This window comes from Poromitra crassiceps, assembly GCF_964638095.1.
Source record: "Poromitra crassiceps genome assembly, chromosome: 30".
In the NCBI taxonomy this organism is placed as follows: domain Eukaryota; kingdom Metazoa; phylum Chordata; class Actinopteri; order Beryciformes; family Melamphaidae; genus Poromitra; species Poromitra crassiceps.
The window spans coordinates 9,228,992-9,280,433 of record NC_139652.1 but is presented as its reverse complement, the minus strand read 5'-3'; the positions used below and the strand labels follow the sequence as shown (position 1 = coordinate 9,280,433).

Below are 51,442 nucleotides of genomic sequence, written 5' to 3'. Positions count from 1 at the left end.
TAGTGATGTCACGGTACCAATAATTCAGTAGTCGGTACCGGTACTAGTGAATTTCCATGGTACTCGGTACCAATTTCGGTACCACGGTAAAAAAAAACAGACTGATATTTCTTCAACATATTCTCCTTTATTAAAGTATGCAACCATTTCCAATGAACAAATGGCATATAGCCTTCAACTTTAAAACAAAACAATGTGCTTCTGCTTACTTCTTACATTCAACTCTGTATGGCAGTGAGTGCAGACAGTGCAACACCAGTGGCATGTAGCCCTCAAGTATTGTTTATTGAATAAAAAAAAAAAAGAAATCGATACCCTCGGTACCATGCAAAAACAGGTACCGAAGTACCGAAAACAATGTAGTAGCGACTACGGTAAGTACCGAAGTACCGAAAACCGTGACAACACTAGTGTGTCAGTGTGTGTGTGTGTGTGTGTGTGTGTGTGTGCGCACTTGCCACTCCTCTCTCCTCCCCTCCCTCTCTCTCACTGTCCTCTCCTCTGCATCCAGCTGTGTGTCTGCGTGCAGCAGCAGCAGCATCTTATGGAATGCCCCTCTGCATGACCAGGGCCGGTCGGCCTCCACCCGCCCGCTGGCCGGCGTCCCGACCATCCTGCCATCCATATAATCCTCACCAGCTGCCGTGGAGAACTTTCTCATAAAGAGTCAAACTGGAAAAACAAAAAAGAGAAAAAAAGCATTTCTGTCCCATTTACTCGGATGTACTCTCCCTGTTTCTCTCTCCCTCTAATAGAAATATGAATTCAAACAGGCTTTTATTTGGCAGCACAAATTAATATGTTTGAAAGACAAATGGCACGGTGATAAATAATTGCACTTATTGAGCATGGATTGAGAACATGATCCAGTCCAGTCAACTCAAAATAGAATCAAGACAGGATCATTCAACAACAGCAATGAAACTAGGGCTGCACAATTAATCGTATTTTCATCGTCATCGCAATATGAACATGCGCAATGAACACATCGCAAAGACTGCCTGAAAAGCAATGAATAACAAAAGTGGTTTTATTTACATGCGTCATGCATTCCCACTCAGCATCTGATCATTTTGTCTTGTGTTGTAAATCCAGCGTACACCTTTCCCTTGCAACAGTGCGCTCCGCCCCTCTGTCAAAGCCCAAACACGCTGTGTGTAGTTTCAGCTAGAGTCAGTGTGTATTTCATTTCTTTATTCAGTGGGCATAGGCTATGTTTGGGGTCTATGTTAGCATTATTAAAGCAGAAAGACATAGGAACTGTATAGCTAATATGCATACTTTAATATTTGTTTCGTCGTATCATGTCGTACCGTCATCGCTATATTGAACAATGTTATCGCACATCGCAGATTTTCCTCATATCGTGCAGGCCTAAATGAAACCTAACTGATCATATTCATTATAGCTTCAAAAAGTTTGTTTTTTCTCTCTCTCTCTCGATGTGCGTAGCTCCAGACACCAACAAACAGACGAGTGCCAAGCGCCAGATCTGTTTCACAGCAGAGACATGAGCCGCTCTGCTGAACTGTCAAAACAGTCAGTTGGACTTCACAGCCTGCATTCAGCAGCACACAGCCACTATAAGACACCCTGAGTGCTTTGGGAGGCTGGTTCTGCCTGTACGTGCTCATCTGGAGGACAGACACACACTGCAAGAAACACACACACTCAAGACAGATTCAAGTCATTTTTTCCAAGTGCAATCAGGAGTGAGCAGGACCTGAGCCTTTTAACCTGGCTTCCTAGTAAGAAACGGCACTCATGGAAAGTGACTGTATATATGTCTCTGTGTTACTAATGCGTTCTGTTATATCTGTGTGACCTGCACCCTGAGGCATCGATAAAGTCACAATCTGTACCACTATGATGATGACTGCTATTACTGCTGGCAGTCATCACACCCTCCCCCCTCCTCCCCCAGAGATCAGCAGGCGAGGCGACAGGAGTTATGTAAGAGAATCCCACGCGAGAAGTCCGCTTTCAGACGCGTCCTTGGTAACCATCACTATAGCACCGCCAACCAAAAGGACAGGGTTGCGTAACGGCCTAATTCAACACCTTCCCGAGGCAGCTACTCGAGACACAGGAGATCGAAGCACATACACGCAGGTGATAGTTTCACACTGCTTCTCATCGACTACAGCTTCTTCACACATTTCTGCAGCTCCAATAATAATTCATATAATTTAGGCTACATGTAGCTACGACTCAACTGCAGCTTCAGTCCTTTATACAGCAACATAGACCAACATAATAGTGAGATTATTTCTGAGTTCTGATTTCACTGAGAGGGTGATACGGTTACAGTGATGATGGGGCTTTCCTCTGAGGAAGGAGGAATTGGGCTGTGGTATACAAGCGTATACACACACACACACGTCTCACACACACACACACACACGCACACACACACACACACACACACACACACACACACGCACGCACACACATACACACACATACACACACACACACACACACACACACACACGCGCGCGCGCGCGCACACACACACACACACACATACACACACACACACACACGCATGCACGCACGCACGCACGCACGCACGCACGCACAACCTTGTATTAGGCTTTAGCATTGTATGTTGTCCTTGTGAGGACATTCTGTTCACTAACAGTACATTCATTCGCTAACCCATAACCCTAAATGTCCCACTTCTAAGGCCTACTACAGTACGTCTTTCATTCAAATTTAAATGCTACAAAAATAATATGTATATTTGTTGCACAGAGAAAGGCTTAGGGATTTTTGCAGAAGGATGTACAATATATCAGACTGTTGGCATTCCAAAGAGACAAACATAGTATGAACTTTCAGGTTTGAGGTTTGAGGTTTGAGATTATCTGGAGGTACTATAGGGGGTAGCCTACTTGAGAGAAAGGGGAAAATGTAAGAATAAATCATGAAAATAAATACAATTTTAAAATAAATCTGCTCAGGAGGCGTTAATTGCAACTCTTTCACCAATTTCTTATTTTGTAATCTTATATTCTTCAAAAGATGTGTTTCTGATGAAGTTAGGAAAACAGTGCTCACAAGTGTTGCGGCCGCACAGCTGAGCCCATGTTGTCCCTGACAAACAAACAAACAAATAAATAAGAGGCCATTCTTCCTGTTTTCTGTTTTGTTTTTGTGGATACTTGGACCCCACAACATAGTAAAAACAGATTAAACACACACAAACACACAGATAGGTGTAGACTAGTCCTATTTTCAAACGGCCTGGGTGTACTCCAACGCAATTACGTCAAGTATAACACACCATAAAAAACACACACTCTCCTCTACATAAAGCCAAAAAGCCACAAATCAACATTGGTGAGTTGGCCACTGCTTCCTCCATGGTTAATGAAAGAACTTGACGTCAAAGTCTGCTCTCCAGACCACAACTTCGCTTCTGTTTTGCTTCCCTGGCTTTCTCCTGTCAGAGGCCGATGCTCTAAACTGCCACGGTTAAACCAACATTTTAATTTGTTCTTCAATCAATCACTATTAGTAATAGTCTCCTTAAAGACGTGGACATGTTGTAAACGGAAATATGATATTAATACCTGAAAGAATCCAATGATTTCTTTATAATGGAAGCTATGTCAAAATCCTAAATTCTAATGACATAATAAGGTCAAAACAATGCCAATAGTCTAAAACTTGTAGTTTCTAGACAGCCCGTCACTGTTGTTGGGTGAAAACCTTTTTAATCTCCGAAATGGCAACTTTTCAGAAACTAACCTTGATGACCATTTTTCCCAATGTGTTCTGAAAGTGTTTCATAAGCTGACTATAACCTATTAAGTTAACTTATATAAGTATACTTACATAATGCTACAACAGTCTCACTTAATGAGGTCTTCACCCGACACCAGCGATGTGCATGCACCCATCGACCCCCCACCCCACACACACACACACACACACACACACACACACACACACACACACACACACACACACACACACACACACACACACACACACACACACACACACACACACACACACACACACACACACACACACACACACACACACACAGGGCTGCCCATAAGGGGGAGGGGGGAGCTTTCTGGGGCATAGCTGCTAGGGGGGATGTGGAGCCCAGCATTTATTTATTAATAATAATAATAATAATAATTATTATTATTATTATTATTATTATTATTAATAATAATAATAATAAAAACAATAACATAAAAATAACAATAAAACAATAAAACAATAAAAAGCATACACTGTATGTATTGATTAGTTGACGTTATTATTAGTAGACATTTCCTTAATGTTAATGCACACAGAAAATAAATAAAGATTGTTCACAAGTCCCAAATCTCAAGTCCGAGTCGAGTCTCAAGACTTTTGAAGATGAGTCTCAAGTCACTGTGTGACTTTTAGACTTAAGTCCAAGTCCTGATCTCTGGCCCCATCACTGAGCAAGACTCTCTCAGTTTACATGTACAGTATGTGATTATGTAGGACAGAGCGGGGACACAGGTGGGGCTGGGGGGGGGGGAGGGGGGTGCACTGGCTGGACCTTTTCAGGGGCACAGCCATTTCTGTGGGGAGCCCTGCACACACACACAGCACATGGTGTAGGCCTAGCAATCTGAAACAAACGTGGGTTGCTCTAGTCATCTGTTTTTCAAAAGAAGAGAAATATGCCAAAATTAGAGGTGAAATTACCCCGGGAATGAACACCATTCACACCTACAGAGCTACAGAGAGAGTGAGAGAGTGACTCAGAGCACTGGGCTACATAGTAATAATCAGACATGTTATAGATGTATTATAATGACTGGCTGCTGGCACAAAATGGTAAATGGTAAATGGCCTGCATTTATATAGCGCTTTTATCCAAAGCGCTTTACAATCAGTAGGTACATTCACCCATTCACACACCGATGGCGGCAGGTTACCACGCAGGGTGCTGGCACACCAACGGGAGCAATTTGGGGTTCAGTGTCTTGCCCAAGGACACTTCGACATGCAGACTGGAGGAGCCGGGAATCGAACCACCGACCTCTTTTATCCAAAGCGATTAGTGGACGACCCGCTCTACCTCCTGAGCTACAGTCGCCACAAGTGACAAGAGTTTCGCTCTTTATAGCACGAATGGCAAGTGATCAGTCACTGAACACAAATACAACCAGTCGTCTGAGGAACGATGAAAGAGTGGCTGTAGCAGCAGGGACCTCTCCCTTACTGGATTACACATGAAAAGGGAAAGTTACCCGTAGGGACCCATAGTCCCAGGCGGAGGGCCCTCTACTGGTGACAGTTATGTATAGCGTCCACTTTCATGTTTTCTAGCCCAAGGTTGGGGGCCATCTGGCAGCGTCAGGTTAGGGGGTCAGAATGAGGAAAATATGAAGTGAGGAAACAGAATTGGAATTTTTGAATCCCATTGGAAGTTTGATTGAAGTCAATAAAATTATGTGAAATTCCATGTTTTCTATTTATTACCCCATATCTCTGAGTTTACACAAAATGTTATCAAAGGACAGACAAGGAGGGTTTGTGCATCCATATAAGCCACTCCTGATACTCCGGGCTTTGTTGCTATCACAACAGGCCTGCAGCCGCTGTAAAAAAAAAAAAAAGTTGGAGGCAGACTGCTCAGGAGTGATAATGTGAACTCATGAGGGCAGATGCCTGCGTGTGACAGTGACATTCAAACTCAAGACACAGCTGTTAATCTTTGGCTGCCACGAGCCTGAGCTGACTCTAATCCCGTCCATGCGGGTGGGAGGTCGGGCGGTGATGTGGCACGAGGGAAATCCTCAGAGGATTGCCTCAGCAGCACTGCTCTGATATCAAGACGTCTTCTAAGATTGTCTCATAAAACCTCCCAGTCACTGTGGCTTCTGCAGAGTGGAATGGTTTTTACCACCCAATACAAATGACCCAGGTGCCAAATAGGTGAGAGACAGGGTGATGAAACAGAGTAATGGTAATCTGAAGGTCTCTGGTATGAATCTCTGGATAATTACCAGAGATATAACAAGCCTATGTGATTTGCACGTTGTAATGGCGTTTTTAAATTGTTGTTTGGCCTACATTCTATCAAGCCATTGCTAGACAGATTTGTGGCATATAAATAATTAATATAACACTGCACATAACTTATTTATTACATCTTTTCATGGTTGTATCAAATTGTGAACCCCATCTTGCATGGTGAGATACAGTAAGCATATTATATTGCCCCATGTCCCTAATGGACTACATTCTGACATCATCACTGTGAGTGATGAACTAATGAGTAGCCTATAGGAACAGCTAGAGTGATATGAAAAGTGTTGTTCTAGCAGTAAAATATGATTAGCCTACATAATGCTACATAGGTCAAAACAAAACAAATGTTAGGTGTTGTTAGGGTTGTAGTGTAGCCTACTACTGTATGAGTCAATAGCCTTTGAAGGCTAACTGTTGCAACACAGACCTGACATGACATCAGCAGCAGCAGCAGCACCACCACCACCACCATCCACAACAACAACAAACTTGATTGCACTGGATTAACTATTCGGGATTTCAGTAGCTTTGCCCGATGATATCAAAAACATTAAAGATATTTCAGAATTAGCCTATGCTACTTTTAAATTCTCCACGAAGGAAGAATAAACATCACAGCAGAACAAGTAAAGGAATATCATAAACCTGTGATTTAACAGGCATAATAATCTCCTTGAAATATTATGGTGCAGAAGAACCGAAATGCTAACTTGTGTTGCGTTTTTTTTTGACAAACCGCCGACACAGTCAAGAAGCCCTCCTCGGTGAAATTGTACCTGCGCAACATCAGACAGTAGGATGCAGATGCTGGAACACGCGTGCCACCGCTTCATCCACAGGTTGCGATATGTTTATCTAACTGTCACATGCACTTTTATAGACTCAAAGCATAATTAAAACTTACACTTTGTATTGCAGAGGCTGTGGCATGTCGACGACAGACTGCAGGTGCGTTGCGTGCGTCCGTCCGTCCACACTGCTGGATGAAGTAGTGTGGTGCAGCCTAGTACATCATAAGATACGGTAGACTGGAGCCTTGTGAGTCTTTCTAGTAGGATGAATGCGTATACTGTAAGTAAGTAATGTGCTATTCCTGAGTAGGCTAATCAATGAGTCTGATTTATGTTATTTAATAGCCTACCTCCTGTGGCATCACTGCTCCCTATAATGATATTATTCTGCTTATTAGTCGCCTCAAAATTACTATAGGCTCACTACGGTTCTTTTTCACGAGGATTTATCAGTGGTAATTCTGTACTTAAAAAAACATAACGGTCACGCCAAAACGATACCAATACATTTTACGTCTGAAGTAGAAGCCTTCTCTTTACTAAATAATGCATTGACTTTATTTCCACCAGAGGGCAGCAATCACCTGCTAGCTGCAACAAAAATGGCATTACTTGGTAGCACAACAGAATTTATTGAGACCAGTAGTTTATGCATTACATGCACCAGGCTTTCAAGCAGATGAGTCAAAATAAGAACACTGCCTTGAATAGTTTATTTACAATATAGCATCCTTAAATAAGTGTTTACGTTACTTTACACTCGGCTGGGTTACTACAGTCCCTCCATGCATCTGCAATCTTAATCCGATCACTGACCTTGATAGATTAAGGCACAGGTATAGTGATACAACAACACATCTTTCAACCAATATACATCTCACACAAATACCTTGCTTGAATTCGTACTGTCAAAATGAAAGCATAAAGTCAAACAACTTAAACTCTTGATTGGTATGTTGTTCGCCCGGTTCAGAAAGGCACACCTTCGAGAGGCAGAAAGTGATCTATTTCCTGTTGTTATGGTAATGGAACTATTTTTTTAAACATCCCAAGAACCACAGGTTGCAAGTTAACCACTTTAACACCAAGCCCATACAGTTTCTGACACCAGTATCAGATCACATGTTTATGATTATTAGCTTCGACTACATCAGAAAAGGTCAGTCCGAGTGGATGGGTCTTGTTCCAGACGTACAAAAAAGGCCAAAGTAGATTCTGTTGAATCTCTCTAACTTCTGTCCGTTAGTTGAATGCTGTACATCATTTTTCCTTTGGTGTAGTAGTAATGCCATCAGTGAGACACACGTTTGTCCTCAACGAGCAGCCCTTTCAACCGCCAACGTTCAACTTATTCTGGAGAGGGAAGGGAGAATAATGAGTCAAAAGGTGAGTGACAACATAAGGAAAATAATAAGTAAATAATAAGTTTGAGATGTTCCATAGAGGAAATCAGAAAAGAATATAAGACGGGAGACTTGAGTCGTACTTGCTTGGCGTTGTCCACGCACTGCATGTAGGCAGAGGCGATGGACGAGCAGGAGAGGGTTTTGCCCGTGTTTTGCGTGTAGCATTTCAGGATCTGACTCTGCAAGTCTCCACAGACCGGCTTGATGTTGACACGTCTGGGAAGAGAAAGACACAGAAAAGAAACATGATCATCATCATGTTATCAGATGAGTCTGCCTTGTTTGGGCAGTAAACAATCGTATGAGAAACATTTATACTAGTCTATCTTTTGTGAGACTTGCACTCTTGCTTTGGACTGTATGAAGTAATTGTGTCCTTGTACCACGTGTCAGTATAATGTGTTACTATCTGTAACACATAACATAAGTTGTCAATATGTTTGCATATTTTTATTTTGTAGTTTTATGTTCCCCCTTCCTTTTGTGGAAGGGGAGCCAGTACTCCAGTTTTTCTGCAGCTTTTGTGATTTTCATCAGTAAAAATAAAGGATTTCTGCTCATTTTAATGCTTGGGTCATTGAGGAAATAACAGAAAATTGTAATTTTTGAACTTACGCAAAACGGTTGTGTGTCTCCTCTTTGCCCTTCTGGAAGTTCTCAGTGGTGACTTTGTAAAAATCGGCACTCTGTCAAAGTGGAAAAAACATTTCACATAAGAAGTGAAGTTATCGTTTTATTTCCCACATGGGGAAATTCATCCTCTGCATTTGACCCATCCTCTACTACAGGGGATGGGCAACCAGAGGGCCATTTGTGACTGTGCCCTTCCACTAGTACAGTAACATCATCACTCACCCCAATTACTTACTTAATTATGTACTAATTTGATGAAAATAACAACAAATATATTGGTAATTAAAGTTTATTATACCAACATTCATGTTTCTCATATTCAAATGCATTTAGTAATGCTTCCATTCTTTGATTAACGGGAGGGTCATTGAGTCTCAAAAATCATATTCAGTAATGGTACAAAAGTTAACACAGACACTAAGTGCAACAACTAATATTCATGTTTGTAATGAATTTCTACTCTGCCCTCCAATTCCATGACATGTTTCAAATAAGCATGCATTTATCTCTCACTGGTGTGTAAAGGGGAGACTCGTGCCTCGTGGATACCCATAGAACCAGTTTTTCCCCTCGCCAAAATTATGCTTACATTTTTTGCATTATTTATCCCCCTTCCCGACAAGCTAGCATGACATGGTTGGTACCAATGGATGTGTTGCCTCTTCTAGTTTCAGATGATACCAAGAACTTCAACCTAGCTTAAAACTAAGCCAGCTACAGCAATTTGATTTATATCAGTATAAAACCAGGAAATTAATAGGAAAAATTACTAAGGAGCACAGCAGGAGAAAGGGATACTGTAGTGTTGGCAGGTATGTGACATGCTTTCTGTATTTTTTTTAATTGACCTGAGGGCCACACTGAGTGAGGTCAGGGGACGCATATGCGGGCGGCCCGCCAGTTGCCCATCCCTGCTCTAATAGGAGCCTTCCTAGAACTAGGAGCAGTGCAGCGCCCGGGGACCAACTCCAGTTCGATTGCCAGTGCCTTGGTCAGGAGCACTGACAGGAGTATTAACCCTAACACGCATGTCTTTGACGGTGGGAGCAAACCGGAGCACCCGGAGGAAAGGCACACAAACACGGGGAGAACATGCAAACTCCACGCAGAAAGGACCTGGGACGGACCGGGGTTCGAACCTGGGACCTTCTCGCTGTGAGGCAACAGCGGTAACCACTGAGCCACCAACAAGAGAAAATATCACCTCCAACTCTTAGTTACAATCAAGTTGGCATTTGTAAAAGAATGTGGAGGGTATATGTACAGTGACTTAAAGTACACCAAGATGACAAAATGGAGAAGGGGAATACTATCAAAATGTCACTGACCTTTGCTTCAAGTTTTGACACATGTTCCTTGAAGAGAGTGTTCTGCTTCTTCAGCTCCTTCTCCTTCTCATCCAGTTTATGGGCCTGAGGAGAGAACACAATATCCTTATGATATGAGCTACAGAGTGGGAGGTCCAACATCCTTATAATGATATCAGTGCACCTCTAATAAACCAAACATGAGTATAACTTCAAACGAATATCACGTTCCGTCTTTTAACATCCTGTGATATCAAATTCCTCTGTGATGTAGAAAAAATCAGATACGCTACAAGGGGTTGTGCTCTCGACTTTTATACCATCTGGCAGCCAGTCCTGGACCAGGTAGAGAAAATGGACGCTTCAAGCATTTCAAATGTATAGATTTAGCCCCCCCCTCTCTCATATTTATTTTCATTCATCTGTTTTTGTTGTTGTTGTTGTTTTTTTTGTTTTTCTTTATTTTCTTTTTCTTTTATGTGTCTTTGTGTACTGATATACTGCGATGTATGACATGATGTATGTGGTGTAATAGGCTAGGGGTTCTCGTGGGATGGGTTTTTGTTTAAAAGTGTCAAGTGTATTTAAATCTGTATTTTGTATGATATACAGAAAACGAATAAAAAAACTTTGAACAAAAAAAAAATCCTCTGTGGTGGTGATCAATTTTCATTTGATCGTCTCTCATCTTATCTTAAAAAAGGATTGCTTATGTAACTACTTAGAAGGAGTTGAACTGAAAGAGTAAAGCCATGCATAAAGGAATAGTGTCCCATCTTACCTTAAGCTCCATCCACTGAAACAAGGCAAGAGGGCAAGGAAGACAAAGAGGCAGAGTGAGAATAGGAGAGGATTTCATCTTCCTAGGTTGAGGAGGAAACTGAAAAACCTTCATCATTCCCTTCTCACTGCAGAGGCAGCAGGCACAAGGGCACTTTGAAGTGTTGGAGCTGAACCAGTCGTGCTGGCAGACGAGCAACATGCAGCCAGCATCAGCACCACTAACTGATCTGAGGCCAGTCCAGTCATCTATAAGCAGCCTGAGGCAGCCAAGCTGATCTGATCAGAGGCCAGTCCAGTCATCTATAAGCAGCGTGAGGCAGCCAAGCTGATCAGAAACAACTTAAGGTAGGGACGTTTGCTCTCAGAATAGTCGAACCTATTTGACATGCAAAGCAGATCACGGCCAACATGCAGGAAAACATGTGAACAGTATAGAGACACTGCGGAGCGCGTCATCATTCAGAAACCACGCCCAAAACGGGGGAAAACACAAACTCTCGTCCAATCCTGGCGTTCTCCTATGTCGGGTGCATGGTCGGGTCTCGCACAAAAAGATCATATATACATAAGATGAACACTCCAACTTACTTCATTGACAGCAACATCCACATTTTTCTTCTCGCCAATTCTCAATGGCTTCCTTGTTTTCCTCGGGAGTACACAAAAACTTTTAACTGGCGATTTTTTACATTTAACTGGCGATTTTTTACATTTGTTGTCTGCGCAGCCCACCACACAACAGCTTTTAGCTATGTTTAATTCAAGGAAAATGATGCTGGTGTGTGGAAATGAACGAGAGCTTTTCCCCCGTGATGGGCGTGGCCTATTTCATGCAGTGTCTCTATACACTGCAGTGCTGTCAAACCTCATGCTAATATACTGTAACAAGCGTAAAAACATAATTCTGCCACTTTGAGTATTCATGTCACCAGTCATTTCATCAGTACTCATGTGAAGCAACACCAGTTTTCTGTGAGGAAGGCTTTGTGCACCACACACACACTCTGGACATATAAGACGATAGTTTTGAGTGAAGCCACAAACAATATCCAAACTCCTAAAATATGAAACACAGACTGTGACACACACAGGTCAGAGGTCATCGTGCATCTCTTCTTGTGCTTACGTAGAGCTGAGCCATGAGCCTCTCGTCCTCGGTCTTCATGCGTTCCTTCATGATGGCCTCTTTCAGGTTGTCCATGTGGGAGGCCTTCTCCGCCTCCAGGGTCTCCTTCACCTGCTCGTCCACCTGCGCCTGGGCTGCTGCCCTGGCCTCCGCTCTGGCCTGGGCCCTCACCTCCTCCAGCCTGCACACAGGCAGACACACAAAGTCTCAGACAACCACATACACCTCGAGTTATGACATTAACTCACGCGACCACGTTTTAGACGACAACGGTCTCTGCATAAAACGGCAAACTGGACCGGAGCCGAACATCTAAGTCAGTAACGGTGAGTGCTGCAGATTGGTTGGCATTAAAGAATACAAATCCAGTAAATCCAGTAAAACGAGGGATCAGCCGAGCAGCATTTTGGTAAACAAACTGCGTCACTGGGTGGCAATGGCAATGGAACCCTATGGAGCCCGAGTGGCGCGAGGCTTGCATGTCTCACTCTAGCTGTAAACTCTGTCTACATTTTAAAAACTGCGACAGTTCAGACAACTTTAACACGACATGCATATATTATACATCAAATTCTTGAGCTACTTCTGCTCTCACTCAGAATGTCAAAATATAAGCGATGTGATGTATAGTTTTTGAGATATTAACGTTTGTTTGGCACAACTCATACCATTAACTGCCGCGGGGGTTCCGCATTTCTGGGTGGCAAGTGACGTCGCGCTGATTCGTCCTATAAAAAGAGCTGATTTCTTCACAGCACTTGGCAAGGAAATTGAGGTATCTGGCTGTGAGTTTGAGGGTCAAACATTACCCTCACTACTAAAGGCTTGCAGCCAATTAAATTAAGCATAGTTTGGTTGCTAAGAAATCGACATATGTCCGTTTGCAAAATGTGTCTATATTTCTCTATCATATAATTGTTCGATGTGTTATTATTACTACTGTAATTTGTTACTGTTGTATCAGCTAGCCCTCCTTTCCCTGTTCTCTCCATATAGTCTCCCATACTCCTCTATACTCCCATACTCTTCCATACGCTCTCTCCTCTCCCACATTTCCCATTCTCTTCCCACCTCCTCCCTCCCACTGCTCCCTTCCCCTCTCCTGCTCTCTCCTCTTGCTCCTTCCCCACCTCCTATACCCTCCAACATTTCCCATTCCCTCCCCACCCCATCACTCTCTCACATTCCCCCTGCTCTCCTCCCTTCTCCTGCTCTCTCCTCTGCTCTATCCTTCATTTCTATATTTCTCTATCAATTGTTCAAAATGTTATCTTTATTCTGTAATTTGCTACTGTTGTGTCAGCTAGAATTAGCTAGACATATTTTCTGTGAAGCCCTCTGAGACATGCTTGTGAATTAGGGCTATATAAATAAACTTGACTTGACTACTAGTGGGCACTATTTTTTCGCAACTCGTTATGACTCTGATGTCTTGATAGTTTCTTGAATGCCAATGCGATTCAGTTGTGCCCTGATTCAGTTGTGCAGGTGTCTGAACTGCGATTCAGTTGCGCCTATCAATATTGCCTTAAGGCAATATTGATATTAATATTGATATTAATATTAATATTGCCTTAAGGCAATATTGATAGGCGAGTTGAATGCTCCTGTAACTTTCAGCGTCTTCCACGTGCGAATTGGGGCTGTGTCATCACAGTTTCCACAATGGCGAATTGCGTATTGCCACGTTACACACGACGCTAAGGGTGGCGTCATCAAAGAAGGCCCCAATAACGGCGTTGTCATGTACACAGAAGGGCAGCGTTGTCGTGTAAACTAGGCCTCAGTCAAAGTCTGTGTTCAATGTTAGAGCAGCTGTTCTGCTGCTGCTCTGTCCTCACTGTTGCTGAAGCTCCTGCTTCTTCTGGCTCATCTCCAGCTCCAGTCCTCTCTGCAGCTCCTCTTTGATCGTCCTCCTCAACTCTTCCTCAACCACCGCAGGAGAAGCTGGCGAGGCAATATATCAATTTGTGGAAAATGAATAAGAAAGTTAGTAGTAGTACGCACAATATTGTTGTCGATTTATTTCCAACTGCTAGTTCTTGCAGTTGCTCCTCATCTTAGTGATGATGACAAACGGGCTCACCTGGTGCAGGTGGTGGCACGGAGGTGACGGCAGGGACCATGACTTCGACAACGGGGGGGAGAGGCGGGGCCACGGCGGTGGGCTCCTCAGCCGGTGGGGCGGCATCGGGCGGAGGCGGGGCTACGGGCTCGACAATGGGTTCACTCACAGGTGGATCGGCGGGCAGGACAACCAGTTCCATAGAGTGACAGGGAGGAGGGGGAGACTCTTCGAAAATGGGCTCGGGTGCAGGTGGGGCAAGAGGGGGCGCTGCTACAGGCTCAGCAGGAGGTGGCGGAGGTGCAACTGAGGGCGGTGTCGGTTCAGCGGGGGGAGGCGTGGGAAAGGAAACGGGTTCACAGAGAGCAGGTGCCTCAGCAGACTGAAATAGCATGCTTTCAGCTGGAGTAGGTACAGTTACAGGCTCCGCTGGAACTGTCTCAACTGTGGCAGGGGGGAATTCAGGCGCAGCTGGAATAGTTTCAACCAGGGGAGGTGAAACCACAGGCTCAACTGGAACTGTCTCGATTAGAGGAGGTGAAACTACGCACTCAGATGGAATAGTCTCAACTAGAGGTGAAACTACGGGTTCAACTGGAGTAGTCTCAACTAGAAGAGTTGAAACTACGTGGTCAGATGGAATAGTCTCAACTAGAGGAGGTGAAACTATGGGTTCAATTGGAATAGTCTCAACTAGAGGAGTTGAAACTATGGGCTCAGATGGAATAGTCTCAACTAGAGGAGTTGAAACTACAGACTCAACTCGAATAGTTTCAACGAGAGGAGGTGAAACTACTGGCTCAGCTGGAATAGTTTCAACCAGGGGAGGTGAAACTATGGGCTCAACTGGAATAGTCTCAACTAGAGGTGAAACTACAGGCTCAACTGGAATAGTCTCAACTAGAGGAGTTGAAACTATGAGCTCAGATGGAATAGTCTCAACTAGAGGAGTTGAAACTACAGGCTCAGCTGGAATAGTCTCAACTAGAGGAGTTGAAACTATGGGCTCAAGTGGAATAGTCTCAACTAGAGGAGTTGAAACTATGGGCTCAAGTGGAATAGTCTCAACTAGAGGAGTTGAAACTACGGGCTCAACTGGAGTAGTCTCAAGTAGAGGAAGTGAAACTACAGGCTCAACTGCAATAGTCTCAACTAGAGGAGTTGAAACTACGGGCTCAACTGGAGTAGTCTCAAGTAGAGGAAGTGAAACTACAGGCTCAACTGCAATAGTCTCAACTAGAGGAGTTGAAACTACGGGCTCAACTGGAGTAGCCTCAACTAGAGGAAGTGAAACTACAGGCTCAACTGCAATAGTCTCAACTAGAGGAGTTGAAACTACGGGCTCAACTGGAATAGTCTCAACTAGAGGAGGTGAAACTACATTCTCAACTGGAGTAGTCTCAACTAGAGGAAGTGAAACTACAGGCTCAACTGCAATAGTCTCAACTAGAGGAGTTGAAACTATGGGCTCAAGTGGAATAGTCTCAACTAGAGGAGTTGAAACTACGGGCTCAACTGGAGTAGTCTCAAGTAGAGGAAGTGAAACTACAGGCTCAACTGCAATAGTCTCAACTAGAGGAGTTGAAACTACGGGCTCAACTGGAGTAGTTTCAACTAGAGGAGGTGAAACTATGGGCTCAACTGCAATAGTCTCAACTAGAGGAGTTGAAACTACAGGCTCAACTGGAATAGTCTCAACTAGAGGAGGTGAAACTACAGGCTCATCTGGAATAGTCTCAACTAGAGGAGGTGAAACTATGGGCTCAACTGGAATAGTCTCAACAGAGCAGGCCAGGTCCATCTGCTCGACCAGTTTCAGTGAAACTCCAGGCTCAGGACGAGGAAGAGGAGGAGCAGCAAAAGTATCAGACTCACTGGGGGTAGACTGAACTGGTTCTACTGGTGCGGTGGATAGGACAACAGGGTCAACTGAGTGAATGGGTTCAATTGGTACAAGTGGGACAACAGGTTCAATGAGAGCAGCTACAAGTGCAGGTTCCACAAGTTCAGTGGGACAAGCAGGAGCTGTGGGTTCAGGTCGAACAATGGGTTCTACAGGTGTAGGCGGGGCTACAGGTTCTATGGGTGGAGCTGGAGCAAGGGCTACAGGTTCCACAGAGGCGGGGGGAGGAGGGGAGTGAAACTTAATAGGGGGAGGGGGCATCAGTTTTACAGGTTCAATCAGTGCAGGGGCAGGTGGGGAGGAAGGGGCGGGATCCTGAGGAGGCTCCTGAGGAGGGAGGTAGGTGGGGATGGCTGGAGGAGAAAGAGGAGGAGGAGGAGCCATAAGTGGCAACAGGTGTTGGACAGAGGGAGTGGGAGCTGCTGGTTCAGGCGACTGTGAGGGAGCAGGCCAAGGACTTGCAACCTTCTGAGACTCTCTCATTCGGTTGACGACCTTGTCCGACAACTGTCAACATAAAAGAGGACTTTGTCAATCATCTGCTTTGATTTGTATATGATGTTTTTAAACAGGGCAATGCATTTTTACTGGCGCGTAGCACAAAATGATCACCTTTTTGGGTTTTATAGGATTGTTATTCAATAGCCAGATGCTGTGATTCCTGGCTTTCAAAACTCATTTTTTGGCATCTGTACCTGTCCTATATTTTGCATGGTGATACATTAGCCCTTCAATAGATGTTTCAGTTGGATCTCTGCTCTAATTAGCTAGCTGACTTGTCTCTAGTGGGTAAATCTGACTGGTTTGTGTCCATTGGAGGGCATTTTGTTGCAATTCCTACCTGTCCCCGATAGAGGTCAATAAGTTACATGATTTTTGTTGTTGCCATTTCTAAGATAAAATATATAGACCTACCGTTTCCAGTAATACAAAAATATTATTCCGCTAGAAAAGAGTATTTTCTTATAAATAAATAAAAATACATAAACAAAAGTCCATTCTCTGTGTGTGTGAAGCTAACGCCCCTAACCATGACTGCAAGGCTATTTGAAACACCAACACTTAGCTCCTTCTAATTGATATAGCATTGATTAGAATAAATTAAAGATTGGCCAGTTGCAAATATACGCCTTGTCGGTAACCACCATGTTAATGCTATTTAGGTGGTGCAGCTCAGATACAATGTGGAATAAAGTATTTAATCCCGAAACAGGACTGTTTGGTAGCTGCAGGAGTTGTTGTCAGTAAAGTTTCCCTCTAGCTGCACTACTTACCCTGATGCCCTTCACAAAAGTAACTCCGCCGCCTTCCCCATCGTCTTCATGGGAGAGGTGGCTCGGGCTGTTCCCCATGCTCACCCGCTGCTCCGCTCGGCCTACTACACTATTACAGTCGCGACTGGGATAGATTAGGCTAAATATTTCTTGCACAACGTGGGTTCTTCCTCAGCAGCAGAGTAGAACCCCCCAAAACACACAGCTACAAGAATCTGCCCTTCCCACTTGTGAGATGTGAACAACAGCAGCTCCCATTGGACGAGAGGGAGTGGGGCTTTAACAACTCTTCTCTGGATTGGTCGCCAATCTCAAGGAACATGTGTCAATGAACATCGTGTTCCCAAGAAGATGAAAAAAAGAAAAGAAAAAAAACAGTTCCATGCAAAATACACAGCTAGTTTCTGGCACTTCATTCCTATAAAATGCTCAATCTTGTAGACATGGAGACTCAATTAGATGACAGATAATCTACATTTGTCACTATTGTCATTTTTATTTCTGTTGGGCAGCAATGGCAGGTATGTGTGTCTGTCATGGTTTATTTTATTAAGGTAGCCTAACAGCATGATTCCTACATAAACATTGGTCCAAAACACCTGAGACACACATTCAGCTAGGACACACGAGAAAGAACCAAACCACACATACCCATAGCACAACGATTATTTCATTTTCAACCCAGTCTGCAATATTCCCAGTCATCTTGGCTCCACCACCATACAACAGCATATTGTGGTGTTCAGAGAAACACTACTGACATTGATGTTAATATAGAACAAAATCACAAAGACCTCTCACATTTAAAACAAATATGTAAATAAATATTCAACCAACCATACAAAACGGACAAAATGAAGTAGTATGCTTTTTCATGAGTTCGCTGGTGAGGTATTTCTCTAGTAATAGTTCGAGGGGGTTGGAGTGCTCTTTATAATCCACATTGCATAATCAAGTATGAAAACAAAATGGAAAAAACATTACTCATCAGAGGTGTGACCGAGCCGACTTGACTCCAGTCCCGAGTCGGTCTCAAGTCTTTAGGCACAAGTCTCAAATCGAGTCTCAAGTCTAAACGTAGATTACAGAATAAAGTCCAAGCCAGGACCATGTCATTAATGTCAAGTCTAAAGTGTAAATGTAGTGAACACCAAGTCAAGTCAGAACAAATCAAAAGTCCAGTAGGCTAGTAGTCTTATAGAAGACTAAGTGTCAAAGACTTTTAACATGCAATATGATTTTAATAGGATAAAAAACACGAGTTTGATTTCTATAATCGGTCAATAGATTGAATCATTCCATACAAATTCAGAAAAAAACGAATTTACTTGCCAGATGGAAAAATCTCAGTTACTTTACACATACATAAGATCTTCTGTCAACCTTTACAAGTTAAAGTCAAGTCCCAAGTCACCTAGAACCCAAGTCAAGTCTCAAGTAATCTCCTCGTGAATCCAGTCAAAGTCTCAAGCAGTCACATATTTGTGACTCGCCGCACCTCTGTTCTCACAGAAAGTAAACCATCACTACAATAATGTTGGGCTTATTAGAATTAAGAAAGCTAGAACAGCCTTGAGGTCCGTGACCAACACACCGCTCCAGTGCAGAAGTTCTCTCTCCATGCAGTGACCAGTCCCTTCTGCCCTCTCCCTCACTGGGCTTTCTTCTCCTTCACCTCGGGCCCCCGCAGGGCCGTCCGCACGCTGCTCCACACCTCCGTGTACAGCAGCGTGCCCAGGAACACCACGGCCGTGCCCACCCAGTGCCACGGCGTGAAGGGGTTCTGGAAGTACAGGATGGAGATGATGAGGCTGAGGAACTTCCTCAGGGTCACCACCAGGGTGACCGTCAGCGAGGCGCACTCTGTGGTCAGGATGAAGACGCCGCGGATACACACGTACCTGAGGAAGGCGGGTAAGGACTACAACTAGAAATGGAGGAAACCAGAGCAACATACAATGAGTGCAGTGTAAACTCCCAGAATGTCAACATTATCATGGGTGGTTGCTTTGGCCGATTGTTAGCTGCATGTTTGCTGGTATATGATATGTTGGCTTATTAGATTAGATGTGTTTGTAGCATGTTAGCTAGTAGAATGGCTGCTCTGTCTAAAAAATGATATTTTACTGGCTAAGGGAATAAATATTTAGCTTATAATTAAGACATGAGTTATATTTTGTCACAGTCAGGTGTCACAGTCATAACTCCAATTTGGGTGATTTTCATGTTTAACTTCAATTGAAAGATTACATGCGCCTCTGTGCGAACCAGTTAGATAAGGGAGAGGGGGGGTATGGGGCTGGGGTTGGGGGGGGCATAGTTGTAATATATATATATATATATATATATATATATACATATGGAGCTGGGGTTGGGGGGGCATAGTTGTAATATATATATATATATATATATATATATATATATATATATACATACACATGTATATATATATATATAAGTTAAGTTACGTTCTTAAGTTCTAACAACGCTGAGTGCACCGAACCACACCAGTGCCCAGGCGATAGATATATCTGAGTCCCTGCAATATTATAATATTCATGTATAAATAATAGAGAAGTAGCTAAACAGATAAAAGCCAATCAGAAGATTTCTCTGTCAGGATACTGTGTGATGACGTTCATCACAAGGTAGATCCACAGCACCGGCATGGTCAGGCCAATCACAGGCAGCGCTACAGGAGCTGCAAGAAAAAACTTTTATTTACATCGCAACTCTGAACACTCACTCCCACGAAAACACATCTCGAGATTAAAGACACTGAAAAACAATCTTTCCACACACTTCCGTCCCTATTCTCCTGTGAATACAAGGAATTTGGCTCTGAAGTCTTGTCACTGCACATCTCAGTTAGAGACATTTGTGTCTCTCCATGGAGAGACAACTCAGTTTTCACACAGATCACCCTTTAATCTCTTCTGTCTTACATGTATGAAGAAAATCAACACTAAACCCTGAATGTAAAATAATATATTGGAAAACATTGACATGTTATAACGAATATTTTCACTTATTCGTTGTCTTACTCGCTTATTACTATTCAAGGTCACTGGGGCGGCTGGAACCCAGACAAACACTCACACCTATGGGACATTTGGTGTCTCCAATCTACCTGACCTGCATGTGTTTGGGGCTGTGGGAGGAAACCGAACACGGGGAGAACATGCAGACTCCACACTCCAAATCTGATCAAGCAGATTAGCAGTTGAACTTACTGCTCTGGCTGAAGTACACACAGTGGTTGTAGATGTTTGTGGAGAAAAGCAGGAAGCCAGGCAGAGGCAGGCAGTGCTGTGAAGGAGAGGGAAGAGCTTACTTGCAACATTTCATGCATCGCACAACTCACTGTGTAAAAATCTGAAGTTGGGAAAAGCTGTTATGTTTGTTAAGAGCTATGGCGTAGCCACGGGTGTGCCTGTGCCACTCAAAGAGGCAGCTGGCACACCACCCAAAAAAGGGGGGAGAAATAAAGTTTTTTGTTTGTTTGTCTGCAAAACACATCAGCTGTCAAGTGTCCGACTGTCCGCTGACCTATGCCTCTGTGCCCCAGAGCATCATGGGAAACTAGCTAAGCTGTCTAGTAAAGTAAACAAATGCAGCGCCAAATCAAGAAGACATGAAACAGAGCTCGCTTTTAAGCTTTTTCGACAAAGGCAAGAAACGTCGCATTGACGAGGAAGATGACTCGTCGCCCTCCCCCTCAACAAGTGCGGCTTCACGGCTTGTAGTGCACCCGTTCCCGCACCTGTATTGGTGGTGGACAGTGGAGAGACAGACGATGATGAAGATGATTCAGCCGAAACAATGACATTAATAACAGCGGGGGGACGCAGCCAAAAACACACCGGTGGTTTGTGCAGCAGCAGACCCAGAGGACACTAACGCTACAGATCTCCGAACCTGCATGCCAACCAAACTTGCGTTCTTTCCTGACTAGAACACTCTTTGGAAAAAGTAGGCGAGACTTTTTTGAGATACTAAAGTGGTTTTACATGTTGTCAAAAAATACAATTGAATTGACTGCTTCTATCTGCTAATAATGAGTGCGAAAAGGAGCAAACATTGATGGTTATGGTTATCGGCCGCCACCAAATGGTTCGCCCCCTGGCACACCCTGTCTTTCTGTGGCACACCCAATGTGCCAATTCTGGCTACGCCAGTGGTTAAGAGTAAAGTATGAAGGACGCCGCACTCACATTGTAGAAGAGCGCCTCCTTGGAGTATTTACCGTACTGCTTGTACAGCGTCTCCTGGAAAATGCCCATTCTTGCAGACATTAGCAGTGCAAAGGTCAACATGGCAATACCTGCAGGGACAGAGACAGAGAACAGTTGATATATGCACATATAAATTTGAAGATGTGTAATTCGCTTTTGGTTTTCAAAAAAATGGTTTCTGAAGCTATTTTTGAGCGTTATAAGTGTGAATAAATTTTCTGATGCTGTTTAATTTTTTTCTTTTCTGTGTTGTAAACATTGACTGTTGCAAATTACTTTTCTGTTGTTTTTATTTTATTTTGGAGGAGAGCTTAATTGAGTAGAAATTAGGTCAGGCATAATATAAGCATTTTGCTTCTGCCTGAGCCTGTTCAGTCTCTGGTTGATTTGACTTTGTTTATACTGTGATTTTGTTATTTATGATGACTGAATAAAAAAAAAAAAAAAAAAAAAAAATTACATTACATTAGCCTACATATATGACACAGTGGTTATGTTGATGCTGATAAAATAAACAGGGAAAACCATGAAGATTAATATAAAAAAAATGTAACAAGTTGTTACATTTCTATGCTTTTCTTTATATCTCTGCTACCAGATTGTTTTATGCAGTTTATGTAGTACAGTTGAGGTAGTTGTTGCCTTGTCGCTACTAACGTTCAATTCTCTTTGTGTACATTTCCATACTTTCCAGACCCATGTATAGAGGAGCCTCAAACTACAAAGTCAAACTGCAAGTCCGTCTCGAGAGCAACGATGACATGCGATGAAAGCGATACAGTGAGTAAAAACACAGCCTCATTGTGCCTGACTGACCGCAGCCATAACTCACCTAAAAGCCAGTGCATGAAGGTGTAGACACCTTCCTCCTCTGAACCTTCATTTGACACATTCTATGGACAAAGATTGTAAATGAGCAAATGTTATGATGACATCCCTATTCAAATCAACACGGAATGAATGAACTCTATAGAAACAAAATGACAAATCACAGAAAGCTTGCAGCACAGCACATACAGTATCATTACAATAATAAATATAGCCGCAAGCGGCGATGCGGGGTCCAAGCTTCCGGTGACTTGGGGGGTATATGTCAGATAGTGCACATTTATTCAGACTTGGTATATGCACAAGTAAACAAAGTTTGGTTGAGATCCGGTGACCTGACGGTTTCCAAGCAGTACTAGTAGTAGTAGTAGTAGCAGTAGTAGTAATAGTGTTGGTAGTAGTGGGAGTGGTAGCAGTAGTAGCAGCAGAAGTACTAAGAATAGTAAATGGTAAATGGTAAATGGACTGCATTTATATAGCGCTTTTATCCAAAGCGCTTTACAATGTGCCTACATTCACCCATTCACACACCGAAGGCGGCCAGCTGCCACGCAGGGTGCTGGCACAGCCATCGGGAGCAATTTGGGGTTCAGTGTCTTGCCCAAGGACACTTCGACGTGCGAACTGGAGGAGCCGGGGAACGAACCACCAACCTTCTAATTAGTGGACAACCCACTCTACCTCCTGAGCCACAGCCGCCACTAGTAGCCAATAGTAGTAGTAGTAGTAGCAGCAGCAGCAGTAGTAGTGGTGGTTGGCTGTTATAGCGCCACCATCTGGTAGATTGGTGTAATTTTTAACTCTGAGTAGTGGGTGATGTCTTGAAACTTGAAGTAGTACTTGGATAGAAAGCAGTTTTTGTGTACAATATCCCTTTAAGTATCTGGACAGAAAGTGGTATTTGGGTAGAACATACTGTCAATACGACAAGTACTTCTCTGGCTCTGCAGATACATATAATATGGTCTACAAAGTTAAATACAACAGTCTGGATAGCTCACTTGGTAAAGCACATGACTTATGCTAACTAAAGACCATTGCCGCTCAAAGTTCAAACCCCATGTGGGATGAAAAACTTTCAACTTCAGACAGTTAAGTCAGTGACATTAATTAAAACCCCACATGCTGCCTCCTTATTTTGCGGTGTTTCATGAACTTTTTCAATATCTTGGAAATGTTAGCTGGAGATTGCGTGGCTGTGTTCAAGAACGTGTTTTGCAACAGGAGAGGTTAGTTCTTGTCTCATGATGGAGCTTTTGTGTTCTGAAATCAGAATTTTCAGTTGTCATTGTGTCTTTCCCACACACACATCAAACCATAGGGCGTAGTGGCGTCCACTACAGAAGGTTGATGGGGTTTATCCCTGAAATTGCTTTTGGTGACTATAGCCAGCACCCTGCATGGCAGCTTGTCATGCAGTCCATTTACCATTAAGGACATTTTTGTATTACACACATAATGCACCACTTTACATTAAAAGTATGCCCTGAATGGAGGTGTTTGAACTAATTGGTGTGGGTTGTGCTGTTACAATGAGCACATGAGTGACAAGGATAATTCAGATTGAATTCTCTTTTTGGACCTTTCACATGTGAAGACACAATAATGTATTGGAATGTTTTTCCTCTCTCATCTGAAAGAAGGCTCCCAGCAAACACAATTACATCATGATGATGTTCTGATATCATCTTTCAGTGACGTCCAGGACTAGGCCAAATCACAGCCGATTTGAGGATCATTTAGACATCTACACAGGAATGTCAAGATGACGTCGAAATATGACATTACCATGAATAGGCATATTCAGTTATTCTGCTATGTACACAGTGTGTATTCAGCAGCGTTATACATAATTATATCCAGATTAACCTTTATTCTACATTTTCAAAAAATAAAACAGTTACCTGGACGTGGTTTGAACCCAGGACCTCCAGCTTTGGGGTCTGCTACTTTACCCCTACACCATCCTTCCACAGCAATGACGAGGCACGGATGTAACCTTATTATGGCATAAACTTGTTTTTATTCAAACGTGGGTGTCAAGTCTTTGTGGATCGGGCATTACTGTGTGACATCTAAACCAACTGTGTATTATGTTACAGCAGATGCAGAACCCCAAAACACATTAACCCCACCCAAAATGCTACATTCCAACTTCCAGTAGTAGTAGTAGTAGTAGTAATAGTAGCAGAAGTAGTAATAGTAGTAGTAGTAGTGTTGGTAGTAGTGGGAGTGGTAGCAGTAGTAGCAGCAGTAGTTGTAATTGACCGGTTAATGAGTTGTGGGCAATTTAGTGTTGGCGTGTGTTTCATTAAAAGTTTCGAGATTTAGCATTTCAAAACGGTTTCACGTATCCAAAATCCTTTACTAACCTTAGGTCGGGGTAGTCCATAGATGGCCCAGAAAAAGTTTTGTGTGATTTGGCCAAACGGTCTAGGAGGAGCTCGCAAAAGTAGGTTTTTGATCAAATTCAAAATGGCGGAAAATCTACCACGCAGAAATGGGCGTGGCCTAGTGGGTTAGATACATGATGCTCCAGGGAAACCAGTAGATGTGGAATTTTGATTCTACAGCTCGCAGTTCAGAAGTTATGGACCGACAAACGTGAAATTGGCTGTTATAGCGCCACCATCTGGTGGATTGGTGTAATTTTTTTACTCTGAGTAGTGGGTGATGTCGTGAACCTGTGTGGAAAGTTTGGGTGATGGGGGGTGTATGGTTTCTGAGATCCACACACTTTTAGGGCAGGAAAAGAACAAAAGTAAATACACAAAAGTTTAAACATTTATCATTTCAAGACGGTTTCAGGTATCCAAAATCCTTTAATAACTTTGAGTCAGGTAAGTCCAGAGATGCCACAGAAAAAGTTTAGGCTCATTCAGGCAAATGGCCTGGGAGGAGATAGCAAAAGTAGGTTTTTGATAAAATTCAAAATGGCGGAAAATCTAGGCACACGCAAATGGGCGTGGCCTATATGGATAGATGCGTATTGATCCAGGGAATACAGCCGAAGTGGAATTTTGATTCTACGCCTCACGGTTCAGAAGATATGGACCATAACGCGAAATGGTCTGTTATAGCGCCACCATCTGGCCGATATGGGTAATTTTTTGTTTTTGAGTAGTGAGGCACATTTACAATCTATGTGCCCAGTCTGGCTACGCTGAGCATTACAGTTTCTGCTGTACATACAGTTTTACCGGAGAAGAAGAAAAAAAAAAATAATAATAATCGGAACAGATACAATAGGGATCCACGCACTTCGTGCTTGGACCCCTAACTAGAAAAGTGCACTCAGTGGAGTGCAGATCTCCGCCAGGCACCGCTACGTCTAACCATGGCCAAACCGAAAGCCCACTGCGAAGGGAACCGCTACGGGAAAGAAACGGGTAGAAATGAGCGCTGCCAGTTCAGCGGGTGAGGCAGCGAGGGACGCTAGAAAGGAGTGCTCAATTTCTAGTAATAATGATAATAAAAAATATGTACCGTTATATTTCTTGAGGTCCACCAACTCTGTGTAAAAAGAAATCTGTAACACAACAGCATCACTGGGTGACTCACCATTTGTTTGGCAGACATGATGGTGCAGATGAAGATGCCAACTGAAATCAACGCTATGGACAGGTATTTGCTTGCTGAATACCTGCAGGACGAGTAAGTGAGACAGAAATAACAGCGATCAAAGAGTGCATTGAAATAGGATGACTGTTTTAGTCTGGCACACAACAAGCAAGCAAACACATTCAGTTTGACTCTATTCAGAAAAGGATTAGGCTAAAATAGGGTTGGGAAATAATTCAATATCATCGTTTAAGTATGAAACATTGAATATTATTTGAAAATGTTTTGTTTGACATCACATTTTACCATTCAATTATGTTATTTTACATGCATAAAGCCATATTGTGATATATAGATATAGAATATATATGTGTGTGTGTATATATATATATATATATATATATATATATATATATATAGAGAGAGATATATATAGAGATATATATAGAGAGAGTAGGAAGGCTGATCCTTGAGCGGCTGCTTCTGGGACGCGGGTCGGGGTCGTAATCGGCCTCGGCTGGGTCTACTGGGCGAGGGTGTATGATGTTGACAGACCCGAAACACCCCACGACCCCAGTTAACATCACTGATGACGCGTCCCAGCGCATGCAGTAGTATGTATACTTGAACCTATATAGAGATATATATACACATATATATATGTATAATTGTCCAAGGCTAAAATGTTCATTAATGCTATAATAAGGGATTGTGAGTTTGCAGGGATACCTTTTCTTTAGAATGATTATGCCCAGGATCATGTTAGCGATTAGCGACCCCTGTAAAGACACACACACACACACGGCAGCAGTCAAACAGGGAGATTAGGCCAAGGTGTCAAACACTCAGAGCTACTGTTTATTTATTTTTTCACTTATTTTTTCACTTGTATATTTGTTCATTTGCTGTTTTATGTCTTATACAGGATGTGTAAGATGTATCCTGGTATTTCATGTGCTCTGATTGTAAATATGAACAATGTATTGTTCCTCTTGACTAACCCATTAACTCATCATCCAATCCAGGCAACTCAATCAAACCAACTGGTTGCACCTGGTGGAGACTGAGAACCAGCTCCTTTAAAAAGGAGTCCATTTGAACACATTGTATGAACCTGATGAAAATCACTGGCTGATTGAAACGTTGTTCCTTTTACCAAATAAAGTAAAAAAAAACTGGGTTGTGGTGTGCGGGCCTACTTCCTTCAAATGCTCTACTTTTAACCCAGCACCCGTCGACGATGTGCGTATAGCCAAACTCTCTCTCTAAAAAACACTCAGAGCTGAACAGTGAACAGCAGACAGTAGGACTCAGAGCTGAACAGTGAACAGCAGACAGTAGGACTCAGAGCTGAACAGTGAACAGCAGACAGTAGGACTCAGAGCTGGACAGTGAACAGCAGACAGTAGGACTCAGAGCTGAACAGTGAACAGCAGACAGTAGGTCTCAGAGCTGAACAGTGAACAGCAGAGACAGTAGGACTCAGAGCTGAACAGTGAACAGCAGACAGTAGGAGTCAGAGCTGAACAGTGAACAGCAGACAGTAGGACTCAGAGCTGAACAGTGAACAGCAGACAGTAGGACTCAGAGCTGAACAGTGAACAGCAGACAGTAGGACTCAGAGCTGAACAGTGAACAGCAGACAGTAGGAGTCAGAGCTGAACAGTGAACAGCAGACAGTAGGACTCAGAGCTGAACAGTGAACAGCAGACAGTAGGACTCAGAGCTGAACAGTGAACAGCAGACAGTAGGAGTCAGAGCTGGACAGTGAACAGCAGACAGTAGGACTCACAGATCTGAAGATCATGTGGAGCGGCATGGCGATGTTGAAGTTCAGGGCATAGTTGTTGATCACACTGACTGTGAAGAACATGGTCACCATGATCACATAGTTGCTGCAAAACAGAGATGGAACGTTATATAGAACCTCAAAGATGTACAGTATGATGTTGAGTGTCTGTGTAAACCGAGTGAATCAGAGTCGCCGTGAGTCCCGAGTGGTAGCGAGTTGTTGGTTAAACTTACTCCCCAGTAAAGACCCGTTAACCAGCTCCGCCAAGGGAGCTAGCTAGCTCTCTTGGTGTTGCGGTTAGCGCATGCGCTTTGGAAGCGGGAGTGTGGGTTCGATTCCCACCCCCACCCCTGGGCAAGCTCCTAAGTAATACATTGGTGCCGTGACCTGGATGTCCAGTGGGTGTGGAGTGAGTTTAGGGGGGGTCAGTGTAACCGAGCGATTCAGATTACTTGTGAGTCCCGACTCCTGAGTGGTAGCAGCCTGGTAACCAGCCCCAATGAATCCTTCATATGAAGAGCGCTGACAACTGCGATTCATATGGGGCTGGATACCAGGCCAGAGTGGTAGTAGCGAGTTGTTGGTTAAACTCACTCCCCAGTATAAAGGCCCATTAACCAACTCCACCCAGGGAGCTAGGTGTTGCGGTTAGTGCGTGCGCTTTGGAAGCGGGAGAATGTGTGCAACATCACGTGACGTCTCTGAAGAAGACTGCAGGAAGCAAAGCAGTCGAAACTGTCAGGTATGACAAAACCAAAATAACGTATTTTCATATGAAATATCTAATACTGTAAACTAAGTCAGACGTCATGAACCTTTTTGGATTAATGTGTGTTGGGATTCCTGCCTCCACCCCTGGGCAAGCCCTTAACATGGGTTACATCTGCTCTCCATCTCATCTATGGCAGGAGGTTAAGCCACCTCTCTTACCTCATGGGGATCGCTGGTTTCTTCCTCCCAAAGTTTGTCTCGAAGATGAAGCCCTCCAGTGCAATGAATGCAAACTGAGCGAAGGTGACAATGTTGCCACATCCTGGGTACTCTCTGAAGAGCAAAACAACAGCAGAGGTGCACTGCTTAGTGGAAAGCTTTTGGTTCTTCCATTCGCTTTCAAGTATGCAAATGTGAGTGAGCCCAACAGTGACTGCAGATATTGATTATTAGATAAATAAGTAACAGATCGTTACAGAGTAATCATATGAATGCTACTAACAGCTATGGTAATGTTTTGTATTTGCAGTGCAACAGGGAAGACAGACGCATCAGAAATAATCAGACAGTCCATAAGTTTGACAGTTTAAGTTTCTCACTGACCTTACAAGTAGCTCCAGAAACACCACATTGCTACAGCAGCCAAAGAAAACAAGAAGAATGGCAAAAACGGTCCCCATGATTTAAAAATTAAATCTTTTTGGAAAAATGTGTCACTTCTGCAAGCGAATTCGAAAGCGAAAGAGCATTCTGGCAAATATCCAGTAGCCTAGTGTTTCTCTTCGCTGGGAATCTTCTGCTCCACACACACTGCTTTTTTATTGAACACGTCTGAGGTTACAGCACTCAGCCGGAGTCTCTTCCTCATGATGACCTCTTGGGTGTTGTAGTTCGTTCACTACGCGCGTGCGCAAGTAGACCCGTCTGTGAGCGAGGGATATAATGATGCCTCACTCTGTCCGTATATCCCGGGACCAGAAACGTCAGCGGAGAAAAATTGCTGACCTGGGGTGTGTTCAACCTGAAAAACGGTGTGCACCATGTGCTACGCTACGGTTTCCGGGGTGAACGTCAAGTTTCGTCCACAATGGTGTGCAACAGGTACGATGTCTCTCGTTTGCTGGATGTGTCAGAGGGGTCATCCCTATGTTCCCCGGGTCCTATGTTCCCCGGGTCCTATGTTCCCCGTTTTTAACACTCTCCGTAACATTTGGGGTGTCTATCCGCTATGCCGACCACCCGCAATGCCGACCTTAGGTTTAGGCGTGAGGGGTGGGAGAGGTTAGGTTTTGGGTTAGGGTCTGGGGGAGGTTAGGAAGGGTTCTATGTTCCCCGGTCCCACAAAAACGGGGAACATAGGACCCGGGGAATATAGGACCCGGGGAACATAGGTACGCTCCCGTGTCAGAGGCGTGTTACTAAAGAGGTGTTATCCAATCAGCCATTTAAAGAGGCAACGGTTTGCTATGTGTTCTTTGGCTGAACTCAATCATGTTTTCGTCCATTAAAAACAAGAGCGCAATGATAAATGTCATCAGTGGTGATGTAATCAATGATGCCACTCGAGCAATTGTGATGTCATCAGTAAGTGATGTCATCGGTGAGGATGCATTTTCTCCCCTTTCACACGAGGGGCCCACAATGTCCTTGACATCATCAGTGGTGATGTCATCAGTGATGTCACTCAAACAATTGTGATGTCATCAGTGGTGATGTCACTCGAGCCAATTGTGATGTCATCAGTGACTCCCTTTTCACACCAGGGGCTCTGGCGTGAGGAAAGTGGGCAAAATCAATCACCGAAGGCGGGGCTTTTTATCTACTGTTTGAGTGATATAGCCTCCAAGACATACGATCTTTGGTAGATTGCGTGCCTGCGTGTTTCCGGAAGACGTGGCGAAAAAAAGCCGCTAGCAGCAGCCAGCAGCTTCTTCGCGTTCACATCACTGCTGATATCAACAATTTAGTTAACGCCAAAACAAGTCTGTTGAATTTTAAGACGAGTTTTTGCTTGATTTGCCTGCACTACTGCCAAAATGATTTCTCTCACGGATTCACAGAGTAAGCGCCGTTTGTGCTTTTCCGCATTTGTTCTTTGTCTTTAAGACTTGATAATGTTGCTATGTAACCCATAACCCAGTTTAGCTTTGCTGAATGAATGGGGTTTAACCAGCACTAGATATAGAAAATAAATCTACATCGATTTAGAGTCATGAAAAGTGCTAGCTAGGGGTTAACCGAGTCAATATTGGTGGCAGGCTCAGCTAACCAGCACTGATTTATAGTCATAAACGTATATTTGAGCAGAAATGATATATGAAGAAACCCTAGGCCTAGAGCTATGGAAGATTGTATAAGCCTTTAAATTATAGGCTGTTAATTACTCAGTAATGACTAACGGATAGCCAAGTAAAATAGAGAAAATGAATGAAATCAAACTCAAGAAAGAGGTCATGGCATACACACGTGCAGTCACTAATGTCCCTGCTCTCTGATGATGATAACACGTGTTTCTTCTCTTTTGAACTGGTTTATCCTTAGCATACGTTTTTAAAGGTGTGCGCCACTTATCTATTACAAATACAATACAATACAATACAATACAATACAATAAAATGCAATAAAAATACAATGCAATACAATAGAGGTAAAACACTTCAGATTTGATTGTGGTATGGAGTACAAACAAAACAAAACAAAACAGAACATCATACAATTGTAAACAACCAGAATAGATCTTTGGTATACATATCATTTTAAAAAGAGGTTTTACTCAGTAATTGACAGTCATTGTAATGCTATAATAGTTATAATAATAATAATAATAATAATAATAATAATAATAATAATAATAATAATAATACATTTATGCAATTATTTCTAATTATTTTATGGTCGTTATTTCTGCTAAGACTGCTGCCTCCTAATGCTGTATCCATGCCCTTTTCATATTTAGGGAATTACCCATAGATTGTATATAAAGAATTACCTTTTTTATGTTCATATAACTCCCATTTGATCCAAATATGGGAATCATTCAAGTTTCTTCTTAAAATAACTGTATGACTTTCGGAACACAATGGCAAGAATATTCTTCTTTTTCAAATCTGCAGAAATCGGCATGGGGCTGACGGGCTTCGGGGTGTTTTTCCTCTTCTTTGGGATGGTGCTGTTTTTCGATAAAGCTCTTCTCGCCATTGGAAATGTGAGTTCATCTACGATTCCACCGACCCCCATATCTCATCTCAGGAAATGCCTGTACTATCACTGTCATGGATCAGACTGCCATGTGTTTGTTCCTTATCGCAAACGTGTGTGTCTGTCTTTTGTGTGTAGATTCTGTTTGTGGCGGGTCTGTCGTTTGTCATCGGCCTGGAGCGCACGTTCAGGTTCTTCTTCCAGAAACACAAAGTCAAAGCCACCAGCTTCTTCCTGGGAGGCGTGTTGGTGGTTCTGATTGGCTGGCCAATCATCGGCGTCGTCCTGGAAATCTACGGTTTCTTCCTCTTATTCAGGTCAGTACAGTTCAGTAGTAAAAGGCTGTTTCAGTTTGATATCCTAGTGGGACTTTTTGGTCTCATCTTGTTCTCTCTCTCTTTTTTTTTATTACAGGGGCTTTTTCCCAGTGGCGATAGGCTTCATCAGGCGGGTTCCTGTTCTCGGGTCATTACTCAACTTACCAGGGATCAGCAGTGTGAGTATCAGGATGACCAGGGAACCACACACACACTGACCAGGGAACCACACACACACTGACCAGGGAACCACACACACACACTGACCAGGGAACCACACACACACACACACTGACCAGGGAAACACATAGACACTGACCAGGGAACCACAGACACACTGACCAGTGCCAGCTAGGCACAAGATTGCACTATTGCAAAGATTGCACATGCCCTATTGCATAGTGTGTTTAAATCATCCAAACCCATTAATAAGGGAAGAATAAAATAAGCAATAAAACCATAATACCATAAAAATCATAAAAGTGAAAATCAAATTAAATCGGCAGCGGATTAGATAAAAGAATAAAAGAGTAAAAGAATAAACCAATAAAAATAGGATTAAGAGGTAAGAGAATAAGACCAAAGTAGGAGCAGTAAGAACAAAAACAAACAAACAAGGCTTTAAATACCGCTTCTACTTGGATACCTACCTAACCTAACTGGAGTGCTACACGTTGTCCTGTCCTCTCCGGTGCCTCCTCTGTCTTGCTGTCTGTCAGAACAGAGACTCTGTTGTACTGAACAGAGCTGCACTGTGCATCATGAAGCCGCCTGGGACTCCCCACTTCATGGCTGAGGTGACCCTGTGTGTCAGTTGTCTCTGTAAAGCCTGTGTGAGTGTGAAGACTGCCGGTGTCAGTTATCACAGCATTTTGTCCCCATGTTGTTCACTATTAGGTGTGCAGTGTAGTCGACCATGCGACGATGTGCTGCTACATTTAATGCCACAATAGATACTGGAAGTTTCGTAAAATATGAGCCTTCTTGATTTGATTGCCCCCGCCACATGTCACAATGCCTATGGCATCATCAGTGATATCGCAATGCACAATCAAGTGACATCACTGATGACATCACTTCCAGTTGAGTGACATCACTTCCGGGACAACATTGAAACTCTAAACTTTAACGGTGTGTTACTTTGTACTGTAGCTCATGTCTAACCATGTCTTCTTAAGGTTCCTACACACCACCGACGAGTCTAAGCGAGAAACTCGCAGGCACTCGCACTCGCCCTGCAGCGTGGTTGGCTGCCTTGCTGTATTTCCGTCTTCAATTGGTCGATTTCGAAATGCCCCTCCTTCCCCCGCGCCATCTTGTCGCTCACCAGCTTGCAAAGCATGCTGGGAGACCTGGCGAGTGGACATCGCAGGTGACAAGACGAGAGGAGGGGCCAAAACCGAAATAGACCAATTGAAGACGGGAATACAGCAAGGCAGCCAACCAAGCTGCAGGGCGAGTTGCGAGTACATGCGAGTGCCTGCAAGTTTATCGCTTAGACCCGTCGGCGGTGTGTAGGAACCTTTACTCTCTTTGACGGTGTGTTTGTAGCTCATGTCTAACCATGTCTTAATCTCTTGTTCTCTTCCAGTTGGTGGACAAAGTTGGAGAGAGCAACAATATGGTATAACAACAGGCTGTTGTTGTTTGGAGCAGAAGTCTCAGTATTTATAATAGCTTCTAATAGTGACTTTCTACCTTCTGCTCATCGCCTCCCCATACAAACAAAAAGTCACAACTGTGAATCCAAACATTTCGACACAAAGGAAAGAAGTTTTCCTCAAGACACTCGACTGACATCATGGCGTTTCCTCTGTCAGAAGGAAATGGCTTTATTTCTTGTTGCCATTGGACATTGTTACCAAGGGACTTGTATTTTGAAGGCTGCTAACAGCCCCTCCCTTTTTTTGTATCTTTGCCACTCGTTACCAACTTGAATGGACATGTTGGAACCGACCACTGGATTATCTGGATGCCTCGGCACTGCAGCCTTCCCTCCATGTTGTGTGCCTGAACAGTCACTGAGAGTATTTTGACCTTGTTCAATGAAGTGTTACTGACATTTTTCTACAGTTGCTAAAAAGGCTGCAGCTTGTGCTCCACCTGAACACAACAGACACTGCTCTCATCACCGCAGTCACTTGGATATTAAGAGGCTTCGTCAGAGACATGTTTTACATCTGTGTAACTTTTGTAAATGCATACTTGAAATAAAGTGTGTAGTTTTTTTTAATTATTTGTGTTGTCAAAATATATTTTTGCTTCAGAGATATTCCAGATTTACTTTAAAGGATCATACAGATTTTTTGCATTCAAGGAAGTTGAGTCTTCTCTCTTAAGGTGAGACATGGCATGTAAAAATTCTGTTTTCTCTTTCTCATATTCTGAGTGTATGTATATACCGTGTATATATATGTGTGTGTGTGTGTGTGTAACAGGAGTCCTACTTGAGCCTAGACTCTAGTACTCTAGTACTCTTCCCGCCCCTGGATAACACTGAATAACTGCACACATACTCAGTTCAAGCACCATCAAACTTGCTTTATTACACACCAAAGCAACATGAGTGACACATACTGCAACACAGTCAAAGACAAATGAGTGAAACGTTTGATTTCACTCAGTTGACTTCACATTTTCGTCTCCACTCCAACGAGACGCGTGGGATACAAACCCTGTATGTCTGGGGATCTACGGAGGGCAACGGGTGAAGGAGTGTGCGGTATGTCTGGTATTTTGGGACTGCAGAGTAATAAGGTGAGGGGCAGCTATGTCGCCCTCTGCTGTTCATTTAGAGGTCCTTCAGGTCCCTTTGGATGTCCCACAGTGTGCTGGCACTGGCCTGCAGCTGGGACACCTCGCCCTCTGTCAGCGTCACGTTGACCACGCTGGCCACGCCCCCGTTGTTCAGCACGCAGGGCAGGCTGAGGTACACCTCCTCACTGATGCCATGCATGCCCTGCCAATCAACATCCACATCAGCGTCAGCCAATCAATCAACATCCACATCAGCATCAGCCAATCAATCCACATCAGCATCTACCACACTATCTACATTAGGACACGAGTATGGAAAGACACCAGAGTCAGCAGAGACTGAAATTCACTCGTATACATCTGAATGTATCATGCCCATATTGAACTTGATGATTCGTTTGTTGAATAAATTAATTTAATATTTGAATCGGTAGGCACAATTGAAGGCATTGGTGTGAAATTAAATATAATGATTAACTCTTGATTTTTTTGCTTTAATTTCAAATCCGACAGTCAAATTCTTCCAGTTGACAATCTGTGAACACAAGTCCCTTATATTATGATCAGAGGTGTGACTGAATTGGGGAAAACCAAATTTGAAATGATGGTCGAATTTAAAGTCAGTAATCGGTCACATTCAATTTGTATTCAATTTCAAGTTGTGCCTTACAGGTTAATTTTTATTAATTGACAAATTCAAATTTGTACAGTTCAAATACAATCTCTGCTGGCAAAAATATCTTCGCATTACACATAGTCTTGCATTGTTCAATGGCAATAAAACCACAACAACAAAAATACGGAATATATCTGATAAAAAAAATCTTGCACTTGTGGTACCAATTACCAAAGTACTCCTGAAGTGCTAGGTACCAACGTGCCTGTTAGAAAACTGCTGAAAAGGTGCACACAAAAAATGTGTGTGTGTGTGTGTGTGTGTGTGTGTGTGTGTGTGTGTGTGTGTGTGTGTGCGTGCGTGCGTGCATATTTGAAGGATGCAGTGAGTTTGTGTAGATGTATGTGTGAAGAGTCCTCACCTTCACCATGGTGGAGACGGGATGAATCCTGTTCATGTTCCTGATGAGGCTCTCCGCCAGGTCGGCTACACTCAGTCCAATGGCCCAGTTGGTGTAGCCTTTAAGTTTGATCACCTCATAGGCACTGAGACACACAGGGACACACTTTAAGATGCTGTATCAAAAACTCTCCAGGTGTGAGCAAGTGGAGACAGCTTCTGGACTGCTTTATTCATCTGAACAGTGAGCATAGTTGAAGTGACAAAAACCGAACTGATGAAATACAACAATCAAAAATAAAGAAAAGGGACAAATTACTTGGATTTTTACAGCTGCTGAGATACAAAGAAGAAGAAGAAGAAGAAAAAGGGGGCTTCATGTTTTATTTCCTCTGGCAGATGTGTCTGGCTCCCTTCTCGCTCAGACACATTTCCACCTGGGCTGAAAACTACCGAGCCAATCACAGCCCCTTTATTATTACACGGCATCGTTCTACGTCTGTTATTTCTCTCTAGTAAACCACTGCTAGCAGACAGTTGCTAACGTTGTTCTGAGGACGTGGACGGACCACATCCAGTCATATCAATCCACAGAAAGAAGTCCGGTAAATTTAACAGTTGCTTCACTTCGGGGTCCAGCATCACGCTATCAGGGTTTATATCGCGATAATGACTGGCTCACTGTAACGGCTGATCTCATGGCGTTTGGCAAACCAGCTGATCAGTAGGCTAACAGTCTGTGTTTCAGTCACTCTGCGCTGTGTCACACGTTTCGTTGCTCTGATTGGTTGAGGCATTTTTGACTGCGCCCGTTGGTAAGGCCCCCTGGAAATAGAAATTGGATTGAGAGATACCAGACCGATTCGTATTTGTGAACTGGTCTGGTGATGTCAAGCTACAAAAAACCCAGAGACTTATAAAAAGCATCACACCTCAAAATTCATTCACCACTTTTTTTTTTTTTTTACTTGTACCATCAGCTGACAGCATGCAAATGCACAGCAGAACAAGTCAAGACCAGCTCTACCTGTCCACCACCATCTTGTGTGCCTCCTTCCAGTTCTCCTCGTCACTGTCGGTGCCGATGTCCGGGTTTAACGTCTGCAGGTTGACTCCAGCTACGTTAGTTCCACTCCACACAGGCACTAAGACATACGATGACATCATCACCCTCTGCCTACTCAGTCAGTGCTGCAGTCACTCATCCTTATCAGACAGTAACATTTAAGAGATGGGGGTCACACACACACACACACTAGGGCTGTCACTTTTTATTCGAAATTCGAATTTAACTTTGAATGTGGGGGAGGAGGGCATGTTCGAATGTATAATTCATAGCTTTCAAGGGGCGTTACGTGCTGCCGGGAACGCCCACCTGGCGGTAAAAAAAAAACTTGTTGATTCCGTTGCCTGTGGGTCGACTCACGCTGTTTGTTCAGCCAAAGTGCCGGATAGCCTACCTGTTGTGCTATCGGTTGCACTAAACCGACGAGGAGACACGCCTGGCTTGTGTTTTACAGAATCCCGTCGGAGAAAGAAAGGAGGAGGTTGTGGATTTGTGCGACATGGTTCAGTCGCTGGGGAGGGCAAGAAAATTGCTTTTTTTTCTACCATCAAAGTACACACGTCTTTGCTCTTTGCTGCCAACATTTCATCAAAGGTAAGCTCAAGTAACGTTACAATAATGATTAATACCCCGTTAACGTTACTTGAGCTTACCTTTGATGAAATGTTGGCCGCAAAGAGCAAAGACGTGTGTACTTTGATGGTAGAAAAAAAAGCAAAAAAAAATTGCCCTCCCCAGCGACTGAACCACGTCGCACAAATCCACAACCTTCTCCTTTCTTTCTCCGACGGGATTCTGTAAAACACAAGCCAGGCGTGTCTCCTCGTCGGAGGCGTGACAGCGTGAGTCGACTCGCAGGCAACAGAATGAACAAGTTTTTTTTGACCGCCAGGTGGGCGTTCCCGGCAGCACGTAACGCCCCTTGAAAGCTATGAATTGACCTGTTCGATTTTTTTTCCTCTTTTTTTCTTCTTTTTTTTTCTTAACCAACATTAACCAACTGCTGCTTGCTGGTAATGTTAATCCCATGTCAGAAAACGTCTCCAGATTTGTCGCGTTAGTCTCTTCTGAGAAAGATTGTCTCCAGGGTCTGAAAAGTTGTCTCGAGTTGGATGCAGCAAAAATAAATAAATTATTATAATTAATTAACCAAAAAACTTCGAATATATTCGAACATTTTGCGGGCAATTAAAGTTAGTTCGAACTTTATTTTGGGAAAAAGTGACAGCCCTAACACACACACACACACACACACACACACACACACACAGAGAGAGAGAAACCCTCACCACTGGTGTCTCCATGCTCTCCCAGGATCCAGCCGTTGAAGCTGCTGGAGTGGATTCCCAGCCTGTCGGCCATCAGGAAGCGGAAGCGGGCGGAGTCCAGGTTGGTGCCGCTGCCGATGACGCGGTGCTTGGGAAGGCCGCTCAGTTTCCAGGTCACGTAAGTCAGTACGTCAACTGTTGAAGAGAAAGACAGTCTTAGGTTACACGATCAAGAGGCGAATCAATTAATCAGCTAATTGCTTCAGCATGACTGTGAAGTGAATGGATGTACGAGTCAGTGTCCGTGTGTGTTAAACAGCACCTGGGTTGGAAACCACGATGATGATGCAGTTGGGGCTGTATCTGACGATCTGGGGGATGATGTGCCTGAAGATGTTGACGTTTCTCTGGACCAGGTTCAGCCGGCTCTCCCCCTCCTGCTGACGCACTCCGGCTGTCACCACCACAATGCGGGAGTTGGCTGAAACAGAGTAGTCTGACAGGGGGAGAAAGAGGAGTAAAGGAGACTGCATCTTATATTATAATTGATATATGAGTTCCACATTTTCTACTCATTTCATTTCAGAGTCATACACTTGCCTTTGTCTGCGACTATCTTGGGGGTTTTGAGGAAGAGGCTGCCGTGCTGCAGGTCCATCAGCTCTCCTTTCAGCTTGTCCTCCATCACGTCCACCAGGGCGAGCTCGTCAACCAGCTCCTACACACACACACACACACACACACACGCGTCATCCATCCACCGACCTCCTCTCTCTCTCCCCCCTCTCACTATCCCTCTCCTTCATTCTCTCTCCGTCTCTCCTCTCTCTCCCTCAGTCTCTCTCGTGTGTGTGTGTGTGTGTGTGTGTGTGTGTGTCACTATGACATCATCAGTTGCCGCAATTGCTCAAGTGACATCACTTATGACATCAGTGATTTATGACATGACTGATGTCATAAACAGAACAGAGAAACATTGCCCACATGCTCCCTTTTATAATATAGGAGGATAGGATGACTTGACAAGTTTTCTGAAGTCTTGATAAAAGAGCTTGTTAGATTGAAAGTTATGAGATTTATTCCACCAGACAAACAAGATTAAATTCTGTTTTCTGAATTTGTATGGAATGATGGAATTCATTGAAGTTTAAATTGATCATGGAAATCAAACTCATTATGCGCTTATCAAGTTTTTATCAAATCATATTGCATTGACAAGTCCTAGATATTTTGTTTTCTTTAAGATATTAAATTGATACTGAACTCTTTATTAGTTCTGATATCTACTTTTTCTACTTTTACTGGTGTTCTACATGTTGGCTTGGAACTTGATATTAATGACATGGACTTGGGACTTGACCGACTCTGGACTCGAGCAACACTTGAAATAAGGTCTATAGAAACACTGAAGTGGTTGTTTGTTCCTAGTGCAACGAGGCTTTGGAGTAAAAACATTAGACCTGTACAGTACCTGACCCTTGTTTAGTGTGACTCCCCACATTTAGCACTGATCATTTTGTACTGAATGTTTCTGCATAGAACAGATATATTCTGTTCCACACAAGCAGCATCCGGATTCTGCCCTGTGCGGTGTGTGTCGTTTTGTTTTGGATCGATAAGGTAATCCTATATTACTACAACTACCACTGCTGGAACTGCTGTAGTAGCAGGTGACTGTAGCTGGTGACAGCTGACATTCTCCTGACATTGCCACAGCACTGTAACGAGGACAGTGATGACATAAGAGACCCAGTCAGACAGACACCAAGAGCTCCGTAATCCGGTGTCAGTCTGGCAGAGATCCTGGCGTGACCCCTCCGGTGACAGCAGGGGAAGCAGGCAGGTCATGTGAGCCAGGGGCAGGTCATGTGAGCAGGGGCAGGTCATGTGAGCAGGGGCAGGTCATGTGATGCAGGGGGCAGGTCATGTGATGCAGGGGGCTCTTACCCGCAGCAGGATGCTGATGGCACAGGCCATGCCCACCTGGCCCACGCCCACCACCGTCACCTTGTTCCTGGGGGGCTCAGCGGGGCCGAGGAACAGCGGGCTGAGCAGCTTCTGCAGGATCGAGGTCATGCTGAGTGCTGGAGAGCAAAACAGGGAAGAGGAGAACGGAGGAGGGATGAGAGAGATCACCTGATCAGACAAAATGTCCGTCCTAAGACGAGTGACCGAGGAAGTCTCAGACGGAACGAGGACAAACGGTGCTGCATCCGGTCTGCAGGCTGAATAATAATAAGGCCAACTTCATAAATACTGCATTAAGCATGGCATTTAATATATTAGCCCTAATGAAAGTGTGACTTCTCCCTGCTATCTAGATCCATTGCATCCACACAGGAAGAAGAAGAAAAAAACAAAAAGCAATGAATACGCCAGGTGCCAGACATTCATTCTGAAAAGACACTCGGCCAGACAGAAGAAAGAGCGACAGAATACTTGCATTGTTTGGCGATGCTCCGAGCTGCGATGTATAAATACCAGCACGTAATCAGCATGGCAAGCTGATACGGTACGTAAGGTGTGCGTGTGTCCAGACGGACTCAGACGGTGCTGTGCAGTGCAGTCGGCTGCAGGCAGGTATCCCGGACGTCAGCACGGAGCCGTGTGTCTGAGTCACAGAGCGCATGTGACTCAGACAACACAGCTCCGCTCCTCTCCCTCCTCCTCCCTGCTGCTCTCCCTCCTCCTCCCTGCTGCCCAAATGGAGGCAGAGAGAGATGGTGTAATCGGATGGCGAACCTGCCTGCAGGCAGTTAAAGGAGTTACCGTAATCCTTTAACGCTGCCTCCATCTGCTGCGCCTGCTGCACCCCCACATCATCAGCGACAGTTAACCTTGTGCCCAATGGGGTGTCAATATAGCACTTTATTGTCATTAGAAAAGCAATTTATGAAATGACTGCTATCATATTTGCTGATGGATATCATGCATAGATTATGTGCAAGTCTCTCGCTGATATAATAAAAGCATTGCAATGCATAAGAGTGTTACAGCTACTATATTGTCAGTATCAAATAAAAAGTGTATTCCTTCAAAACACATCTGAAAATGAATTTTTGATCACAATGCCTTTTTTAATGATCACTCTAATTCTCTTGTATTTGTAATTATTTTGATAAAAATCTTGTTTTATGTGACATTTTATCCAATGAATTTGATGCGACTAAGGTTTTTTTGTTTTATCTTCACATTGCTTTTATCATCATTTGTTTTGATCTGCTTGTGCAAAGCACCTTGTAATATTTGTGCCATATAAATAAAGTATTATTATTATTGGCTGCAAGATAGTGTATAAATTGTTAGACAATTCTCTCTGTCTGATATACGATCAGTGTAATGCACAGCTACTATCTTGTCATTATCAAATAAAAATGAGAAGAAATAACATCTGAATTATGTAACATTCAATGTTCATTCAAAATTCAATATTCGCCAATCTTCTTAGTTCAAATTGGCTAAGTGGGTGGCGGTGTCTGTAGCGGCGGTGGGTGTCTGTCACGATTGTGATGCCATCAGTGATGTCACACGAGCAACTGTGATGTAGCATGAGCCGATGCCGCACAGTTGCACGACGGCGCCTAGGTGGGTGGGCGGTGTCTGTCTGTCAGTCACGATTTTGGGAGCCCACGGAGCGGACGATTTCCATAACTGCAGCCATGGCGGCGGCGCATCATCTCCAGAGTCTGCGCTCAATTCCTAGTATTATACATTTGGCCGTGGGCATTGTTTACATACTGACCCTACATCTCCAACTGTCTCTACAAGGGATTTATACTTGCAGAGGCTTAACCGGCAAGGTCACAGGAGTTATCAGTGAATATCATGAAACTTAATTATGGCATTTCTGAACAGATGTTACTACTTGACTAATCATTAATTAAAATAGCCTACCATATGGTATAATATAATAATTATTTCTGTAGACGTTCTGTGACTGACAGCACGGGCTAGAGAATAGCAAATGGTTGTAAGGTGTCCAAGAAAGATAAGTTAGCCCTGAACTCCTTTGTGTGGAGAAGTCAGACATTTCATCAACAGCCAAAAATGTCCCAGACAAAAAAGTGTTACAAGAATAAGAAAACTACAGATACTTGAAGACGCTCTTCATGTTCAGTACATACTTTTGCTTTCTCCTGGTAAAAAGAGTGACCTGTCCTGTCGATGGTCCAGATGAGAAGACAGTGGTGGCAGTGGCACTATGCAGGCGCGTGACAGCTCTGCTGGAGAAAGCAGCAAAAACAGAAGCTGCAGAAGCAGACCCCACCTCGCATGCAGAGGTGGAAAGTAGGCCTACTGTACTTGACAGACAAAAGTCCCTCTGATCCGAGTCCCAAGCGAGTCTCAAGTCAATTGGTCCCGAGTCTCAAGCAAGTCCCAAGTCTTTCCTTTTGTCGGCAAGTCAAGTCAAGTCAAGTCACAATGTTATTTCAAGTCAAGTCTCGAGTCGAGTCATAGGTTATGTCAAGTCAAGTCGAGTCAAAGATTGTCAATTCAAGTCCCTCACAAGTCAAGTCGAGTCACAGGTTATGTCAAGTCGAGTCACAGGTTAGAAAAAATGACAAGGCAGAGATTATTTAGGCTGCGGACGTGCGCATTCACGTGAATACGTGCTTGTTGCCAAGCAACACACTTCTCTCAGACGAGCTCGAGACAGCTGGCAGACAGCTCCAACTCAGCTCAAACTTATAGACCAAATCACCGTGACGTCACCATGTAAACAAATTTACTTCCGGGTACCACTTGGGAAAGGCGGCAGGTTTAAATGTGCGTGTTGTCATATAAATGCTGTCAAACCCTCTCGTTGTTTTCGGCCGACTACTTTCAATTTAAATGGTTAAACGGTTGGTAAACATGCTTGTCCGACGTATCTAGCCTTTCTTCTGTGTTTGTTTTATGTAGTGTTAGCTAGCTAATAAAGTTTGTTTGTCTGTCAAACTCGCTGTTTTTTTACGTTACAGACAGAGTAACCTCGCGTCACCAGGCTCTTCTCGGCGAGAAAGAGGAGCCTGGTACAGACAGAGCTACTGACGCCAGGTCAATTTAATTTAGCTTCAAGTCTACTCTAGTCTGGTCCAACAGGTAAATTAGCTAGTCTGGTCTCCACTAACGTTAGTGAAAGTGTTGTTATGAATGATATTAAACAACAACACAACACGGACGAACCATTTTTGTCTTCTTTGTCTGTTTTTGTCTTCAACATGTCAGTTTGTGCCGTCCACCGCCATTATAATGTGTGGACCCAGGGGTACCCGGAAGTAAATGTAAACATCCCGCTGATTTGGTCTATAGAGTTGTATTCAAAGCATAGAAACGTTCTCACAGCTCAATTTAACAGCGCCAACACAAACACACAGAAACAAGATGGAATTTGATCACAAGTGCGATCAGTACTGAATGCGATGGCAGACTGCGCACTGCGGGCAGTTGACGAAGTCAGGAAGAAATGGAAAGATCTTCCGACGCATCAGCTTTTAAAACCCCGCCGACGAGCGGAGGTCCTGCGCCCAAAACGTCTATTTACAGCACATATCGATTGATATTTTTGGAGAAGATTCCGGCCGCATCACGCGCAGATCAAGATGAGACAGCTGTCAGTGAGTACGCCTTGGGTGTAAATTTTACGCCTGCTCCATAAGTTACACCCAGGCGCAGCGCATACAGGGCTTACATGGTGCACTAGTCATAAAATTAAGTTAGTCGTAACTTTGAGTTCTACATCGGACGTAGCGTTACACCTAGGCGTACGCCCAGCTGGTACACTCGGCTGATCTTGTCACAAGTCCGAGTCGAGTTTCGAGTCATTTTCTTACAAGTCCGAGTCGAGTTTCAAGTATTTACCTTCCAAGTCCGAGTCGAGTCGGAAGTCATCAAATTTGCGACTCGAGTCGACTCGAGTCCAATTGTCTGGTACTTGAGTCGTTTTTTTGTGGATTTGTACTTTTTAAGTATTTTCATAATGCTATATTTTTACTCTTACACGAGTAATTTTAATACTGTATATTCTAAAACGGCACTGTAGCATTTGAGACTGCATCTGAACTAGCTGTTCAGTATAAGAGACAAGCCAGTTGTGTTAATTTTGTCGGCAATTTTTTTATTTAGTCTTAGTCTTAGACTAGAAGTTTTAGTCGACTAAAAGTTTGAGCATTTTAGTCTCATCTAGTCAAATAAAACCATAAGTATTTTAGTCTAAGATAAGACCCTTAGCTAAGACTGGGTGGGTTCTGTGGTAACTACTGCAAATGTTTTTAAGACAGCTAAATGTCAGCTAGATCTATGATGCTGCATTACAGGAACCTGAACTGCTGCATTGAGTGGGGGAAACAGTCTATAATTAGTGTTCATTTTGTCGTCTATTTTTAAATGTAGTCGTAGTCTTAGTCCTGTGTCAAATGTCCTTGTTAGTTTTTATCATATTTAGTCAAACTCATCCTCTTTTTGTTTAGTCAAGTTTTAGTCGACTAACACTGAACATTTTAATCTCGTCTTAGTCTTGGGGAAAAAGGTAGTCGACTAACATTTTTCGTCATACTTTTCGTCGACAGCTTAGGTAACACGTAACGTGTTAATGTGTGAAATGTATTGGGGTACATAATAAAAAATATATATTTAAAGTAACGCCAAAAAAAACAAGCCCGACCCGAGCCCGGTCCGAACCCGAAATCGTCTTAGTAAGTTTGCTGTTTATCTAAACTATATCCGTGTTGTCTGTTCAATCTCATGAATTGATAAGGTTCTAAGGTTATAATGTACACATACCATTCTGATTATAACACCAAATATTACCCCAATTATAAAAAAGAAAAAGAAAGGGCCTTATATCTGACCACGAGCCCTGCTCTGGTCCAAGGAATAGAGGGGAAATACCGGACCTGACCCACGGGCTGGGTCGGGTTCGAGCAGGGAATCTAACCTCTAACCAACGCAAATGTGCTTTTACTCGAGTATTTTGAGTACTTTTAAATAGGCTACTTTTTAACTCGAGTAATTTCCTGGACTAGTACTTCTACTTGTACTTGAGTTAATTTTCACTAAGGTAACAATACTTGTTACTTGAGTAGGATTTGTCAGTACTCTTTCCACCTCTGCTCGCATGTACAGCCATATGGATGATTCATGCGAGTCATCTTGTACCAAAGTGGCAATTCATACACATGGATTATAAATATATATCACAGCAAATTAAATGTCTGAAATTCGTAACTACATGTCTACATTAACACTAAAATAAATATAATTTATATGTTATAGGAAGCGCACAAAGGCAGAAAATGATGAAAACACAATACTGTAAAATAATTATGGGTACAAGGTCCGGTTTAACTTGGTCCGGTGACTTGATTGTTGCAGCTTGCAAGCTGCAACAATCAAGTGTCGGGTGTGAAGATGTCAGCAACGTAACGGGGGGCGGCTGGGAGGTTACACCGGAAGAAGCACCCATAAGGCATCATGGCAGCTAGAAATAAGGTGGATAGATATACAGAAAAACACGTCAAGGGTGGGCAGTACTACCCCAAATAACAGCCTGTTGAAGCATGAAAGCAGTTGGATACACTTTTCTCAAAAAGTATAGTTCCTCAATCTTTCTGCCTCAAGTCGGCTACTCAAGTTCAACTTCACCTGTTCAAGGACTTTACAGAGGAGCCTAACTAGATCGACCTGTAACATGCACACCACATCAAAAACGTGGCAGTTCACCTAAGGTCCAGCTATACATTCAAAGCAAACCTATCAGTTTGCTGTCTGCCGTTCAGCTGTAAACACTGTCTTCTCTGCAACGCTACAGTAAGACTTACCCTTGATGTGCTGTACTGTGCGCCTGCTCCTCTCCCTGCTCTGCTGGCCGGCTGCTGCTGCCTACTGGATTTCATTGACTAAGCCTTTCCATCCCCCCTAGTAGAGACTCAGTTTGGCAAGCCCACTGTCAGCTGGTACGATATCCACCTATAAGAACATGGTTTCCCTTTCGAAATGAGAAATAGAAGAAGACCCTTAAAAAAAGAAAGATTCCTCAAGTCGTATTTTATTTGAACATGAACATTTGCACACGTCATCTTCTCTCCAAATCTCACTCGTCCCTAGTTTATTATTTATTTTTTTACAAGTGCGACCTGAGGCCCTGGACAGGTGCCTGAGGCCCTGGACAGGTGCCTGAGGTCCGGGACAGGTGCCTGAGGTCCGGGACAGGTGCCTGAGGCTCGGGACAGGTGGGCGACATAACATTATGAACATTATTTGAACATGAACATTTGAACGTGTCATCTTCTCTCCAAATCTCACTCGTTCCGTCCCTAGTTTCACAGTTTTTTGACCTGAGGCCCGGGACAGGTGGGCTGACAGGACAGCTCTGACTGTAACAGAAAGGACGAGGCGCGTGCGGAGCTGTGCGGATGGTCGTTAAGGCTGCGTCTAATGTAGGGTCGCGGCGGGGTTTAAAGCTTCTGGCATACTCTTCGCGCACGCGCTGGAGGCGGGGCTCCGGGGAGGGCGCACGCACTCTGCGCAGGCCAAAACAGAACATACTCAGTGCTCAGCTCGCTCCTCCAGGCAGTCTGAATGAAATTGAATGTAACGTTCCCAATTCTATGTATTAAATTCTAAAAAACGACCCTCAACATTTGGGAAGGCTAAGCCACACAACTAGTTCGTTATAATCGAACGTCATGCTTCAAAGGCGACTTTACGACGGTGAGGACTCAATCACAGCAGATATCCGCTGATAGCCTACCACGGAGATCTCACAGGCACAGGCAGCAAAACCCGACGCGCTGATAGAAAAATCTCCATGGACGCGCCGCGCTGCGCTCAGGCCTCGCCCCCCGACACGCCCCGTGCGATGATGTCATAATCGCCGCGCGCCCTATGCGCTTGGCTGGGCGCGAAGAGTATGCCAGAAGCTTAAAGCTTCTGGCATACTCTTCGCGCACGCGCTGGAGGCGGGGCTCCATGGAGGGCGCGCGCACTCTGCGCAGGCCAAAACAGAACATAGTGAGTGCTCCAGAAATGGCGGCGATCAGTGAAAGGCAGTCTGAATGAAATTGAATGTAACGTTCCCAATTCTATATATTAAATTCTAAAAAACGACCCTCAACATTTGGGAAGGCTAAGCCACACAACTAGTTCGTTATAATCGAACATTATGCTTTTGAAGGCGACTGTACGACGGTGAGGACTCAATCACAGCAGATATCCGCTGATAGCCTACCACGGAGATCTCACAGGCACAGGCAGCAAAACCCGACGCGCTGATAGAAAAATCTCCATGGACGCGCCGAGCTGCGCTCAGGCCTCGCCCCCCGACACGCCCCGTGCGATGACGTCATAATCGCCGCGCGCTCTATGCGCTTGGCTGGGCGCAAAGAGTATGCCAGAAGCTTAAGGCGGCTCGTCTCATTCCGTCAGGCCCAGCTTCTTCTTCAGGGACTCGGGCATCTCTGGCGGAGGGGGGCGGGGCAGGCGGAAGTACACCTTCACCGAGTCATAGATGAACCACTGCAGGGCGGTCAGTGTACCGATCATGATTATACGGGCCACCAGACCCTTCCACACACCTGGGGTCGGACAGAGGGGGAAAAGGGTTTAACATTCAGGATAAATAACATTATTCACCTTATTCACCACGCCCACTTTTTCTCTCTTCCGCGTTCGACGCAACGTTTTTGTTCTTCCGGTTCAGCGCTAGGTGGCGGCCATTTTCTAAATAAAACGTTAGTATGAATGAAGTTTGGCAACATTCAGAATTAAGCTACACTGCGGCCAACTTCAGTTACATGTTCATAACGTTAGTCTGCTGCGAGGAGCCGATGGCTGTACCCGGTTGGCATTTAACGTTAGTTACAAAAGCACGTCGACAGTGTTTTCTCACTGCCGGTAGCCTAACTACAGTAGGGTTTGACAGATAGCTAGTCCGACCGGTGTCAACACAGTCCGCGCTCCCGGTCCTCGCTGCTCGTTAAAGATTTCCAATAGGCGCTATTCTGATAAACTGGTCACATATATGTTACGTTCTCACCTGACAAATATTAAAACTTTAAAACAGTTTGGGTTTTTTTAGCTTGAAAACAGCTTTTTGGCAAGTCTAAATGACTGCGGTATGCGTACTCTACTTCCGTGTTTAAAACCGGAAAGATGATTACGAAATGACGTTATGCAGAAGCGTCCTTGTATGGGCAAAGAATAACGTGAATACTGTCAAGGTTCCAACTTCCTACGCAACTCACATTTTAAGATAAACAGACCTTAAAGTGATTGAGTGATTGTGTGAAATTTGGCCCGTATTCAATACATACAGTATATGCATTTGCTGATAGGTGGTTATGTCAACTATGCTATCTGACTTCATAGCTGAACATGGTATATTGGCTCTACAGCTACCTTAAATGTATAGTCATGATTTGTATCCCGATTGCACAGTATTTTTTTGTGCATTTCCAAAATGTCTCAGTACTTGGAAATAGGGTGGCACAATTATGGCAAACATGATCATCCCAATTATATTAAGCAAATGCAATCACTGTTATTATTCGCAGTTTCAGGAAAAAAGAACAATTTTATTGCATTTTTCACACTTCAACATACTGTACATTGTTACTTTTCAATGCAGTAGCTAGAAAGTCTTCTTTGAACTGTCTTATTGCGGCCCTTAGATACAAGATTCAAGTAACATGTATTTATTACTTTGGGAAACAGCTACAGTACAACCCTCAGAGAAACGGCACAAAAACTATAGTCGTTTGATCCACTTTAGGAACTTATTCAGTGTTTTCATGTTCAGACTCCGATTCTTTTTCAATTTGCACGTTGCTACATGTCTCCCTTCTGCTTCTCCATATTAGCGATTCCTTTTCACCACATGGGTGCCACACCAAGATGTTCAGAGGAAGTGTCAATACTTCAGCATTGATTGCAAATAGATGTCCGCTTCCCAGTCTGTCTGCACTGGTTGATGTCCGGTGAAGGGCCAGTGCAGCGCTTTGGACTGAGGAGCAGGTAGACTGTTCTCACACGCCAATGACTCAAGCACCTCCAACTGTACAGCCAGGAAGCTGCTGGGGGCCCCGTGGTGGGGCCCCCCAGAGGTGGATCTAAGGAGCGTGTCCCCTCTCGCACAAAGAGGGAAAAGTAAAGCTAAAATATGGAACATTAAAAGAACAATACATATGATATATTATTGTCTGTGCATGCCTGAAAGTTTGCCTGAACCTAGCTTTTCATTTATGTTCAGGATGTTTTGGGGTGTATATTATTTACTCTGGGCTTGGTTGTGGCTATCAACATGAGCCTCATGTTCTCCATTGCCTTAGTGCAGGGATGCAATAGCAACAACAATGGCAGAAGCAAACAATAAGAAAAGGAAGAGCAACAAAGCTCAACGTGACAAAACCCGATCAAAAACACAGGGGAACATGTGATTATTCAACAGTGCTTTGCCTGTACACAGCTTCAAATGGCCCATTTCCACCGCAGGTAGTAGCGCGATCCCACTCCGCTCGACTCGATAAATGGTCTCATTCCACCGGTAAAAACTGTTCCAGCCCGGGTTGTATTGGAGTCGAGTCGTGCTACTTTTCGTACCTGCCTCGTCGGGGTTCTATTCTGTCCAGCCCAGCCCTTGGCGAGCCCTCGGACCCCATCCTCTTTCACTGTGAGAGAGAAACCATTGAAGATGCTCTTGTACTTGGCAGGGTCAACCTAAAGCACAAGGACAGTAAAGGCTTAGTGACGAGTCATGATGTAAGGAGTGTATACCATGGTCTGGGTGAATACTCTTTTTCTATTGGCCGGCAGGTGTGTCTTAAAACCGCGTATTGCACATGTAGTCTGGCTCAAGTTTAATCACCGTTCTAAATTTGTTAATTAATTTCTGTGGTACAAAAACCAGAGTGTATCGGAATACACTCGTCACAACCATCGCACCAAGCTGATACGAGCACACGCCCCGTTGTCAATTAATTATTGCTTGGCTTTTTGAACCTGCTGAGAGCAAAATGTGGAGCGTCTCCGACATCCTGACCGATGTGGTGCTGCTGACACTCCTCCAGGTCAGCTGATGGGTATGAACGAGATCTCGGAGAAGCTGACCCTGAGCGACAAGTGTCAGAACGACCACGCCATCGTCCAGAGGGTGACGGCCGCCGCCAGCCTCAGCAGAGTTCCCTGTGGCTCAGATAAGGAATGCAGGTGAGGACTGAAGGATTTGATTTGGGAAAATCAAACCCCCCCCCCCCCCCCCAAAATAAATAAAAAAATAACCGCCTTCGTCGGTGCTGATCGTGGATATACACTAAATCAAGAATAGTTAGTGTCATGTTTTAACCACCATAGCACAGTGCCAAAATGCATCAACCTTCCAACTTTCATCCAAATCAGGCCAGTGGGGTATAATTTTGAAATGTATTCATAGCGCCCTCATCAGGCCAATCACTGTCTCTTTTTTTTTTTTTAACACTGGAGTACAGTGTGAAGATGCATCATCCCTCTAAATGTTGTCCCAACTGAGCCAGTGATGTGGCAGTTATGGCTTTGGTTTAAAATGTTGACCTTTTAGATGAGCATCATCAGGTCAATCAGTGTCATGTTTTGACAGTAATCACAGCAGAACCAGCGTCAAAATGCATCATCACCAGTGGCATCTGAGATGTCACGTTTGATTTCACATTTTGTAGCTTTAATTATCTGCACCCCCATTAGACCAATCCGTGTCATTTGGTCATTTGTGGAAAGACTGTCTGGAGCACAATGCGGAAATGCATCCTGCCTTCCAAATGTCATCCAAATCAGACCAAACTTCAGTCAGAGCTACAATTAGATGGATTTGGTAACATATTGTAACATAAGACACCTAGTGGACATGTTCATCCTTTATTTGACAGGACAGTAGACAGAGAGAGAGAATGACATGCGGCAGATGGCCACGGGTCGGATTCGAACCCCCGGCCGGCCACGGGAAGGACCTACGCCTTTATGACGCGTGCTGCCGTGCTCTACCAGGTGGCCGGCCCGCCGTTTGAGTTTTGCTTGACACTTTATTCCTTCATGCGTTAGTCCAGGCACAGGCACGGGAGCTCCCATTGAGACCATTAGCAGGCAACACGATTCGCAAAGTCACCAGAATGTTGATTGCTTTTATCGAATCTAAAACCTGACGACTGACAAACCTGTTCATCCTCTATTCCCTGGCTTCGTCTTCACTTTCGATCTTTGCTGCCTTTGTCCTTTGCACTTTGACCTCCAGTCCTCCTGTCCCTCCTCCTGACCTTCCTGTCCACAGGTTCGCCGGCAGGACCGTGACCAGTGGCAGCTTGGTGTTGGTCACCGTGGCGACAAAAGAGGCAGGCGGCGCCCAGCTGACGGTCAACTGTGAGAAG

At 43.9% G+C, this 51,442-nt stretch overlaps 4 protein-coding genes across 7 annotated transcripts; 1 reads left to right on the top strand and 3 right to left on the bottom strand.

Moving 5' to 3' along the window:
* Positions 1–7,447: 7,447 nt before the first annotated feature.
* On the bottom strand, positions 7,448–17,481 carry LOC310800522 (uncharacterized protein). 2 transcript variants are annotated; one of them, XM_083663132.1, is made up of 9 exons: positions 17,325–17,481; positions 14,169–16,557; positions 13,924–14,029; positions 12,083–12,263; positions 10,955–10,969; positions 10,195–10,278; positions 8,849–8,919; positions 8,314–8,449; positions 7,448–8,180 (listed from the first exon to the last, which is right to left on the bottom strand). In XM_083663132.1, exons 1-9 carry the CDS (start codon positions 17,400–17,402, stop codon positions 8,157–8,159), a joined length of 3,084 nt encoding a protein of 1,027 aa, XP_083519258.1. In that variant the 5' UTR covers positions 17,403–17,481; the 3' UTR covers positions 7,448–8,156. The 2 variants fall into 2 exon arrangements, with proteins under 2 accessions (XP_083519258.1, XP_083519259.1); XM_083663133.1 differs by lacking the exon at positions 10,955–10,969.
* A 341-nt stretch (positions 17,482–17,822) lies between these two features.
* slc35b4 (solute carrier family 35 member B4) lies at positions 17,823–29,265 on the bottom strand. The gene is made up of 10 exons (XM_083663131.1): positions 29,055–29,265; positions 28,671–28,784; positions 27,741–27,843; positions 26,678–26,727; positions 25,949–26,030; positions 22,392–22,452; positions 21,539–21,648; positions 20,558–20,633; positions 19,950–20,025; positions 17,823–19,225 (listed from the first exon to the last, which is right to left on the bottom strand). The coding sequence occupies exons 1-10, from the start codon at positions 29,129–29,131 to the stop codon at positions 18,976–18,978; spliced, it is 999 nt and encodes a 332-aa protein (XP_083519257.1). The 5' UTR covers positions 29,132–29,265; the 3' UTR covers positions 17,823–18,975.
* Positions 29,266–30,371: 1,106 nt separating this feature from the next.
* On the top strand, positions 30,372–38,531 carry LOC310800509 (vesicle transport protein GOT1B). 2 transcript variants are annotated; one of them, XM_083663118.1, is made up of 7 exons: positions 30,372–30,512; positions 31,565–31,656; positions 31,788–31,966; positions 32,064–32,145; positions 33,558–34,306; positions 38,119–38,250; positions 38,392–38,531. In XM_083663118.1, the coding sequence occupies exons 1-5, from the start codon at positions 30,488–30,490 to the stop codon at positions 33,594–33,596; spliced, it is 417 nt and encodes a 138-aa protein (XP_083519244.1). In that variant the 5' UTR covers positions 30,372–30,487; the 3' UTR covers positions 33,597–34,306; positions 38,119–38,250; positions 38,392–38,531. The 2 variants fall into 2 exon arrangements, with proteins under 2 accessions (XP_083519244.1, XP_083519245.1); XM_083663119.1 differs by lacking the exons at positions 38,119–38,250; positions 38,392–38,531 and adding an exon at positions 36,719–36,831.
* LOC310800507 (L-lactate dehydrogenase B-A chain-like) lies at positions 34,499–43,289 on the bottom strand. 2 transcript variants are annotated; one of them, XM_083663115.1, is made up of 9 exons: positions 43,239–43,289; positions 42,197–42,292; positions 40,020–40,156; positions 38,673–38,790; positions 38,395–38,568; positions 38,094–38,267; positions 36,766–36,883; positions 35,761–35,884; positions 34,499–34,925 (listed from the first exon to the last, which is right to left on the bottom strand). In XM_083663115.1, the coding sequence occupies exons 1-9, from the start codon at positions 43,273–43,275 to the stop codon at positions 34,758–34,760; spliced, it is 1,146 nt and encodes a 381-aa protein (XP_083519241.1). In that variant the 5' UTR covers positions 43,276–43,289; the 3' UTR covers positions 34,499–34,757. The 2 variants fall into 2 exon arrangements, with proteins under 2 accessions (XP_083519241.1, XP_083519242.1); XM_083663116.1 differs by lacking the exons at positions 42,197–42,292; positions 43,239–43,289 and adding an exon at positions 40,516–40,963.
* Between the last annotated feature and the right edge of the window lie 8,153 nt (positions 43,290–51,442).

What these genes read in the sequence shown, in the direction of transcription:
- LOC310800522 (XM_083663132.1), bottom strand. Translation starts at nt 17,402, where the DNA reads ATGGGGAACAGCCCGAGCCACCTCTCCCATGAAGACGATGGGGAAGGC. An exon ending in CTTTTGTGAAGGGCATCAGG is followed by an intron (nt 16,558 to 17,324) that starts GTAAGTAGTGCA and finishes TTATGTTGACAG; the next exon opens with TTGTCGGACAAGGTCGTCAA. An exon ending in TGTCAAAACTTGAAGCAAAG is followed by an intron (nt 8,920 to 10,194) that starts GTCAGTGACATT and finishes CCACTTTGACAG; the next exon opens with AGTGCCGATTTTTACAAAGT.
- slc35b4 (XM_083663131.1), bottom strand. Translation starts at nt 29,131, where the DNA reads ATGGGGACCGTTTTTGCCATTCTTCTTGTTTTCTTTGGCTGCTGTAGC. An exon ending in TCCACATGATCTTCAGATCT is followed by an intron (nt 26,728 to 27,740) that starts GTGAGTCCTACT and finishes GTGTCTTTACAG; the next exon opens with GGGTCGCTAATCGCTAACAT. An exon ending in AGGAGGCGCTCTTCTACAAT is followed by an intron (nt 20,634 to 21,538) that starts GTGAGTGCGGCG and finishes TCTCCTTCACAG; the next exon opens with CACTGCCTGCCTCTGCCTGG.
- LOC310800509 (XM_083663118.1), top strand. Translation starts at nt 30,488, where the DNA reads ATGATTTCTCTCACGGATTCACAGA. An exon ending in CTCTTCTCGCCATTGGAAAT is followed by an intron (nt 31,657 to 31,787) that starts GTGAGTTCATCT and finishes TTTTGTGTGTAG; the next exon opens with ATTCTGTTTGTGGCGGGTCT. An exon ending in GGTTTCTTCCTCTTATTCAG is followed by an intron (nt 31,967 to 32,063) that starts GTCAGTACAGTT and finishes TTTTTATTACAG; the next exon opens with GGGCTTTTTCCCAGTGGCGA.
- LOC310800507 (XM_083663115.1), bottom strand. Translation starts at nt 43,275, where the DNA reads ATGTTGAAGACAAAAACAGACAAAGAAGACAAAAATG. An exon ending in CCATCAGCATCCTGCTGCGG is followed by an intron (nt 38,791 to 40,019) that starts GTAAGAGCCCCC and finishes GTGTGTGTGTAG; the next exon opens with GAGCTGGTTGACGAGCTCGC. An exon ending in AGAGCATGGAGACACCAGTG is followed by an intron (nt 36,884 to 38,093) that starts GTGAGGGTTTCT and finishes CGTATGTCTTAG; the next exon opens with TGCCTGTGTGGAGTGGAACT.